Source organism: Drosophila subpulchrella, chromosome 3R, assembly GCF_014743375.2.
Source record: "Drosophila subpulchrella strain 33 F10 #4 breed RU33 chromosome 3R, RU_Dsub_v1.1 Primary Assembly, whole genome shotgun sequence".
NCBI lineage: Eukaryota > Metazoa > Arthropoda > Insecta > Diptera > Drosophilidae > Drosophila > Drosophila subpulchrella.
Genome location: NC_050609.1, coordinates 16,969,961 through 17,042,049, shown reverse-complemented (window position 1 = coordinate 17,042,049; position 72,089 = coordinate 16,969,961). Strand labels below are relative to the sequence as shown.

The 72,089-nt window shown below is 40.0% G+C and overlaps 2 protein-coding genes across 4 annotated transcripts; one reads left to right on the top strand and one right to left on the bottom strand.

Moving 5' to 3' along the window:
• The first annotated feature begins 19,349 nt into the window (after positions 1-19,349).
• Positions 19,350-71,705, top strand: LOC119552640 (ABC transporter G family member 20). 3 transcript variants are annotated; one of them, XM_037862334.1, is made up of 9 exons: positions 19,350-19,957; positions 34,946-35,193; positions 55,778-55,937; positions 56,637-56,899; positions 57,345-57,438; positions 64,611-65,038; positions 65,545-65,764; positions 70,263-70,440; positions 70,505-71,705. In XM_037862334.1, exons 2-9 carry the CDS (start codon positions 34,958-34,960, stop codon positions 71,257-71,259), a joined length of 2,334 nt encoding a protein of 777 aa, XP_037718262.1. In that variant the 5' UTR covers positions 19,350-19,957; positions 34,946-34,957; the 3' UTR covers positions 71,260-71,705. The 3 variants fall into 3 exon arrangements, with proteins under 3 accessions (XP_037718262.1, XP_037718271.1, XP_037718279.1); XM_037862343.1 differs by having other exon boundaries at positions 19,350-19,964; XM_037862351.1 differs by having other exon boundaries at positions 19,350-19,971.
• Positions 50,185-51,427, bottom strand: LOC119552657 (protein phosphatase 1B). The gene has a single exon (XM_037862364.1). The coding sequence runs from the start codon at positions 51,339-51,341 to the stop codon at positions 50,238-50,240; it is 1,104 nt and encodes a 367-aa protein (XP_037718292.1). The 5' UTR covers positions 51,342-51,427; the 3' UTR covers positions 50,185-50,237.
• Positions 71,706-72,089: the final 384 nt, after the last annotated feature.

The window sequence follows — 72,089 nt, the reverse complement described above, 5'->3', positions numbered from 1 at the left end:
AGGCTCTTTTTGTATCTCATGTTATTTCTATCACACTCTCAATAAAACCACATTATTGGTATATGGTTTTGTATCTATAATTTTTCGAATGAAGATCAATTGAGTGATATTTTCCGTTGTGTATCACTCCCCATTTCACCGCTTTTCCGAGCAGTCTGAAGCCGAAAACCGAAAATGCTAAACCAACCTGAAGACGGGAGATGGATGAGTGGTAGCCATTTTATGGGCAAGGCAACAGCAACAGAAACAGCCATAACAAAAGTCAAGAAAATGAAAACAGAGCTGAGAAGATGAGATGTGGCTAAGAGGGGCAGGAATATATAGGGGAAGTGGGGCCGAAGCCGTGGGAAAGACAGTAGAAATGAATTTCAAGTAAAACGAAATGAAATGAAACAAGGGAAATTACAAAGTTTTAATTCAAACATTCGCATTCGTTGAAAATACTTAAGCTGCAGCTTTTCCAGAGATGGATGTTGGGCGGGGGCGGCCAGAAGAAAAGGGAAAGGGGGGCGTGGCAGTAGCCCTTCTGCAGCAGTGAGACTAAACTGAATGTTTTCCTTTCCAGCTGCAACCGCCGCCTTGACTTTCCCCTTCGACCTCGCCAATACCGCCCACTTACACACTCACTCACTCACTCACCTGGTTTTTCCACACCCCTATTTTCCCCCAGCCCTACTTTTCCGGCCCTGGGCTTTTTCCACTCAGAGTTTTTCCCCCCCTAGTTGGCATTTTGATGCAAAGCTGCTTGTGGGCTGCATTTAATTGCAAATTAAAATTCTGCGCACAAGACTTTGTACGTAAAGGACTGACAGACGCAAAGGATCCCAGATCCAAGTCCTTTGGGGTCTTCCTCGGCAGTAGCAAAATAAATAAATGTTGCCGGCTGTTTTTGGGTTCAACGCTGAGAAAGACCTTTTCCCATTGCCCCGGCATTTACCCAGCACTTGCCGCTTTTGTTTTTCTTGTGCCGAGCGCTCGACAAAAACTTAACACAACTTTACTCTTAACTCGTTTGCCCGAATTAAATGTTGAGCGTTAAAATTTGCCAAGCCAAAAAAAAACAAAAAATGCGAAAAATAAAAGGGGGCAGAAGGAAACATGTCAGCTGCGCCAGGCGACAGCCGCAGGACTCCAAAAGCGCAGGATGAGTAAAACAGGACGAGAGACCCAGTTGCACATGGGCAAATTAAATGGTTTCCGACTTCCGGCTGACGACAACAGCAAAAATAACAATAACAGCCGGAGAAACGGCTGCTATTTCATTTTTCCTTTCCTTTTTTTGGGTTCCCGTTCATTTTGGCGAATATATGCAACTTTATGCTTTTATGGCCTGTATTTTTTGCGGCATGTTCGCTGAATATGGATTTATAGCTGACTGAGCGCAAGGAGCGACCCACAAGCGACACATAAACTGTCACCAAGTTATAAATTAGCCGCCACATAGACAAATGCCTAGAGGAATTTCCCGACGTCTGCATTAAGATGGAAAATTCCAGAGAGCAAAAAATGTGTAGCGACATACATATTTCGAGCATGCAGCACAATTCCAATTAGCTTACTTCAAAAGGATAATAAAGTGAATTTTCTTAACATATTATATTATTTTGAGGATGTTCAACTTAGAGTCAAAATTTAAATTGATTTTTTACATGTATTTATTTTTTGCTCGGCACAAAGTAAAAATAAAATGTATTTTTTAGATTATTTTTTACTTGCATTCAATAATTGAAGTCTTTACTATTGGCCAGTCTTGAGTTTAATTTACACATTTTTTACATATTCAAAAATATATAGAAAACTCAACTTTATAAAGTACTTATGCTGACACATTGAAATCCATTGAAATGCCTAATAAAATCAAAGTGGAGCGAAAACTCTGCTTTATAAATAAAAGCTTTTATCATTAGCTTTGAACGTTGACCCTTTGTCTCTTGGCCTCTTATATATAGCAGAGCAAAGTTCACAACTTTGAACCCTTTCAGTGTTTCGAGTTAAGCCCCAATGGAATTCAAAAACCAAGGGATTGCCTCAAACTTTCGGAGCATATTTCAAATGTCACAAATGTTGACCTAATGCTCTTAAATTTTAAATCATTTTGAATAGAAAACAAATTGAGTTTATTAAAAGAAGATTGGTTTCATTTTTGCCATTATAGATTCAATATTGGGCCTCGCAATGGAAGGGGCACGTGCAAATTGTTTTAGATCCGTCTTTGATGGACAAATTGAATAAAATATTTTTGTGGTATTGTATATTTTCCATTAAAATCCAGTGGCAAATTGTTGCCACATCTCCACTATACCAACGCAGTCCGACCAGAAAAAAGCACACTAAAAATCAACTAAAACTGCGGCGAGTACCAAAGCCACGTTTGCATATTGTAAAAAAGACTAGTATAAAAAATGGTGGCCAAAACTAGCTTAGAACTGCATTTATGCGCTGACAAACTGACCAAACTGCAACTCCATGATGGGAAAAATTGCTGTCACAACACAAAAAACCGGGCGCCCACCTGCGAATTTGTAGTGCTAGAATGTGTGGCTGAATAAAACCGCTTAAGTTTTCACTCAACGAACTGTAAAACTGCATTTGAATGGGCCAAAAGAAAGGGTTCGTTGTGGAAAATGGGTAAAAAAGAGGACCATGAACTTCCGCGAACTGCCTTCAATGTTTATAATAAAAGTGCGCGACTTGTCACACATTCAGGACCAAAGCTCGTTTAGATTTTTCGCCATAGATTATATTTTGATGGAACGCCAGCTGCAGGAGCAGCATCAGGCTCCGTCTGATGATGATTTTAGTGGCTGCCAGATGTTGTCGAGCCGCAAAAGTGCAAAAAAAAAAGAAAGGGGAGGGTTAAAGCAGAAAAAGAAAGTTGCGAAAACAGAAAATACCTTCCGCAGAAAAAACATCAAGCCAACGACGTGAACTGCTGACAGCGGGAAACCAACGTGAGGCTACGGCAATAAAAACCGCAAAATCCGAATAAAAATGCTGCCGGTGACGTGATGTCGGCGTTGCCGCTGCCCAACTCTCAATTTTGATGGCCACCGCCGACAACAACTAAAAATCCTCGAGCTGGCACTCTAGTTAGTTAGTCGAGCCACTGCCGGGCAAGAAATTCTAAATCAAAATTCCATCCAGCCAGCCTGAAGGGATCCGGACCCGTCCCGGATCCAGGTGGGTTAGTGGGTTGTCTCAGAGCTGAGGGTTGTGCTTTTTACTTGCCAAAACCTAGCTAGTATCGAAAAGCATTAAAGTTATCAAGTATTGTATTTATTAGAAAAATAATCACCGATTTTGAAGTGAATCAATGAAACCGTGGTGCAAGAAAATGGCATTTCAAGTGATTTGAAAATTATAATTATAATTATAAAATATGCAAGTGGATCAAGTTTTAACAGTTTTTCAACAGTTGTTTTTAATCTTTTGTAAAAGTGACTATAGGTACGGTGTAAAAATTAAGATTCTTTTTTTTTGAGTGAAACCACCTAGCTGCAGTATTTTAAATATATTGTAGCATACTTTTAGACACCTTTATAGAAAACAAGTGATTTTTATTAATTTAAAATTGAAAAATACCAGTAAAGATCCCATAAGTATTCTGATTAAAGAATTTAAAGCACTCATACTTAACTACACCTTTCATTCTACTTTTTTATCCGCAGCTACGCTTCTAAAATCCCCAGTGGGCAACACTGGTAAGTTGGTTAGTGGGTTTCTGGTGCGGGTTGGCTAGCCATTCAGTTTGTAAACCGCGCTGCGCGTATAAATAAATATTTACAACTCGTTTGCCGCAGCCAACGGCAAACGCGAACGCAGGAATACGGGAAGGATCCGTCCGGAGACGGAGATGGAGGTCTCTGGAGCCGCAGCTTCAGGTGTTGAAGCGTTCAAGGACCTGCCCACCCGCCCACCTGGCCACCTGGCCACCAGGTAAAGCTGGCAGCTCCAAGCTCGAACACCTTTTGCGACTACCGTTGCCGCGTTAACAATGCAAACTCATTGTCAGTTTTGTTTTCTTATTTTCGTGGCTGGAGAATGAAAACGGTTTCTTTGGCAGTGGCTTTCAATGAATTTTGGTGACTTGTTTAGCGGCTAAGAGCGTTTTGAGCCACCGAGAAGGAGCTGCGAGGGAATAAAGCACACTTTTAAAGCAATCAGGCGACGGAGTCTCAAGATTATTAAACCAAATTAAGTGCGCCAGCAAGGGTTGATTTTATGGTGCATAGAAGGGCGAAACAAGGAAAATAAAAACTTTACAGCTACTTTCATTACCCACGATTTTGGTTTGGTGGGTCGTTTTCTTGAACACGGTTTTCATCAAGTTAAGCCACTTTAATAAAGTGGCAATCAATTTATTATGCATTTGCAAAGTTATTATAACTACGGGAGCAATTTGTTTGTTTGTCCGCGTTTAAAAAATGGTTTTAATTTTAAACCTCGTTTAAATAAAAATTTTTATGTAGACCATTAGAGAATTCTACCACAAACTCATAGAGGCATCTCACATCTAAAATATGAAACCAATTACCCAAGTTATGAAATTCAGAAGTGATGTTTTGGGTTACCATTCTAAACTTTATTGGAATTGCGGATAAATCGAACATGAAAATGGGTTAAAAATCTGACCCTCGCGTAGAATAATAATTTTAATGTAGATTTTTAGAGAATTTTGCTACAAATTCATAGAGGTATCCCACATCTAAATCGGAAAACAATTGCCCAAGTTATGAAATTTTGAAGTGCAGTTTTGGGTGCCCATTATAAAAGCCATTGGAATTACGGAAAAATCGAACATGAAAATGGGTTAAAAATCTGACCCTCGCGTAGAATAATAATTTTAATATAGATTATTAGAGAATTTGGCTACGAATTCAAAAAGGTATCCCATATCTTAGTCGGAAAACAATTGCCAAAGTTATGAAATTTAGATGTGCAGTTTTGGGTTTTCATTATGAAAGCCATTGGAATTACGGAAAATTCGAACATGAAAATGGGTTAAAAATCTGACCCTCGCGTAGAATAATAATTTTAATGTAGATTATTAGAGAATTTTGCTACAAATTCTTAGAGGTATCCCACATCTAAATCGGAAAAAAATTACCCAAGTTATGAAATTCAAAAGAGCAGTTTTGGGTTCTCATTCTGAAAGCCACTGGATTTACGAAAAAATCGAACTTGAAAATGGGTTAAAGCTTTGACCCTCGCTTACATAAAAATTGTAATGTAGTTTATTAGAGACTTTTACCACAATTCGACCCACTTCTAAATCGGTATTCAAAAACTTAAGTTGAGGCATCTAGAAGTGCGGCATTAGAAATAAATATTTATGTATTTAGTGTTTTCTTATGTTTATAACAAAACATAATCGGTATGAATAATCATTGCAATGATGCCATCAAATGGAAAAATATTGAGCTACAAATAAGTTTCTAAGGCCGATGAGCACTGCTTTTAAATCATAGAGAGTGAACCCTGTGGCAAAAAACGGAAGTGGAATGCATGGCCCAAAACAAAAACTCGGCTCATGAATTAAAGATGACTTCGCCACGCGTTCTGCCATGAAGGGGGGTGTGGCATTCGGCACCACTGACAAGGGCATTGACTATACGAACAAAGAGGGGTGCCAGCGGAGCAGCACCCCTCAAGGATCCCCGGAGTGGGTCCTTCAAAGGGATCGAGGGAGATACCTAGCCAACCGAGCGTGGCCAAGAACGCCCAAACCCTGTTTAATGTAGGAAAAACGCAATCAAAATGCGACACTTTTTCAAACACTTGGGGCGCGGGAGACAATGAAAATTTCATTTCTTCATTTCAACGCATGCTCCCCAGTTTTTCCTTTTTCTTACTTTTCAGTCGTTCGTCAGCCAAGAACAATGCTTAAATAAACTATTTATTGTCCTGGCTGCTGGCAAGGACAACGGCGAAGGACCTGGACCAACTGAGCAAACGCAATTAAATTTGTGTGCAGCGTATAAATAAATTTTAAGTGGCAGTTTAGGGACTTGCACTGCCAGGGCTTAACCAAACTCCACACAGATTGCATAAATCTGTGGCAAAAGAGCAAATCGAACAAATCAATATTCCGCAGGGAGCCTGGGCCACAAGCAACCCTTTTTAAATGGTTATGCAGTTTTTAATTTTTTGGCATTTCCTGCACGCCAGTTAAGCCAGTCGGTCGAGGATTGTTTTCGCCATTTGACATTTTAAATTATTTACCGGACTTTTATGCCGTGGCAATAAATATTGCAATATTTGTGTGTTTTGCGTGTACTGTCGGTGTTCTTTTTGCTTGGATTTAAATAAATTTCAGACGCAAACACCCACGCCAAGCAGTTTAAATAGTTTATGTGCAGCATTTGTGCACTTCTATTAGGTGAAATGCATAAATTTCGTTTTCATTGCATACTTTGCAGCGCCCGCTCGGAACAAAAAGCTGGGAAAAAGAAAACAAGTTCGCATAAGTCCCAGCCCATATGTAAATGTGACAGCCCGCATGGAACAGGGAGCACTCCACCCCACCCACTTGGAAGCACCCTCAACCTTGGCTGGGGATCTGTGTGAAATCAGTGCGTGATGAGGGGTCTTGGGGACTCGAGTCCCGGGCCTGAATTATAAGCCCAAAGTAGGCGCGCTGCTTTACGAGCCCATAAACAAGATGAGCAGGGGAGAAAAGGATGGGTCGCAGAGTTACGAGGGGTACCGAAGAGGGGCTGCCCTTGGGAGCCTTGTCATAGATTGCTAAAGTTGTTCCCAACTCCGCATTCGCTTCATAGTCAAGGAGGATCTCAAAGTGAAGACAGCTGGAAATCAAATCAGAAAAATTACGGGTTAACGTTTTCATTAAAAGATATACTCATTTTTGGTTTATAAGTATATATTTCTAATTAACAAATTTCTACAATTTATATTTATTTAAATATTGTATAGATTAATTTCTGGTTATTTTGAGGTTCATTTCCGTCTCCTGGAACACCAGAGAAGTGTGTTTCCTATTTGCACTTGGCTTAAATTTATTAAAGTCCCTGCAAATGAAATTCGAAGCCGATGCTGGAGTTTTGGACCTTAGCTAAGGCGAGGCTAACACCAAAACTGAAGCGGTTGAATTGCATGCATAAGTCAGGCCAGGTCGGCACTAATCAAAAACATAAATTCACATAAAAATATCAAGGAGCAGCATCCACATGGACGTTGATGTAAGGACACCTGCATAATGTCCTTGCCGATGCTAAAGTTGAAGGTTTATGAGCTGCACACAAAAATGGAAATTGTCTGCCGTCGCCTAGGCACTGTTGATGCTCCCAGTTGTATTTTCATTTACACAGAGGAAGAAAAAAGCGGCAGACTTATATAAAAAATATATAAATATATATATAAATATATAAATATATAAAATATAAAAATATAATAATATTCAAAATATTAGAAAAGAAATTGTAATAACTTTCAATAAAATATCTGTATACAAATTAATAAAAGAAAGAAAGAAATTTCATTATACACATAAACTTTAAAAGGTCGTTAAATTACTTAGACCTGGTAATATTTACATATTTAAAAGTATTCAATGATAATTATTTTCAGAGTGTAATGCTTTAAATTAAATATTTTTCTTCATTTGGATCGTATTTCCTAAACTAAGCCTTTTTTCTTATTATAATTTTAATCCTGGTTCTTTTCAGTGCAATGCCAGTAGTTGTTTGGCGCAGACAGCCCGACACTTAAGCAGACTGCTCAGAAATGGGCCTAACTGGCGGAGACACCAGACGACAGTTGGCTCTTCGTCTGGCTTAGTCTGGCCGGGTGGTGTGGTTCCCCGTGAGTGTGTGCCATGTAATAAGCATAACAACACTAAATGGCTACTTATGCATGCAAGGGCAAAACACTCGGGCCAGTGACAAAAATTGAGTGCATACGAGGACTACAATTACCCACTGCACGATCTCCCAAGTGCAGTTGCCTGAGCCAATTTCCCATTTTCCCAAGATGACAGTCGCTCCTCGCCGACTGGCGGTTACAGCCGAGCGCCGCTTTATGGCTCATTTCCTAAATGGTCTGCAGCAGCAGTTAGCAGCGGTTCCTCTTCCTCCAATGGGACATGAACCAGGCCTATCCAGTCGCATAACACGTGGAAATTGCACTGGAGCAGTGCGCCTTTAGTGCACCAAGTTCTTGTAATTATTTTAAAATTTGGGAGCCGATTTCTCAATGTCAGATTAAAGTTACAGTTGATTATCTGTTAGATAAAGCTAAGATGAAGTTGAATTGTTTGGGAAACTTCGTATTACATAATATTGATCGTTGAAATTATCAAAACAACAGTTTAAATAATTTACAGAAGTTAACATGACATTGAGAAACCGGTCCTCGATCCATTAAAGTCTAATTGATGTATAACAATGGGGTCAATTTCAATCTTACACGTTTATTATATCACTCATTATTACCTTTAACCAATATGTAAAGAGAGTATATAAATATTATCTTATTATTTATTTATATTTGATGCTGTCCAAGTTGACAAAAATGTGGTTCTAAATTTAGTAAAATGGTTTTTTGCTCTGCCAATTAAGTTCAATTTTAATGTAATTTTCTACCAAATAGTCCGCGCAAAGTAACAGTCAGCAAAAAAGTACGGACCCAAGCTAGTCCGCAATCATCCGAAATATCCTGTGCCATCCCATTGCCGGCTTATCTAGCAGCTGTAACTCTCTGACAGAGCAATTATAACCACATCTCGCCTTCTGTCCCGCTGTCCCTTTGGACGCGGTAATCGCTGGAGGAGATCTGCAACAGTTTTTGGCAGCATTCCGGCTGCAATGGCCATGAAATGGAGCCGGGTTACGGGTCGTTTAGTTCGGTCAATGCGTGTGTAATTCCAACCCATTGGCTCTGCGGTCTGACATCTATGCGATTATACGGCGGGATTTGGAATTCGGCTACTGGTGCTGTTACTGCTACTGCTACTGCGAACTCAGTCCCGGGTTGTATGTGTCATCTGAGGCCATTGTGCAATTGACAGTCGGTCAGATGAGGGGCAAAAGCAAAAGCAAAAGCAGCCGGCAGGCAAAAGCAGCCATTGGAATTGGAAAGCGGCAAGTGACGGTGTCCCATTTGCTCTGAATTGGTGTTCTTGTTTTCGATCGCGAGCACACATTGCGCATTTCAATTCAATGTCGCTGACTGATGGCCAAAAGGAGGCGTTGCAGCCTTTGTGGCCAAATGGCCCACGTGCCACATGGCCCCATGCCACTCCTGCACCCCTGCAACCCCACTCCCATTCCCGCGATGCTTTGACTGAATGCCCCACATTGTTTGGTTCCCAGAGTGGCAACTGAAACAAGCCGGAGCTGTCACGTCGGAGCAGGATTTTAGTCACTCTGATCGGAGGCAGTATAGAAAAACACTGGGAGAAAATAGATTTCATTTTGTATCTATATATTCTTTCAGGGAATTACATCTTATAAATTAAAATTCAAACTGGTATTATCGCTATTGGATATTATGCTCTTTCTAAGATGCCTTATAAATATTTTGGGGCTATAATAAGAAGGCAAGCACAAAATAATCCAAGCAAAGGGAATAAAGACTAGAATATATTTATTTATTAATATAAAATGTTAGTAACAAATGATTTTGGGAAATGGATTTTTTATAAAAATAAATATTAAATGTTAGCTATAAATTTTGTAATACTTACATTTTCTTGACTAAAATTACTTGTTGTTCAAGTAAAATAGCACATTTTAGGGAATTAAACCAAATTAAAAATCCACTTTTTCGAACATCTAAAATTTTTTGTTTTTGTGTTTTCCAGTTAAACTGATTTCTTTAAGTCATGCTTATAACTTTCATGCATGAAAAAATGTTCACATTAGCATTGAAATGGGTCAAAATTAAATTTGCTCTCTGTAGCCGAGATGAATGCCTTTCCCGAGAGTGTTTGCTGAAAGATCCTTCACTGCGTTGCACAGAATTCCGCCTTTCTTGGGATATCTCCACCTGGCCGCCCCCTGCGCAGTTATCTCATTTGGGCCCTTAACTTTCTGAATGCATCCTCGTGCCAGTCAGCTGCCCTTTTAGCATATTGCCAAGCACTTGGCTGCCTGCCCAAAGTGCGAGCAGTATCACTTGACACTGAATGACCTCCCTTCCGACCCCAAACAACACCTTATCTCGCACTGAAACACACACATGACAGGTGCACGTCTTCTGGATTCGAGGAATGCTAAAATGAATTGCCGCTTTTGTTAAGATTTCTTGCAGCGCTCCTTGGCTCCAAGCTGCAGCTGCCACTCGGATCCGTCTTGCTTTCGCCTTTTTGCCTTTGGCAGGAGTTCTTGTGTAACAAGTTTCACGTGCATGTTCTCAACAATGTCGCCATTGCCAGAGTTGCATTCGCCATTGCCGTTTCCGTTTCCGCCCTCGTCCTTCGTCTTTCGTCATTCGTCCTTGGCCCCAGAGGAAGAGGACGCTCGGACGCGCTTCCATGGCGAGTGGCATGCAAAAACATTAATGCTACCTTTCAGCTGCTCCGCACCTGCACTTGCTGCCTTTATCCGGTAGATAAATCGTGGCCCACGCCCCGAGACATTTGGCTACAAATTCTTACCATTTCTTCACCTGCCAACCGTTTGTGCATCGCATTAACCCAGATAAGTGCGGTCGAGCGTTTTTATTTATTAATTCGGTTTGTTTAGGGTTATTTATGATGCTTATAGTTTTAGACAAACGAGTGAAAGTGTAAAGTGATGATTTTAAATTATTTAGGTACTTAGTTTTATTTGTGGTCCGCTTAAAAGTATTTAAGGAACAATATGTTCAGGTGCTTTATCAGTATTTGTTATGTAACCCATAATACTTGAGCCACAAAACAACATATCCCTTGATAAAGATTTCGATCATTGGACTTTATCGTTTGATTTATTTGTTTGAGTACACTGGCTAACAAGACAGAAACAAAAATATCAATTAAGTGAAAATAATCATGGTATATAACCATGTATTTTCTATTATAAATTTTCTGTTTAGGTCTGATTGGTTTTTTTTAACGAGTCCTTGCTTCAATCCTTTCTGTGACTCGGTTCCAAAGTTCTTAGTTCGCGCCTGATTCGATAGATGCTCTAATGAAGTAGCTAAAAGTGCTGACTGCGTCAAACGCCAATCGAAGTGCTGTCAATACCATTTTCCGCCCCTCAACCCAACCCAATTGCGGTTTGGTTTTCCCCCTTTTTTCTCAGCGAGTGCATTTTAAAAATAAATTTTGCCCAACGGTGCAATTTTCGTGCTAACAAATTTATGTGCTCAACAATTGATTTTGCAGTGCAGCAACGGTAGGTAGGAGCCATTTTATACAGGTGAAATAAAAGGCGTCAAATTGGGGGGCGGGGCGGGGCGGTTTCGGCCGCAAACGGTGCGGCACTTCATAAAATATGAAATTAGATTTGCAAGCAGCTCAAACCGGAGTACCAGTAGTCCGTATTCCGCAGTCCATAGCCATCGCCCATCGTCCTTTTTGCTCCCGAGGATGTCCATATATACATATATCCGGATGCTGGCTGTGGAAAAAATAGCTTAATGCTCGCGCGCGGCCAAAGAATGAAGGAAATTGCTGGAAGGGCAGGAAAAGGGCAGGGAAATGCAGGGAAAAGCGGATGGCCAAGTGGATGCGGAATGGTCATGGCAGAGTCAACCAAGCGACCGACATTGACTTGAATGACTTGACATTCGATCAAAAAGTTCGACGGAAAACACCACGAACAGAGGCGGAATCAGCAGCCGAGTCGGTGAAAAAAGAGCAGGAAAATTGCCTGGCTTTGGAATTTTCCTTGGGCGTTAAAGAATACCGAGTCACCCTGAAGTCAATATGTTTTTATTGGGTCTTTAATAAACAGGATGTTGAATAATAAAGCGCTATAATTATGCTTAAAATTCGTTGACGTCTTGATCTATAATTAAACATATTGATTTTGGCCCTAATTTATTGTTATAATCACAAACTAGTGGTTCGGATATTAGGGGGAAAAAAGAAGTAAGTACTTAATGTGCAAATTATTGTTTAAAATAAATGTTCTGAATAATACAATTTTTTCAATTTAATGTAATGAGGCACGTACAGTAAATTCAATTAAAAAGGGAGTTAAGGGGTATTTAAACCCTATTTTGCATAATTTTATTGAAGACAAAGTCATCAGCCTGATTTTATTTTAAAATGCTGAATTATTCCAATTCCAGCAGATAGTCCTTTTTTATTTTCTCCCTTGAATTCCTTGATCTCCGAGCAATTCGAGTGCAAGCAGTTGGCAGAGTCGACAATGCCTGACACTTTATTCGTGATTTGTAGCGCATTCAATCCGGTTACAGGGGGTTCCCAATTCTGAGGGATATATATGTATAGAAAAAGAAGACGGGAAAGGGCGTTGGAAAATACAAAGCGCAACGCGCGGCTAATGCCGCTTAATAGTTTTTACATTTTTTGCCCCGGTCTTTGTTCGCTCGCTTGGCCAGAGACCCAGAGACATGCTGACTTAACTGGTTTGCCCTCAATCCTGTCGGGATCCCCCTTTTCTTCCACCCTCCACCCATGCCCTGATGGTTTTCCTTGAAACTCCGACTACCGCTCAATGCTTTAAGACCCAGCGACCATGTTCAATAGCTGGAAAATGTAAATCCCATTGAGTTGGTCGCCGGTTCCTTTTTTGTACCTCCCTTTTTGGCCCTCTGCTTTTTCCATTTTGGCCAGACCGAGGGGGTTAAATGCTAAGGCTAATGCAACACAAAGGAGGGCGTGGTCAAATGTCTTTATCGGTTTGATTTTCAATTTGATTGCATTTAAGCGACATCCGGGCATAAGCCACCAGTCGTCGTCCTTTGTCGTCCTTATATTTATATGAGTGACTGCCGTAAAAATTTATCGCCGTCCAAAGTGCCTGGCCTTCGCTATTCTCGCCTCGTCCCGGATCGACGATTTATGCGATGATTGATGATTGCCGACATATCTTGAATGCAATTTACACGCTTATCACTCGACGTAACCATATATGAATAATAGTCTGAGCCGAGGAGGGATTAAGCAGTGCAGAACAGGTGGGTTGAGTGGATAGTTATTTATTCCGCATTCGAGCTGTCTGCCACATTGTCCAGGCTAATAAACATAAATTTGCAGCTTTTCCCTGCCATTTGTTATTGCCGCAACGAAAGCCACATTGTTGACAACCTCAGACAGCTGCACAGGGAATAAAAGATCCATTAGTTCTCGAAATCTGTAAGGAGAAGATAGTAATTCGGACAACCATTGAAGATACACAATACAAATATTAAAGGGATTTAATCTATTGATATGTTAGGGTAATTTTACGATCTTATAATATTTTTAACCCATTTTTCTCTTATAATTTAAGTATTCAAATCCTATATTATAAATGGATAAATGTTTAACTATTTTGGTTCAAATATATTTATGTATTTCTAAAAATATTTGCACCCACATTTTTTTCTGTGTACAAAATAGCCCAGGTAAAAGGGATGTCAAAGGAGACAGCCCTCCTTCTTGACAACAATCAATCAATATTTATGTCCTCGGGCTCGTTTGTAGGTGGCTGTCAAAACTTGCCTCAGTCTATATATAGACGTATATCTGATAGATACTTGGGACCCCCAAACCACCAGCTGTGATTGTTGGTGGCTGTTGTGGCACTCTAATGATAATGACAACGGCAATAATAGTCAGGACAACAAGGACGCCCAAGGACGACGAGGAACTGCCACCAACCTCCTGCCAATGCGAGGCGCCTTGTTCTGGAACTTTTGTCATTTACACTTTGCAGATTTATGTTTATCCGCTCGACGGGCTTTGGCATCTATCCCCCATACCATACCCTCGTGCTCTGGAAAATCCTTTGATTGATGTCCAGACTAAGCTAATTACGTGACTCAAAAAGTGCCCGGGCACCCGGAGACGAACTTAAGCTGAGGTATTCAAAAACTTTCGTCCTGCCAAGTGGCGCGATTAATTGATTATTTTCAAGGGTGCCAAACAAGGCACTCAACTCGGGGGTATAATAACAATAATAGCAAAAATAATAGTCTTGAGGTGCTGTCATCATAATGTTTATAACATTTCTCTCATCTCTCGTCTGCGAGGCGTTGGCAGAGATTACGCATTAAATAAATCATCAGCCTACGGGGCGCGTTGATGTTCCTAACACTTCACTTTGGCCCGGAGAACTGGATACTGGATACTGGTTACTGGAGTTTGGAGACCGGAGAACCGGAGGCCCGGGGTCGAGATTTATTGTAAATAAGCATGATTATCATAGCATCACGTATACGCCATGTTGAGCGCGGCAAACAGCAGACAAACAATTGAGTTGCTGACGGCAAGGCCAGCATTTCAAGTATAATTAGCTGTGGCCCAACAAAGATCAGAGCGGGGGCAACACTCTTTATTGCTATATAGAAGATGGGCCCTTTCTGTGAAGCACATCCTTCTTGTTTCCGACTGTCATTATCAAGTTTTTCTTTAATAGAACAATGTATTTTATTAAAATGAGGTTCTACATTTTAATTTCCAGCTCATTTGGGTAAGAATAACTGCTCTACACAAAACATTATGATACTCAATTGATTACAAATTCTTGTGATTACGGAAACATTATATTTTATTCTTAGCTTTAGAGAAAACATTATTAAAAATCATTATGATATTCAAAATAATACAGAATCTTTTGATTATATACGATATGTATGATATGATTATTATGATATTGAAGTTCCAGCCTTTAAACATATGAGGATTATTAAAATGAACCTCTATTATGTATATTAGGTGTTCCAATCAAAGTGTTCAAAGTAACCATCTTTGGTTTTAAAATCTCACCCCAAGTTCCCTATAAAATAAATCTTTACCTTTGAGAGAACACATGATATTATAACTGACTTTTCGAAAGTGAAATCAAAAAGAGAGGGTTATGAACAAACATGAAATGCCTTTTAGAAGGATGTACTTTAGTTTTCCCCTCGTGGCTTTGCAGTATGCGACACTGCGCTAAACCCAATATCACATTCAGACGCTGTCACAACTCGACTTGGCTTGAATCTGAGTCTGAACCTGATTCTGAGCCCGAGTCTGCTGTCTGGCTGTCTCCTTTCGCTTCGCGTAACCTCAATGTGTTGCCAGAGCCCATCAGAGTCAGCATCAGAGGCATCGTGTCCTTGGCATCCTGCGCCCTATTTCTGTGCGACCACCACCCACTATCCAGCCCACCGCCCTTTTGCCACTCCTTTAACCACCCGGAACGGCAGCTTTGGTCGCATTACTGCGGCGCTTAAAAGGTTAAAACGTTTTTGACTTTGAGCGTCGACGTCTGCAGCCAGCAAATCGTCTAATGAAAGCGACTTTCGCAAATGAAATAATTCCGCAGCCTTTTTTTCGCGGCGGTTTGTGCTTTCCGTTTTGCATTTTCCATTTTCCATTTGTGTGTACGTGTGTGTGGCGGGGTTGTGCCATTTTAATTGAGCCAGTTTGTTTAATTAAACATTGAAATTTGAAAATTATAAAGTCAAATTTTTCAAGCCGCTACGTTGGCGCTGAAATGGAATGTGGCAGCAAGGTGAGATTTGCTGTCTCGAGAGGCAGTTGGTTAAATTCAATTTGGCTTAAAGGTGAGGTTTCCCAAAAGCAGCTTAAAGCTATTTAAATCAAGGATTTGATGTCCTTTTGTTTTTTGGAATTTTTGTATGGGGAGACAGATGATTTTATTTTAATTGGCTTAAAGGTGGATTATCCTCAAAGCATTTTAGGTATACTTAAATAAAGTATTTATGATGCTTATATTCTTTTTTTTTTTATTTTAAGTCATATATTCTTACACAAAAATTATTTGAATACTTTTCATTGTTGGACATTTCTCAAATGTTGTCTAAAACCTCATCTTACGCAAATTACGCGCTTTATAAGGCTCATTGCTGGCCAAATGACCTAGACAAGGGCCCAAACTGCTCGTTAGATGACCCCCGGTGAACTTTGTGCCTGGAAAGAAATGAACTGGCCAGCTGAAATAAAACTCCACTCAAACTTGACCCAGTCCGTGGTCGAGTTTCACATTTTTCCAGTCCAATCTAGGCGGATTTACCTGTTGCCAGAGTGAGAAAAAGAGACTTTAAGTCATTTACCATGAGTTTTCCTCTTCACTTTTCCTTTCCATGCCTCTCTTTTTTATTTCTGGGCAAACGACATTCATAATTTTTATTTACTTTCCTTCTCTCATTTTCACTCTGCCCTTGGTCCCTGGTTTTTCCTTTTTTCCTCTGCATTTTTATGCTCTCCCCCGGCGACATGGCGCGTACCACATTTCGTATACTTAATGAGATTTTTCGCAGACATATTTGCAATTTGGTAGGACCAGCGTGTAAAAGTTGCGACCGCAAAATATTCCATCCCTCCGCCAGCGTCTTCGGTTCAATTTGAAAGTTTCCCTTCACTTAAACCCAGAAGCAACAAAAACTAATTACAATCTCAAGTTGTTTTTTCAACACTCGCTCGAACTTAAAGCTAAATGTTGTTGCTGGGGTTAAGAAAATACCATAAAAGTGGAACCCATATTAAAAAGTGCAGCAGTGCGGAGTCGCGGTGCCAGTTTAATTTTAGTTTTTCCAACTATTTTCCTTATTCCTATTGCTGTTTTGTTTCGTATTTTCCACTTGGCACTATCCACTTTCCATGCGAATTTATTTCTTTTATTTTCCTCGCTGCAAATTGCACCTCTGTGATTATGGCCACTTGGCATCGTCTTCGCCGGCGCTTTGTTACTCCATTGGGCCATTTAAGAGGTGTTCTCGGCACGGTGGCCTCTAATGACATTTCTTCCCCCAGCGAAATGCACTAGACAATGCTCATTAGAGGGGCCATCCCATCTTGTTGGGCACGAACCCAAGACAACTCCAGCCAATTCGCAATTGGCCGGCGAAAGAGCAGCCGCCGGGACTCCAGATTTCAGCATTCAGATTCCAGGTGGATCCTCGGGCCCAAGACGGGGCGGAACATCCTTCAAAATTTGAAGCTAATCTCTGCCAGCAGGCCGGCGAACATCTCCCGCTGGGCCAGTCCAATTGGAAACTCCCTGTTGGAGGCCTCTGTGCAGTGGGTATACGTTTCTACACCAAGAAAAGCGTTTTCTTATATGTTAGATACTTAAATCTTGTAGTTTTAAGCATAAAAACCAGTTAAACTTCATTAGAATACGTTGAAAACTTATAATAAATAAGATTACGACCTGTATCTATTAATTATTATTCTATAGATACATTTTTTGAAATCCAATTTTATATATAGAATCTTTTTAGTAAAAAGTATACACATTTCTTTTGATTCAATTTTATACATTGAAAATTTCTATTAAAAAGTATACAAATTTTTAACTGGTTTTTGAACTTTTAACTTAGAATAAATAAATTTAAAATTTCTTAAAATAATAATGCCCATTAAAAATGCCCATCTATGTGTTACATTTTAGTTAAATATATTTGTTAAGGACATACAAATTTTAGATATATTTTTTGTTACTTTTTATAACGCTAAAATTGACAAAGCTAACCTTGGATCTTATGGTTATTGGTAGATAATATAATTATTGGTAGAAACTTAAATATGACCTAAAATATATATTGTTTAAATTTTCTATTCGTGCATCCATCTACATATGTGGTATATGTTTGTTCAATCAAATTTTTATAATCAGTAATATTTACAGATCCTCAAAAATATTGACCCATTAAAATATCTTTTTAAATTTCTGTTTGTGTATCTCCCACTCAAATTGTGTTGCGTCATTATTCAAAATGTCAATGTCATTTCATTTTCTTGTGCCTGTGCTGCCTCGCAGGCTCCTTCCTCTCCATTCCTTTCGTTGGTGACACTGCAGACTGGTTTTTTGGTGGCTGAAGTCTCAACTCACTGCACTGACAGCTGATGATTGTGGAGGATAATGGAGGGGTGTCCTCCCGAGATGCCCCGGCGTTTGTCACGCTTAACTGCTGCTGCTTTCGAGGCCTTCTGACAGCCTTCCAAAGTTAAAAGTTTCATCGAGAACTGCGAACAATGGTGTCATTTTTGGGGCCAGCCTTAAATCATAAACCCAATATTAGCTTTCCGGACGTTCCAGCCACTTGTGTCCCTTTCCGTATTTACTTGCTATTTGCCAAGAGGTCCGCAATGGCCATCAATTTATTTAACAAATGACAAACGCTTTGCAAATCAAACAACAATAACTAATAGACAATTTGTTTGCCGTTCGTATTTTTTGCTGTTGTTCCAGTTATTTAGTACAAATGGGCCCGAGGGTCGCTTATCTTTGAGACCAGGCCCGAACAAAAGGAGGGCTTGTGGGATCGGGGCCCATAATCAGCCAGCCCCAGTAATGCACCATCGAAAATGTGCGATATATATACATATTCGAGTTTGTATAAAATACGTATGCATTATGGCTAATAACCGATTTGCGTGCCGAACGCACATAAGCCAAACGCGGAGGTCGGAGGTCGCATTTGGCCAACGGCATGCCTGCCTTTATCGCTCTTTGTGGGCTTTTGTTGGGGCACAATGCAATATATGATAAACGTTTATTAAGTTTTCGGTTAGGGAAGTTCTTTCAGCAAACTAGTTGCATTAGTGGATGGGCGATATAAGATATGAATATTTAAATATGCGGGAAAAAGACTGAATGCTTAATTTTAACAGTTGATTTTCTAAAAAATTATATAGGATAAAAAGGCGCATGTTATATCCCTGTTAAAATTTTTATAAATATTCTAATGCAAACTATATTAAATATTTAAAAATTATATTTTCCTAGCTTTATATTGTAAAGGAAAATGCTTTAAAATTTCTATAAATTGAAAAATTTTATTTAAGTATATATATAACAAGATAATAAAGTAATATTTTATATATCCTTTTACAAAGGCCTACAAACCCACCAGAAAGTATTAGTCTTGTAATCTTTACTATCATCTTTAATAAATACTTTTAATTTAAGCTAGGACCAGAACCTTAAAGATATCCCTCTCTGTCGCACGATCAAAGCTCTGCCCCAACTGATCAGGTAAGCTCAGCACAGACACGCACCACCCTGCGATCTGTTCCCACCTGTGCTGGCCAAATGGGAACAGCTTGCCCATAGAAGCCAGACCACTCCACTTACTATTTTGATCTTTTAGACGGCTCGTTTAGACGGCTTTATAAACGCGGCTTAAACAAGAGACGCCGCTGCCGACGTCGCCGTCGATAAGGCCGATGCTATTTTCGAATTGGGCGATCTGTCAGCGCGGCGAAGTCGGTTTTGGTGGGCTGATCAGTTGAATTCACGTCGTCGGCGAGTCGAGAAGCCAAACGCGGAAACGCCTCAGTGAATAAAGTGAATAGGCCGAGAACCTGAGCTGAGTGTTAAGAAACTTTAAGTGTGGTTTTTGCGCGCGGGTATTTTTTATTTGTCTTGACATAAATCAGAGCAATTTGCAGATCGCTTTTTTTCTGCCAGCTGTTTTGTGAATGAGCCAACCCTAAGCGGCGATTATTGTGCAGTGCAGCTTTCAAATCCATCTCAGTGTGGTAATTTTTCCGCTGGCTAATTGTGCAAGTAAAACAAAAATTCAAAACAACAACCACGCTTCGTCTAGTCGGCAATAGTGCCTTTGTGTGTATCTGTGTCGCAGTGTATCTGTGTCCGCTCAATCTTTGCTCAATCGCAATCTTTGGGCATTGCCAAAACAGGTTAACTAAAAGCAAACGTGTTCTTTACGTTTCTGTTGACTTTGCCAGCCGCAAAGCCAAAAAGTTAGTCAGCAGAAATACGAAATAAAAATAAATAAAAACTACGAGGAAAATCAATAGCACACAGTTCCTGTAAATTCGTGGAATAAAGCAGCTGCTGCAGTCGAAGAATCTCAAGGAGCCCAGGTAACAGGTAACAGGTAACAGGTAACCGCAGGCCAATGGCCTCCTTCCCATTAAAATGCCAAGGGCTCGAACGGATGCTGCGGGGCAATCCCCACCCAAGCAGCTCAAGGATGCCCAGATAATGCAGGCTTCGCATTCCCCAAAGAAAAATAAGAAAAAACCAAAAGATACTGGGGAAAAAAGCAGCTCGTCAACGACCTGCTCCAATTCGATTTATGCAGTCCAAGGTCAACAGCAACGGCTTTAAAATGCAAACTCAGCCGAAGCTGAATCTCCAAATGAATGCGATGATGTTGCTTTTGCTGCTGCGTCTTTTGTCTCGCGTTTTTTGAACCTTTCAGCTCGACTCGACTTTTGTTATACTTTGTCAAAGCGTCGAAGCGAATTAAAAATGTGGGGAATGACTTAAAGTTTGCGGCGGAGATAAGCCATATTAAAACAAGATAAAGTTAAAAGACAAAATCAAGTTAAGTTTAAAATTATGTTTGACTTGCAACTTATAAATATCTTTAAAATGGATCTTAGGATAGCCAGAAATAAATAAATCCCCCGATTTAATTGGTAAATACTTAAAACAAATGGGACAATATTAAAATTTAATTAAATAATTTTTTACTTAAATTTTCCATTCCTAGTTTAATTTAAAATTCTTACAATAACAATAGTTGCTAAATTGAATAGTTTCATATTTAAAATTTTTGAGACCGAAAGTGATGAAAATCGCAACCAAAATTTTTATACTGGCTCAGAAATAAGTGGACTTACTACATTTTATTTTTATTAATTGTTGGTTCTATATACTTAAGCACATTAAGAAACATTTCCAAAAATATTTATTAATTTCTTTCACCTAATGATACAATTTTTAAGCCGTTAGCCTTAGGGAATACACAAATAATTAATAGTTTTTCAGAGTGTACTCATAAAAAACTAGACTAGTGTCTTCTTCCCAAAAGTTGTGCATATATGAAGGACAGCTCTTAGGCGTATACCCCCTAGCTCCTTTCACAGTCGTTTGTAATTATTTAATTTGCTGCCTCTAACCGGGTACTTAACCTTTCCAAAATTTACCACAAACCGCAACAATGAAGTTGCCACAACAACAATAACCGAGGTGGCCGCGTTACTTGGCACAATTAAAACCGCAAAACTCGACTCGTTAGTTAACTTTGACCTGCTCAGCGGAAAAAGCATGAGAAGCATAAAGCAGAAAGGTTGAAATGCACCCACAAAGTTCAGTGATTAAATTTAAAGAGGAGGCCCTAAAAAAGGAGGCATTAAATCCTGACTAATTCATATGCTAATGAAAAATTATGCAATTAATGTTGGTCAAGGCGGCTGCTTAAATTAATTATTTCACATGAGTTGCACAAAAGTGGAAATCAAGTGACTCACTCAATAAACCATAACAAAGTATGGCCGTTTTTTGTCCAATTCCGCAGGGGAAGCCGTAAAGTCGATGAGAAATATGTTGATCCGCGCACACAAAGTTCTTGAAGATCTCGCAAGTCAGAGTGAGTGACACAAACTCGCTTTTCGCATTTTATTAAAAATCAACTTTGTCCATAACAACTCAATAAACAATGACTGCCCAGTGGCTTTGTTAGAGCATGAGTAATAAAATTCGCATTCATCAGCTGCCAATTCGATCAGCGGAAATTAAATAAAACTTTTCCACAGCTTTCGGGTCGCGTTTTTTCGGTAAATTGAAATAATTCTGCTTAAATTGCTAATTGTTTTGGCCAAAAATTCTAATTAGTGCATCCGTGTTCAATTTGAAGCACTCGTTAGCTGCCAATTGCCGACAGCAATAAATTTCATTTGCCATTTTGGCACTTGTTTGGGGCTTTTTAAAGTGCAATTAACGCCAAGCTGATGCACAATTATTTATTTATATATCGGGTGTTTTTGTTTTAACAATTTTTCACCCTTTTTCCCCTTTTTTGTCTGGCTTTGACAACACACTTTTATTGAGTTTGTCAAGGCGCAACGCCGTTTTGGCCATTTGTTACATTTGCATGCCATCCAGCGGATGCACATGTAATGGCAATTGATTTACAAGCTATGCGAACCGATATAAGCCGAGTAGCAAAAAATTATAGCCATTTGTAGTAGGTGTGTGTGCGTATATAATTATTCAATTAAACGACCGCACAGCGAGCCAAAGGTAACCGCCAATAAAAATATTCATCCAAATACAAATAAATGCATTTTCCTTTTCATTTATGTGGCACTTTTTGTTCGATTTTCCGGCAAGAGACATGGAGCCACGAATGCAATCAAAGTCGTACTTTATGGTTCGGGGTAAAAAATTAAAAAACGACAGCCAAAAGTCGGCGGCAAATTTAATTTATTTGTTTGATTTTATTCGCAAAAAGTGTCAGATAACTGAAAAACATCATAATAAATGAGCAGCGCGTGGGTAGCACAGAAATGCCCTATAAAAAAGGTTTATGCAAGTGCTAAAAAGTGGTATAATTGCTTTTCAAATATTTAAAAAATAAATATATTATAAACTCCATACATATGTTTATATAATATTAGATAAACTTGTGTATTCTATTCGAGTAAACCCTAAAAAATACAGATTGCCCTACTTCGTCACTGTCTTGGCCCATTAATAAATATCAATAAAATCAATTTGCACATTGGCAAACCCACAAATCAGTCGAGTTTAATTATTGTAAATAGCATTTGAGCAAGGAAGTAAAATCAATTATGCAAATGCCTTTAACAAAGTTATGAAACATGTTGGCAAAAATATACTTCGATGCGAAATCAATGGCTTCCTATTCACCGATAAACAGAGAGTAGATTTTCCAACTCATCGCTTTTTTATGCCGCCAAAAACGGTGATGGGAATATGCAAAGTTTCCTTACTCGTCATATTTGCAACGTTTATCCGACTTCCTGACGGCCGACAAACACTAACAGTAATAAGCCACTTGTAAGGCAGCAATAATGTAGATCTATGGACCAAGATAGACACGGGGCCCTCTCCCCTTGACACATTTGCATAATCTGGGGCAAATCTTTGGTAACAAGTAATCGAAAATAAATTTGCATAACAAATGCCAGCTTAGAGGCCCCGTTGACAGTGGGAAAAGTGAGCAATAATCTGGGAGGCTCCTCAGTACAACAATCAATAAGTGCTGTACAGATGCAAGAAGTATAAAAAATATGCGACGACATTCTGCATTGGAGCGCACTGAAATTTAATCAGAATTTAAATTGAAATTCCCCCGAAAGCAAAACGAGACGAAAGGTCGTACATATATTTTTGCATGCTTATTTGTATATCAGAAAATAGAAAAAACAGCGGCCTCCAGGCAGTCGAAAAAAAAAATGGAATAAAAAATAAAGAAACAAAGACACCGCTCCGGTGCCGAGTAATTGCCAAATGTTTACGCACATATGTACGAGTAATATTTGCATATAAACAGGCATATGTAGCCGCTTTTCATTCCGACATTGCAACGCTTTTTTAGGGCTCCCCCATTTGCATTTCATTTCAAAGCTTGTTTTTTCAGATATTCCTGTTTTTTTTTTTTTGGTTTTTTGAGAGTACGAGGCGTATGGAATCGGTCTCCTAGGGGCACACGGAATATGAAGTGCCAAGCGATGGGCTGTGATTTCATTTGGCAAGCGGAATTCGGTGCTTTTTTAAGCGATGATGGAGTCGGAAAATGTGATGACATGATTTTCAAGGGTTTACAGATCGCTGACATTGAGAGAACTCTTTATCGCAACACTTTAATTAACTTCCCTTTGTCCCTTGCCTGGGCTTAATTGAAAAACGTACTCTGCCATCCCGCCAGCAGGCGACTCCTTAAGTCACTGCCGACAGATTATTCCGGGTTAATGACTCTTTCAAGTGACACTTGAACGCTTCTCCCGGCTAAAAGCCGCTTAAAGTCTGGCCTTTTTGGTTAGTGGTTTTGCCCAGGCAAAAAGAGAAAAAAATACAGAAGTGTAGCAAGTAAAGCGGAATTCAGTTTGCGATTACTCACCCAGCAAAGTTGACTAAGCAACTAAGCTCGACTGTGGCTTGAAATTGGATCACAGCTCTGCCCTGCCATCTATTTTTCATTCCACCTTTTTTTTGCAGTGCACCCAGTGTTTGCTTTTGGCCCAAAAGCGCTCAACTGTTAAACTGAATAAAATGCAATGCCAGCGCATTTTTAATTGTTATTGCCATTGTTGCTGGCCGGCTGTTGACTAAATTTAGTTGGAAATACAGTTGAAAACTGGTGTGTGGACCTTGAAAACGAGCGTGGAAATCTGTGCATAATTGTTTGGAAAATGTTTGCACAATTCACACATCAAACCGTAAACCGAAACCAAAGTCTGCAGCTCGCATGAGGTCGCCTGTTAATTACCACAATGCAGACTCCATAAAAGAATACAAATTAATTGCTGCAAGCCGGGCAAACGAATTACCAAGGCCTGCAAAAATATTAAAACCGTGTGCTCTTTTTATTCGTTAGTTAAATCATAGCCAAACAATTGCAGGCGACAGTCAATGCAAACACTGAAATAAAGCGAGAAACACAAAACGTTTGTCACCAATATTTATTTATACCTATAACCTACCTATATCCAGAAATACACAGCTGTGTTCAAATCAAAAGGAGCAGGACAAAAATATTATGAAATACTTAAAAATTCCAAATAAATATTTTTCAATAAGTTCCAATTAAATATATCAATATCATTTCTATTTCACATGTTTTATATTCAAAAGAAAAAATGTATCCTTTTTAATTTTCTTTCTACGGATTTTTCTACTATTTTAAACACAACTGTTTTTACTTATATGGAGACGAAGCGATGTGTATAAAAATGCAATCAAATAAATTTGTATTTTCATTTTTATGGTACAACAAAATGGCTTTTGACTTGTGCATTTCGTGTGCATTTGACGCTCGTTTGGCTGTCCTTTTATTTATTTCTTTTTTCTACTGTTTTAAAAGACCTCAGAGACCTTTTGCCGTTGAATATTTATTTTAGCCAATTAATTGTCGTTTCGATTGGACGACTTTCTTGCTCTCTGACCCCTGGGGAGCCGCCTGAAAAGCCTTAAAAAGTCTTTAAAGCCTTGAAGAGGCCATAATTTGCCCAGTGTCTGCATTTGCCATTCAAGAATATGAATGAAAATTTCTGGCCCCGCCAGGAGAAAAGCAATAAAAGCCTTTAAATATTTACACACTCAGCCAGAAAAGAGCAAACAAGCGGGCGCGCAATCTCCTCCTCGTATGCAAATAAATGCTAAACAGTTGAGGGCCTTGAATCCCTTCGTTTTCTTTTTTTCTCGCGATTTTGGGCGAGTGTGTTTGCCAGCATTTTGACTTCAAGTTTTGCAGCTTACCACACGGCGTATACTTGATCGATTTACCCGAAAGTTCAATGTGAGCCGCGTTTCCCGCTTTTCCTGGTTTTCCCCATATTATTTGTTTGTTTATGCGAACTGCGGGGCTGAAAAGTGATTGTCGGTGTCACACAGATTTGTTCTAGCCCCCATTTTCCCATCGGCTGTGTGTTGCGTTTGTCGCACAAATAACAGCAACACTTTGTGTGCAGCTGCAGCTGCAGTTGCATCTGCCATGTTATTTGCTGTCTGATGATACCCAAACCCAGCCCCTGAGCCCTGGAAATAACCCACTTTCCGTTCCCCCGATATCCAGATATATCCGCCCACAAATCCTCCCAGACGCAATGCACTTTATGTCTTGATGCTGCTGACGGCGGCGCCACCGTCTCGAGGGTTTGCATCTGAAGCGGCTTCTAAACACTGGGAAAAAGGGGTACCAGAGGAAAATTTTCATTATGATAGTGACTGTTAAGCAAATATTAAAAATTTAGTCCCCCTTTTCTTGCTGAATATTCAGTTATTATAGTATAGAACACTTGGTTATGAAACATTTATGATTATAATTTCTTCCAAATCATCTATGCATTAAAAACTCTGAATAAGCAGTTACGGAACTCATTATATTTTGTTTAATATTCTTTGCAGTTCTGAAGTACTTACGGTTTTGGTAAACTCAATTAGATTAAATGCATTTATCCAAAATCATTGATAATACCCTATAAAAATCTCTATACTTAATAGTCAAAATACATCTTATGGTTCGTTATTTTATATATTTAAATTCTTAGCCTTTTATCACACTTGCACTAAGTGGTAAGTGATCTTCATACTAAATCCGCAAGTATTATTAAATACCTTTAGTAGTTGTTCTCGGTGAACCTAGGCTGCTCTGCAGCTTCCCCTATTTTGCAGTGATTGTCACCAGCACCAGGACTACAATATCATCATCGTCCTCGTCATCGTCGTCATCCCCCTCCTCGTCCTTAGGGTCCTTGTAGTCCTGGTCCTAGTCATCCCCTCCACGCTAATCCTTGTCATGCTCCGACGACCCAGCGACTGCTTCGCTTGTTCCTCCCTGTTGTTATTGTCAAGTGCAAATGTGTCGGTGAAATATGCAAAGACATAAATATTTCAACGTGTTTGGGGGCCTTTGAATGGCGGGGGTGTGGGAAAAACTGCTGGGAATGTGTGAAAATCACCGACTGAGAAGTGAAATCACGATGCAATCCCTTTTGCCACGACATTGGACATCGGACATCGGACATCGGACAGCGGACATCGGACTTTGTCTTATGCAATGGCATTGGTCCAGTAACTGACCTTAGCCAATTTCCCGGACATTGCGCACATGCGATTCCATTCAATTGGAAGCTGGAAAATTTATGAACCCAGCCGGAGACACACAGCCCGTGCGCTCATAAATAGAAATCACATTCGCATGCTTGAAGCTTCTAGATTTCCATGGATATATCACAGTGTTTATATTTAATTTAATGGGTGTGTCCAAATTGCATACATTTTGCAATCATTTGCATTTCATATTAGCCGGCACCGCATGCGACTGATGCTGACGTCTGTGCACCGAAAGAAAATGTATTGAAATTAGTTATACGATATATATATTTCAACGCTATAAAAAAATATGAAGAAATCTCTTGGTAACTTTTGTGAATTAGTTAAATTAGTCATGATTGCAGAAATCAGTTCCTATTTCATTCTAAGGTTTGTCTGGCAGAATTCCCTACTAAATATCAGACTAGGTTGAACTATGTCCACATTATTAAAAATAATTAGTCTTTCCGAATAATTTAACTCCATGTTAACTTTTTCTGACAGATAACAAACTGGAAAACCTTTATTCCGGTTTTCAGCTTTAAAGTGATCTTTTTTAATCAACTTTTAGTTATTATTTTGAGTGTACATATGACTTGCTACTAGTAGATATTTTCCATTTGGTCAAACAACGGACCGTATTCATTGCCAAGTGCAGGCCACAAGTGGCGTGGAGTCGTAAGTCAAAGATACGGAAACTTTGCCACTCGAGCAGCCAGTTTATGGCACTTGCGAAACGGCAATGGTTATCCAAAGTGCAACCTTTGCTGACCCTCGTATTACGACAGATCTGTCAGAGGAATCCGGTTTTTCGCACCAAACTGTGACTAAGTGGACAGCGAGAAGCGACTGTGTTGATCCATTGGGCTTATGGCTTATATGGTATACGGGTTCCACCCCCTTTACTAAACCCTCAACGATGACTTCATTGTTTGCCACTTGGGGATGCACATTCCTCGAGGTGCAACGAGGTTCTCGATAAGTCGGCAGAGGTCACTCTTGAGTCAAGAGCCAGCCAGTTCCAAAGTCCCGTAGTTTTTGCGTTGTATAAGCTGATTGCCGGCTTAATCATTGAATGCGGCGGGTAATTGCCCGGCAATTGCTAATTTCCTTGGGTTCAAAGTGCACAAAACAGCCATTGGCAAGGCATATGTAGTGAAAGTTCATGTAAAAGGTGACCACCACCTAGGCAATTAGGAAATATTACAATTATTTAATATAAGCTAGGCGTAATTGCCTACAGAGTATCTATGCCCCATTCACAGTAGCCATTAATTTGCTTCTCAATTTGCACTGTAATTAGAGAGCAATCAGTTCGGTTTTCAAGAGAACTATTTGTAGAGTTGCTAATGGAAATGGAAGTACTGAGGTGAGGTTGCCAGGCAGATTGCATTGAAATCGGATCACCGGATAAGCCTGTAATTATCAAATGTTTCAATTCAGACTGAAGGCTGGCATTGTTTTTCGGTTCTGTATCTTGGCTCCTCAAAACCCTGCTCTGCAACCATTTGGCAACATGTTTTAATTGCAATCAGCGAACCATTCTGCCGACTCGCTTGCCTGATCAGTTATTTGTCAAAAGCTGATTTCGCGGCCGTGTGCCCCGTATTTCGTCGTTATTGCATCGCATCGAACATGCCGATTTTGCCCAGGCAGCTGTAAACTAGAATTTTGAATTCACAAATTCACAATTTTCAATTAACAGCGCCGGCAAAATGCGCTGACTCAGGCCAGAAGGAAATTGCGAATACCCATGGCATCGGCTGCGAAAATACGAGACTGGCAAATCGTTCATGACTGGGCGGGTTACGGCTTTCCACCGGCATTGTGACAGCTTAATTGGGCCCGAAATGGGTTGAGTGGGCGGGGGTTTGCCTCAGTGTATTTATGCACATGTCTTATGCAACAGCTGGAAACTCACAAATGTATGCTACTCGAAATGGGGCAGGTATGAATAGCTGGAGAACATTTGGCACATTGAGGGAAGTGTGTTCAAAAAAGCCTTTAAATGATTTAATATGGATTTAATTTTGAATTTTATGTGGGAGGAAAAGGATAATAAATATAATTAAACTTTAATCTCCGCACATACGTGTTGTGAAGTCAAATTGATTTGTATTTTTTTATTAATCTCTTTTTTTATTTTATCCCATGAAATGTATTTGTGCTATATTTTATATTTAATGTAGTATTTTTTCCCCTGTCCAAAAACCACTATCTCTGACAAGAGCCCACATAAACCTCTTGTTATGCGTTAGAACAGGCTCTTTTCCATCAGGAAAGCAGGCAACTAATGACTCGTAATAATTGCGGTTCATGTTCGGTAAGAAAAATAGGCTTCATTAAATACAAAAGCGCTTAGGAGAAGGCCTTCTGCCCGGCCACCCACTGGCAAATCCCAGGCGGAGTATACATGCTACATAATAACAACATTGGCAAAACCAAACCATACCAACGAGCATAACAAACGATCTATGAACATTTCTGGCCATTTCAACAAGCTCGAACATTTTGCGGTTACACCCAGGAAATTGTTTGTTGGATTTCTGAATTATATTTTGCTGGCTTGGCTTGGCTTGGCTTCCCCAGCAGGATGTTAAATTTAAACCGGCAAACAAATATTCCAGCATGTGTGCCCCAGTTTGTCTCGAGTAGTGAGTTTTACACACATAAAATCGTGTGTGTGAGCTACTGATTAAGTTGTGCGGCAGCCTTTCAATTTTTAGGAGCTCGAAAATGATGTGAAAATGGAATTTAAATGCAAACAATTTGTTATTAGCCGTTTAAGCCTGTTTGCCAATGCAATTTTCCTGCTCGTCTGCGGCTGAGTACACGAGCCGTATACACAATGTGGCCAAGGGAAATTATGTTAAACGGTTTATGGCCTACAGCCGAGTTGCCCTAAACAAGAAGAGGAATCCTCCTTTGACTTGTGCCCAAATTATTTGCACATTTGCAGCTAGCCGAAAACGGAGAATGGGTTGTTGCGAATTATTTGCTAACTATTTGGGAAATTGTTTTGCTTCTTTGTGCGAGTGTGTTTGCGGGCATTACTAACACATGAGCGCATTTTTCGGCGCTGTCCGGCCAAATTTTTGCTGTGCAAATTTATTGAGCGTAAAATGTTGTGGAAATTCGTTTTTTTACCCCGCATGTGCCAAACCAAAAATAAACATAAATATTTATTAGTCTGCAAAGAGTTGTCCCATCGCTTTGCATACATTGTGTATGCAAATGACTAAGTGAAGATTTGGGGCCTGTCACTGACCCATTTCCGGATGGCCTCAACCTCGAGCTCGTGGCAAAGCACATAGTTAATGTGCTGGAAGCCCGGGCCCAGCAATCAAGTGACTTACTCAAGCACAAGGGAGTGTTATCTAATTTTTAAAACCATAATTGATTTGGGGGGAGAATTTATCGACATAAGATTGAGATTTCAATAAAATATATTTTTATATAATTTATTTGTGATAAAAAGTTACTGACAAGGGTTTTTTAGGAGTGAACTAAGAATGAATTATCATATTATAAGTAATGGGTAATATGTTTAAGAAGCGTTTTTATTACGTAAAGAATAAAATACTTACCAACTTTTGGTTTCAATACCCCATCTGTAAGGATTACCTAATCCCAATACTATATCCAGATTGTAACTGCAACCGAATGCTTAGTTAACGCTAAAGACACCATATAAATGTTGCAAAGATCGAGACGTAGTCGTAAATTCACATGGATAATACACATTGTGCGCACAAATAAAAACGCACTAAAACAAATGCCCGGGGAAGATGTGACTCGAATTCCGTGCGGGGTTAAACATTTCGGTTATTTACCTGCCTAAAAACAAATCCCCGTATGGAGAGATACGTGTATCTATGGCTAGACAAGTGTCAGGCACCAGATAATCATTTCAGTTTACAACTTTTTCCCTGTTACCCCCAGATTTCTTGTTGTTTTTGTGCCATTGTTGTTTGTTTTGGCCAAAAAAGTTTTTGGCATCCCCTCGACTCATTGTCGCGCCTGCTTTATGGGCGTAGCCATTGCCATTGAAGTCGTCGTTCCTTTTTATTGCGGCGTTTATATTTGTTGGCAGGAAATAGCTTTCGTGTGCTCAGATTCGATAGATACAATCGCAACACGCAACAATTTGCACTTCTTTATGCTGCCGAACTTCAAACTTTGTTCGGGTCCTTTATTTTGTATAAACATATTTTACCTTTCATGCATGTGCGCACCTGTTCCCCCGTTCCCCGTTCCCCGTTCGACACTCCTGTTCCTTGGGTTTATCCGGTGTGCTATGTGTGATTTTATTTATTTCCGCCTGCCTCTGCCAACTGCTGCAAAAAAAAGCCCATAAAGATTTCCAGAATGCGGATACAAATCTGTGCAGGCACACGTAGCTGGTATCTTGTATCTGGTATTTCGGTGATACGACCATGGAAAGGCCAAGTTTAAAGATGCGCCAGGCCGCAAAACAGTTTCCCTCTCTGCGGCCTTTATTACATTAAAGGATACTCGTAACGAGTTTGGGACTCTGCCACTAACACCTTTCTTTCGGTTCTTGAAAAATGACTGCAGCAAACTTTTATTGTTGGTTTGTAACTTCCAGGCAATCTCCGCTTCCACAGCAGAGCTTAATGTTAGGGTTCTAGAGCTGACCTATGCAAGCTACATCATTTTTAAAATATTAAACAAATAAATTGGCAACTTTAAGGCCCATTAAATGATTTCCCCAGCAAAAAGTACATACATTTTAGGTATATTTTCAGACAAGTATTAAATACAGACATATAAACATTTTATGAGTAACGAGTAATAGTCATACGTTACTTCATATATATTTTTAGTAGTTATTATCTATCTAATAAGTATTCGCAGAATAAACAAGATATTATTAAAGATTTCTCTGTTCTGTATAAGTATGAAATCTCTTAAATAAATCGTCAATTTTAAAGCTCTTTCAGTAACAGCTTAAATTTACATCAATGAATAAGTTCCTTTTCAGACAATCATAGCAATGTAATTTTATCCCTACCAGTCAGACATATAAACATTTTAATGAGGTACTTATAAGATATTGAATATGAATGATTTTAAATTAGTTAATCAAGAATTCATCGAAGATACTTTGCTTCTCCCTGTGCCACAAAATATCTCAAATTTCCATTCCTTATTATCAACTATTATTTTTGCCGCAGGAGCTTGCATGCTACAATTACAATAAGTCCGGAGTGAGGGGTGGTTATGTGTGTTCTTGGTTTTACATTTCTTTGATTAAATTCCTTTTGGGTTGGAGCAAAAGTTTTAATTAGAGGCCAAGATTCATCCAAAGTCCCTTTGGTCATTGGTCTTGTGTGCTGTGCATATTAATTGGATTAAAAACAAGTTAATTAACATTGAAGTCTGTGAGCGGTTGACCGAACCACAGGGCGGATGAGCAATAAGTTCCACAGCTGTGGCTCCCGGAGTGAATAGTGAGTACATATCCACTTGCAGTTATAATCAGCTTAACACTAAAGTTGCATCATCATCATCAAAAGGATGATGGCTCCTACTCCGGCTACTGGCTACTGGCCACTTACATGTTTAAACAATATTTCTTAATTGAAATGCCAGAGGGCAAACCCACCAACATTAGCAGTGACAGCATATAGCTCATGAGTCGCTCGGTAGCCGCAAAACACCAGAGTACCAGGATACCAGACCATATCCCACCGTATTGCAAAACCCAACCGAACCCTAGCAAACCAGGGAATTGTCTGGCTGCTCCTACCATTTTTTGGCTGCAAGCGGCAGAGCTGAGCAGAAATTAATTACATTGAAGTCATTTATCAAGAAAGTTTATTTCTTGCAGTCGGTGCTGGCCAAAAAAGCCAGAACTAAACCAAACCAAACCAAAGCGAAACGAACTGAAATACAACAGAGTAGAACCGAAGTAGAACCGAAAGCCAGGCCAACTCAACCACATCCCGTCAGTTGTTGTTTCCGTTACTTGGTTGTTGTTATGCTTATTATACCCGTTACTCGTAGAGTAAAAGGGTATACTAGATTCGTCGGAAAGTATGTAACAGGCAGAAGGAAGCGTTTCCGACCCCATAAAGTATATATATTCTTGATCAGGATCACTAGCCGAGTCGATCTAGCCATGTCCGTCTGTCCGTCTGTCCGTCTGTCCGTCTGTCCGTCTGTCCGTCTGTCCGTCTGTCCGTCTGTCCGTCTGTCTGTCCGTCCGGATGAACGCTGAGATCTCGGAAACTATAAGAGCTAGGCTATTGAGATTAGGCGTGCAGATTCCTGAGCTTCTTACGCAGCGCAAGTTTGTTTCAGCAGAGTGCCACGCCCACTCTAACGCCCACAAACCGCCCAAGACTGTGGCTCCTACAGTTTTCATGCTAGAATAAAAATTTTAACTGAAATGTCTTGTTCTCATCAATACCTATCGATTGACTCAAAAAAAAGTTTGCCACGCCCACTTGAACGCCCACAAACCGCCCACAAACTTCAAAAAATCGTAGATATGAACGCGGATATCTTGGAAAATATCAAAGATTGAGAAATGGGATTTCAGATTTAGATTCCTTAGGCTTAAGCGCAGCGCAATTTTGTCACGCGAATATGCCACGCCCACTAGAACGCCTACAAACCGCCCAAACCTGTGGCGCCCACAATTTTCACGCTAGATCAAAAATTTTAACTGAAATGTATTGGTCTTGTCAATACCTATCGATTAATCCAAAAAAAACTTTGCCACGCCCACTCTAACGCCCACAACGCTTAAATCTGTCTACCGCCGGTAGGTGGCGCATTTCAATCTCGCTTTGCTGCTTGCATATCTCCATTTTCCTTTGGTCCCTTTAGCTGAGTAACGGGTATCTGATAGTCGAGGTACTCGACTATAGCGTTCTTCCTTGTTTTTATTTTTATTTATTTGGCTTGGCCCTGCCTATTGTTAGTGAGAAGTAAATCAATAAATGGCATCGGGCTTGGATTTTGTTTCGGTTTCTTTAGCATTTTTTTCCAACCCAAACCCAAGCCCCATCCACATTGTTTTTCCCGTTGAGCTGTGCAAAATAATTGCAAAAGTTTTGCCCAAGCTGGCAAATTGTTTGCTGCATTTTCGATTAGCAAAATGTCAATTTCGAATGAAAATGAAAATAAAAAGCAACTACCAAAGCACTTGGCCAAATTGTCGTTAACTGGCAAATGCCACTACACACAGGCAGTGGGAAAAGGATGGCGAAACGGTGGATAGTGGATCCTGGGCACTCTGGGCAGTGGAAGCTGGTTATCGGGACATCGGGGTCTCTGGCGACAAGCGGAGCCATTTTCAAAATTTGATTTCATTCGAGCCAAAAATGGCCAATGCCCAGCGACCAGCAGCCGCACCAAAAATAGTGCAAGGGTCAGGGGTCGCATCTACATGACAGCAATATCCATCACGAGGCTAAACCCTCCGCTATGCTCCATTCTGGCTTGACGATATACAAAAATTGGTTTAATCAACTGTGAAACAACTGCAGCAACGACACTAGCTAAAATAGCCAGCCAACAACAAAGGCGCAACAGCGACAAATGCTGCAACTTGGCTGGGTTAAAGTGACAGAGATGGGGTTGGGTCTATAAAGAAGTGTATAGTTGAGAGTGACCTTAAATACCCTATCGAAAATAGAACAAATGGATGAAGTTCCATCTAATTATATTTAAAATATTCTAGCCAATTTAACTTTGAACCAATAATGGTCAGACAGTGATTAAATGATAGAAGATCTTATGCCCAGCTTTTTCGATTTGCTACCTTTACTTTAAAATGTCATTATAGCTAGTGTCATATGACATTTATTCTTGAAAATGAGAAAATATTGTCCTCTGCATAGAATTCTTAGTTTTAAAAATGAATGTAAAAATGTCCAGTGAGTTGAATGGTTTTTTTTTTAAATAATAAGATGGATTTCAAAAAAAATTTATTTTAAAATTTATTTTTATGGTTTGCTAAAATGTTTGAAATATCCAAAACGCCTTACAAATAGTACATGCAACCAGCCATTTTCAGCGTGTGCTGATGTTGCTGCGTGGGTCATGTGGGGCTATCACTATCGATATTCACTTTCCTTGTCAATGCACAGCAGCAACAGCAACACCAGCAACAGCAACAGCAACACCAACAGCAGCAACAGCAACTCCAGCGACCAAGAGCTGTGCCAATTTTAGTTTTACTTATTCCGACATCCCTGTCCACTGCCAGGACCTAAACTAATATCGATTTATGGGCTATTTTCTGTTTGCAGGACCGCCGCGAAATGGACGCCGCTGCCGACGGAGTACCGCCAACGGCGCCAGCTGCGACGGCGACGACGGCCAACAGCGATCTGGACTTGGCGGCACGTCGGCGACTCTTCATCTCACAGCCCTCGACGTTGGCGACGCGCCGCCAGCAGGCGGTTTGTGTGCGGCGGGCCCACAAAATGTACGGCAGCAGCAAGAACCCCAACGTCGTCCTCGACGGGCTGAACATGACAGTGCCCAAAGGATCCATGTGAGTGTCTATCTATTAAGGATTAAGATATAAGGGAGCACTGTTGCATTCAGTTACTGTTATAGACATGTTATAGACTCTTCTTTAGGTAAAGTTCCTAAATATGCTTTATAGTATTGAAAATACATCACAGCAATCACTTACCAATCAGATTAAATCATCATATCACTACAAAATGTTAACTTGATAATGAAAAATGCAATTTTGCGATTTCGCTTTCGTTCTCCTTTCCAAAAGAAAGTCTTTAAAGATAGCTTTTAAATAAAATCCAGTAATATGTTGGTTACAACTCTATTTAATAATATATTTCTTCATTTGCCATTTAAAATATTTCATTTTATGTGCAGTGCATTTAATAATATTTTAAGCGTCATCACTTTATATGGTATTTCCGCTCTTCATATTTGAAATATATTTAAATGAATTATCAACATTTTAATATAATACGCTATCTGTATACATTTATGCGACTCTCAATTAGTTGGAAAATCAAACCGCTGGTCGACGTGACTCTGTGCAGCTTATTAGTAAAGTCTGAAATGTTCAGTTTCGCAAACCAAATGTTTTCCTTTTCTAATTGAGCGCGGGGGATATGATTTGTGTAATGCCAGCATATGGAAATTTTTTGTTTTGCTTTTCCCGAACTAAGCTCATTAGTCTCGCACCACCCAATGATTAAAACGTGTGGGTACAAAAAATCAAATGCACTTCCCCCGCAAAAGCGAACACCCAGAACCGAGATGACCGAAATCCAAAATCGAATATGCAAATGTCGGGCTCTGTGGGCAGTGGGCTATGGGATATTGGAATTAGTATTGGGATTTTCGAGAGGGGGCAGTACTACATGCTAACGAAATGCAAATGCAGTTTCCGCGGGATGTATTGAGCAGTTGCGTTCGCCATTGTTTGAGTTTGAGTTAGAGTGCGAGTGCTGTGTGAATGGCCGCGAAATGTTACTGACCGCAATTAGCACTCAACATCTGACGAACGAACACAGCCGCACACTCAAATGAGGCGGCAAAGTGGTCAAGACGATGAGCCGCAGTCGACAGACCGAAAGTGGGTCAATGTCAGCTCGGCGCTTGAAAAACTGCCAAATTAACAGCAAAGCAACAACAAAAGACAACGTTGATGAGATGGGAAGCCCCCAGCATCCATTGAGATAAAAAACCAGTTTTTAAGCCAAGACCGAAACCCGTCTAAGCGATCTTCGGAGTTGCCACATCGCGCATATACTGTACCTAGTTATTTTTATGACGTTTTTAAGTACCACGGGAAATATGAAGTTTTTAATATCTCATTAACTACCTTTAATTTTAGGATGAGAAGATACTTTTCGTAATAGCGTTGGGTAATTTGGTTATAATAACAGAGGCTTTAAATCATTGTGAATTAAAAATAATTTATATTAAAAGCTTGCTAAGTAATTGATACACCTAAAGGCATTTTTCAAAATGAATAGACTTTAATTTCCCTAATTCGTTATAATGGTTGCTATTATTAAAGGTTCAGGTAATAAATCTTTAAGCTGTACTTCAAACTGATATTTCCTTTAGAATTGTATTTATGATTCATGGAACATGAAATACTAATAATAATAATACAAATTGGAATTCTCGGAGAAAACATAAAATGATTTATTTGATCAACAATTTGCACCTTTTACATTTACTCCGTATTCTTAGAAAAATAGAACAACTCATCTAACCATAATTCATAGCTAGTATCTTGTACTCCGGCCAGGTAAAAACCTTTTCCTCACATACAGCCACAAAATTGAGCCAAAAAGAGGGTCGGGCCTTAGCCTGGCCATGATATAACCGTCGCCTTGATGTGGGTGTTTGTTTTGGCCATTTAGCGAGATATTTCACACTGCCTAGGCGACTGACTCACTGACTGACTGACTGTCACACTTGAAAATCTGTGAAAAACCAACAACAACCACACACAAAAGAGGCGCAGCTGGAAAAAAAACAAAAAAATCACAAAACTGAAACACCAAAATGAAGAAAGAAAAACTGTCAGCAGCGCGTTAGTGTGAACAAGAAGATTTAGCACAAAATATGTCGTCCGGACTCTCACTCCGGACAGAGGACTACGGCCTCAGGACTCCGGACTCCGGGTTTCGGGACTCGGGACTTGGGACTCCGAACCCACTTCCACTTCCTAACATTCCCTGGTTCCCTGAGCTTTTGGGCCCACGCTGTCAGTCACCGCACCCGAGAACGCTGAGCCCTTTACACAGAAAAATAAAATATACCTAAAAAAATCACCTATTTTTTTTATTTTTGATACGATTTCCATCCACATTTATTTGTTAGAAATTTTTCTTATGAAACCATAATTAAATTTAATACGAATTAAGGTTTAGTTCTATAAAAAAATCGATACCAACGAGGTTTCGAGAAAACATGTTTTATTGTTCATCATATTTTAATTTATAATTTTTAAATTTAATATTTAATCTGTATTATTTCCTTAAAGCCAAACGCTTGTGATAGCAAATTTTTGTAAGTTTCTTCCGTTTTTGTAATATTAATTGTGAAGCAATGGTATTCAAAACTATCTGGGATGTTGATTGTGTCGGTCATAAATATTAAATAGCCATTGTATGATTTTATAGGGTTAATTTCTATAAATTTAATGGTGAAATATTAATATTAAAATTGTTTCCTTATATGGTCTTTAAATAAATGAAAAACTGCATTTTCAAAAAGATTTTTTATCAGATTATTTACCATTAAACTTAAAAATAGTCTTATATTTTTCCAGTGCCCACAAAAATTGGTTGAAAAAAATCGAGAAGATTTGTGTTTTTGTTGTCGCCCAAAACTTTGAGCCGCTTTTGTAGGCGCGGCACAGACAGTCTTCCCCTGTTTCATTTTTTTGTCTGTGGGCTGACTGACATTTGTTTTGTTGAATTCTTTGCCTGCGAGAGTGGAAAAGGGGGCTAAGTGGGCGGAGTGGGTGGCTGTGAAGGACGGTGGGTGGTTATGAGCCTGGGGGCATCATTCGGATGTCTGACTGCTCCGTGATAAATAATTGTGTTTTTCTTGCTTTATTTGCAATGAATTATAGTTTTTTTTTTTACCCGGCCACACAGAGCAGAAATCATATACCCACATACGCACCATGGATGGACAAACAAGACAAGTGTAGACAACAATGAACACTTGAAGTGATGTTTGTGGTCTGGGCCAGAGTGTTTGCAAATAAATCACGCCATTGATGCATAAATAAAGCGCAGAAATTACGCGGTCTCTGCAGCCGCTGAATTTATGGCCATCGGAGTGTGTTTGATTTGGCGGATTGAAAAGTCGCGCATCGGCCAGATAAATTGAATTGCGAAAAATGGTTTTGCAAATGGCAGGCAAATAAAACGAAGAGGGCTGAAAACTCAACTGACCCACGCTTGACGAATTAATTTCCACCATCATTTAGAGCCGGATGCTCTTTAAGTTTGTTTGGAAAAAAGTAAAATGTTTATTCAATTTTAAAGATATTATAAAGATATTTTATATTGGCTTGAAATAATTTAAACGTCTTTAAAATTGACTTAATTAAGAACAATAACCGTAATCAGTCGGAGTACAGAGCCAGAGTTCCTTGTGGTTTCCTGCGATTTCAATTGAACAGCTCAGTTCACTGGGCTGCTTAATTTGCTGATGATTTCATAATCCACTTCCTTGCCCATCCGCAGTCCAATTTCCGCACTCAATTACTTAAAGACAAAGTGGTTTTCTTTAAGGCATCGCTGCCAGCAATTTGATCAACTAATTGCCGATGTCTCGTGCGAGTAATTAAATGTTTTATTTCACTGACCCCAAAAACGAAATGTCCCGCAACGAGAGCAAATAAAACCGCAACACTCGAGCATTTTCCACAAACTTCCACTTTCAACCCACCCCACTCCACAAACTTGTTGCTCTTGACCAGAAGGTTGAAGGTTTTCTTGGCCCAAACCGACCGCTTGGGCATCTTCTGTCTTGTGTTTGTGGTCATCGCCATCGTCATCGCCATTTGGGCATGCTTTATTACAAATTGTTTCTAACGTGAGGTAAATTGGAGAGGCAGCTCAAGGGCAGGGCTGTCAAATATTTGAAATCTTTCATTTTCATTTTCCTTTACTTGAAAGGTTGAAGCAAAACTTAGACAGTTATTTGAGTTTAATCTTAGTTATTTTATTTAAAAATATTTAGAGAAAAATATTTCTCATCGTTAAAAATGTGATTTAAATTGTTTAATACTTGAAAACCATCGTTCATAAATTGTTTAAAGAAAATTTAATCATGATATATATATAATGAATTAAACTAAATAAAATTAGGCTAATAACTCGTTTAGAAATAAAATCTTTAGATAGATTTTTAAGAGCTAAGAGAACCGTAAGAATGGTTCAGCATTTGAAAGTGCTGCACAAAGGCATTTGGCCACACCCGAAAGCAGAGTTGCTGCGTTTTTGGGCGGGCAATCGCCATTGGGTTTTCCAGATGATAATGATGACGATGTGGCCGCCATCCTTTGCCAGGTGAAACAACCAGGACAATAACAATGACTGCCCGTTGCCGCCATTATTTTGACATACGAGAACCTGGGCCCACTGGGCGGGCCAAATTCAGGGACCAAGGCGGCTTGGAACAATGGCGAACACGGCGCTGTTCTGGGGCGGGGTCCTTGGCCCTTACCCCCGCTCCTGTTGCCAGGACCAAAAGGCATTACAATGCCATGGGCTCAGGGGAAAAGGGGGTTTTCCGGGGAGGAAAAGGGGCGGAGGAAACATGGGCAACACGAAGAAACATAATGGCTGCTTACAATTTGTGAACGAGCATAATGCGAACATTACATCCGCGCCATTGTTCTTGGTCGAGGGGCGGAGGGATGGGGTCAGCCGGGGGTCGGAAACCCCCTTTATCAGGGGGGTAGGCTGGGTGGCTCAAATTAAATTAAAGCTGTTTAGTTGTAATTGGTCGTTGAGAGGGGTCCAGACAGTTGGCGGGCTGCTTTTTGGTCTGGAAGTGACCCTTTTTCTGGGTCCTTGACGGCGTCGACTTTTGGTTGTGTTCTCTTCTTTTTTTGCACTTTATTGCACCTACCATGAAAACGGCGAATTAATGGACCATGAGTAACGCTAAATTGAGTTCAGGCACACATAATAAACTTGGCCAATGTCTGAGATTTTTAATCTCCGTCAGCCGCTTTTAATTGATTGTAAATTGTTATTGAATAATTCAATTCAAAGTCAGGGCCAAGGCTGAGGTCGAGTGTTCGACATTTTGCAGAGCGGTTTGATGGGGGTTATAATTATTTTTGTGATAAATGTCAGGCACGTAAAGTACTGCCATTAACTGTCTTTCTTATGTGTGCTAATGAAAGCTGCTTCTCAGAGTTGTAAAATGTGTTATTGATATTTCACTTGGCCTCCAGAAAAGCTGAGTTGTTAACCGCAAATATGAAACCTAAAATATAAAATCAAACGGACATGTTCAAATCTGCAGCATTTGCTTAATCAAGCCATTGTTACAAATGAAATGTCTAATCACAAATAACAATTGATTTAGAGAAATGAAACTGCTTAATTGAACATTTCATAAATCGTTTTAAATTACGCTTGCCAAGAACAATTGTGGTATAAGTTTGTAACTTAAACACTAATTAACTTAGACTGGGGTCAAATGGTTATTACTATTTAATGTTTATTTATTGCAGACTATATTTAGCTGGTAGCATAGAGCCAGCACTGCAATTGCCTTCACGTGTGTAATTTATCTCGAGTCGGTTGATATTTGAGGTCAATAGCAAAATGATTATCTACTAATTACACTCCGATTTATGCATAGGCAAATCTACATTTAATGCACCGCACTCAATAGTATTGACCATCATGGCATGTGGTCATTAGGCCGCACAAAACCTGCCAATCAATAGTTTGTTTAACCTTATATTGTTGATGACGGCGGAACGCCTTGTGAATTTCAACCGTATTTGCGTAAGAAATTGCCTGCCCGGGAAATAATCGGGCCCATACATCTGAGGTAGTGCGTCAATCGAATTATTATTTCAGTGTCGGCCATTGATGTCCTTTGATTTCCCCCTCTCACGCCGACACAAGCCGGCAATCATAACAGTACGAGTACAAGACATTAGTAAATTATTGAATGGCTTTCAACAGCAACTCATACGCCCTGTTGGCCCGTCAATCGATGATCCCCCACTTGACTTTGACCAGTTACAATGCTCCCAGTTGCTCTACGATTTGCGTGTGTGGCTACGATTTATCCGGCACAAATAAACCAGCACCCAAGAGCGCACAGGTAAAAATTATAGAGCTCATTAGGGGCTTGAATTTATATAATACCATATATTTTACTGGATTTTTATTGAAGAAAAAGATTTTTTTATCTACCCACAAGTGACTTCTAGTTGTATATTATACAGATTTAAGTTGAATGATTTCGAAAAAACTAAATTAGAGTGATTAAAGAAATCAATTTCTATTTTTTGAGCAAGTAATGAATTAAAAGGAATTTCTTTCTGTGTGGGATATTTGTTGTGCTTAATTTGAAGTTCAAGTGGCTGAGAGTATATCAAACCGTTTAGCTCTACCTTAGCTTGGCCAACAATCATATCACTTTTGGCAATTTGTGCTTTATCACCGATGTCGTTGACGTTTGGTCCTCGAGATATTGTCAGGTTAAATGAACCTAATGAATGGAAAGCCCTGGCCAAGTGAAGAGGTACTTGGTAGATCTTCACAATTAAAATGATTAAACCCTTTTCGAATGAAGCCTAATCTTGACTGACAGCTTCTGGCTGCTGGCAAACCAATTAAGGTCTCGCTTAATTCTTGAAAAATATTCAAAAGGCAAACAAGGAGCCCAAAGAGTGTTGCAGGGATTAGCCCCATCGACCCAGACCACAACGATAGACTTATTTCCTATTAAAAAGCGGAAATTAAAATCTTTATGGCAAATGATTAACCAATAGGGAAGAACCAACAGAAAAGGGCCAGTCAAAAGGAAATCACAGCGGAGAGAGTGAAATTTTTTGGAGATGATGGAGGACGTGCACTTAAAAAAGGTCATTTTAATTGAATGTTATTTATTGAGAATTATGATTTATTGAATGGGAATCAAGTGGGTATTGTGCATACTTAGCCTAAAAATTGGGTATAGCATAAAAAAAATATTTTTTAGATCGATTAAGCATATGTAAATTTTATAGATATTTAATGTTTTGATTTAGGGTTTCGCTTTCTACATTTATTTTTAATTTTTAGTCAACAGTTAATACTAGCTAAAACTAACAAGTTAAAAATCTTCATTCTAAATTAACTGAATACATATAGATGAGGTATCTAGAAACTGATTTATGGTTTTTCTTTAAAATGCAATCTTTAAATACCAATTTTTTTTTCGGGTGTGGATGCCAACTGGCGCTTCAACGCCGCTGAACTGTTTTGGCATATAATTACCAAAAGTGGCCGAAGGCTTAGCCATCCCGGCCGCATCCCCGTCGCGTCGGAAGTTCAACAGCCGTTGCAATGGCCAGCTTATTAGTCAAATTAGGCATCCAATGGCTGCCGAGGGGAATGATGAAGGGCAGGGACGAAGGACATAGCGCCACGTCGAGAGTTTGTTTGGCCATTTAGAGGAGGCCAATTGAAGCGTCAAGTGAGTGACGAGCGAGGCAAGACGAAAAAGGCAGACAGTTGGCCGGGCCAACGAGTCCGTAATGAAAATCGATTAAAAATGGCAGAGGGCAGTCGGCAGTTCCCTCGCCTCAAGACTCCGTTGTAATGGCAAATTAATTGTAAAGTATGCGTCCATTTTGCTTTGGTTTTTGCCTTCGCCTAAGGACACAAGGAGCTCTCTTCCTGCTTTGTGTGTGCTTTTTTTTATCCATTTCCCCAGCTTTTGGTCCTTTTGAAGGATTGAGAGCGGCATAAAACAATAATTAATTGATTGAAAGAGGACTGAAGTGCTGGTCGCGCCAGAAGGCAAAACGCCGTCGAACTTCAGAGCCGTCGTCATCGAATTCAGTCCTCAAATACCCCCTCTCTTGGTTAAGTGGCATAGAAAATTAGTTCTGCCCAAGAGGTAAAATGTTAATTTTCCGCATAGATTTCCCTGCCAACGAGCACTGCAGTTACTTAGCTACTTTTGACTTCAATTTGTAAAGGAAATTGGGTAGAAAAAGGGAAGTTCTTTCTGATCAATATAATATTTAAAAAAAAAATACTATAATATTACAATTATATTAAGAGTCTTACTTACAGATAAGTCTTGAAAAATTCTTAATATTTTGCTTTTGACAGCCTATCATAACCAAATGGGGAAGTTCAAAAAAATCCTCCTTAAAATATTAAGTACTCCTTAAATGTATAATGACCTTTAAAGCCCCCAAGCATATTTAAGAATTACAAAAGTTCGTTTCTAACGAGAGGATATTAATATCCCCATCCCCAAAATACTATTATCCCTTTATGGTTACCCGAGTTGAAACCCAACGCTAGAACATCTTGCTGGCGGCTTTCGCCCCAATTTGGTTCGCTGGAAATTCAATTTGCATTGAGGCTGTGACAAGTGCAGGATAACCGAGAACATTCAGCAGCGTTTTAAGGCAGCCCCCTTGCCAACCAGCCGTTCGAATTGAAATTCAAGCAGCAATTATCCAGAAATGAAACGAATTTCGGGGCTGGTGGCGTTAGGGGGAGAGGAATGTATCCAGGACTCGGCGTATCCTGGCCAAGGACTTTACATCGGTGGTGGCGGAAGTGGGAGTGGGAAGGACGCGGCATTTGAGTGTTGGCCGCAATTAGGAGAATGCGACGAATTCAATTTGCTTAAGCCCAGTGGCCGCTGTTGCTTTTGCTTTTGCTGTAACTGTTACTGGGAAATGTTTAAATAATTGCATAATGCTCTCCAGTCTCAATCTCGGGATGCGATGCGATGCCTCCTCCTCGGCTTCTGTTTGCCCATCCATTTGCTGTCAGTGCTGTGATTTTGCGCTTAATTTGCTTAAGCTGCGCTTCATTCTTGGCTTTCCGCACTCGCACTCCCTCGACCTTTTTCCCAGATCATTCGAGTGCACGGAGAGGAATTTGGGGAACTTTATAGAGGTTTTTTGTATTTTTATCAGCCTGAAATGCTTTATTGGTTTAGACAAAGATGTTTGGAAGGTATAAGAATAACTGTTTTACTGTACAATATTTTTGTAGCGGGGAACATTGCAAATATTTTTAAAATAAAATATATGCATGGAATGGAAATATAGGAGATTTCGTTTTTAAGATTTTAAAATAGGTTGTTTATCCTTATTTATTTTTTCGGTTGCCTAAAACCATGATTTTTCCTCTTATCCCAACAATTTTAGGCCTCTCTAAAATGAAACAAATATGTAGGTACTATAATAATACCCTTTAAGAGTTATGGTTTATTTTTTTCGGTGCTGACTGCGGTTTAATTCGGAGTGGTCGGCTTCTGTCAATGTTTATCCGTGTTAACGCTTTTCCTCTTTGCGGCCACGCACTTAAAATGCTGGTAATTTGCTGTGCACAGCGATATCAAAATGTCAGGCTTTCTTTCTTGCAAAACCGATGCATCCATCAGTCAGCCAGTCAGTCACTCGGTCCCTCGCTCCTTCAGTCCGTCAATCCTTCAGGCAGTCAGTCATTCAGTCAGCCAGTCATTCAGTTCCTCATTGCGGCATAGTGCGCTGTTGAAAATTAACAATTACGCACCGCAAAAGGAGGCGGCGGTAGTGGAAGTCCCGTGTGGCGGGTTATAAAAATAAACTATGCCGCAGGCATTACAGCGGAAACGGAAGTGCGCATTAAAATTGTGCTCGGCTGACATGTGTGAGTGTGTGTGTGTGTGTGTGTGGACCCGCAATTAGCAACTCACACGTGCACACGCAGTTATGTGTGTGAGTAATTAAAACGGAGTGTGCGCATTTAATAAGTTAAGCGTTCCCTCACCAAAACAGCCTCATGCACTGCTCGGGTAACCAAGATTATGAAACTAAGATCTCCTTTAAATATTTAGAGTGCATTCTTTACTTTTTGTGGGTTTTCTGAATATGTGTTAGCTCCTAAAGGTATGCAGCATAAAAAATATATTGCATTCATGGGCCATAAAGAGCTATTTATATTATATTATATTTCTTATCCTTTAAAATAAATTATTTAATATTTGGTTGGTTAAATATTTAATCTTCATGTAAACGTAATATATCTTAAAAATTGGACTGACTTGTAAAACTTTTCTCCCTTGATCTTAAACTCTTTTCTTGATTTTCAATCACCTTTTTTCTTATAGTGTAGAGCGTTGACCAGAATTTACTGGACAGTCGAACACATAGTTGCTCTCCGATTTTGTATGCCCATTTACCCGTAAAGTCGGCTTCGTGTATAAATCAGGTGGTGCCATACTTTATGTCCTGCGATAAGAAGCGGCTTACTCGTAAAGGATTATGGTAGCCGAAAATTTACAACTATTCGGGGTGAAATAAATATTTAAATCGTTATAACGGGGGGAATAAAAATAATGCAGGTGACACGGGCAGTCGGGCAGGCTGAAACTTTAACTAGCTGGCTTCTTGTGATCCCCTTTTTTATTTGCACCACTAGAATATGCTCCCCACACATAACGGCGCATAACTGGAGGCGTTTTTTCTTCCTTTTTTCGGTTGACCTTCCTTCAACACGGCGTATGCGCAACTTCCGGCAGAAATATGGCATATATACGAACCTACAGAAGCCTGCATAGCCGGCCATAATGGCAAAATAAGCAATTAAATTACGGTGGCCAGCACCTTTATTTATATGCTGCATCGCCTCAGGGCAGCCGCAAAAATAACAACGCCAGTGCTAAGTAGAAAATTTCCATTAAAATGGAATTATGTGTGCGTCAAAACTGAATTTGCATTATTTAGCGAATGCATTTTATTCGCTCATTGTTATGCACCCCTGACAAAATGGCTGCCATTGCAATCGCTAAATTGTTAATTACATGGAATCTACGCCGCCAAATTGCATGGGAATTTTCCATTTCCCATTTTGCATTTTCCATTTCCAATTGCCTTCGCATCCGCACGCACAGCTCAATGCGATAAATTTAAATAAATACCCACGCGGACCTAACTCCGATCCGTTTAGCTTGTCAATGGAGCGGCAACGAATCGCGGCTTACGACATCGAAAAACAGTAATTGGCATATGTACTATATGCTATATATACGTATGGATACAACCCATGTTTGAAGCTGCACTCGATGGCGCTGCGTGTTCGGGGCAATTTGTCTCTCAGCTGATTTTGTTGATTCACGCTACATTGTCATGATTTCATTTAGCCTGTAAACAAATGGCCAAACAAAAGTCCTACACTGTGATTTCGCTTTGTGCAATAAAACTGGCTAAATGCAGCCAAAAGAAAGGATGGCGCAAAAAACCCATACTGTAATTAAGTGGGCTGAACTGATTAAATTTTGAAAATACCCAGCCAGACAATAAAGTGTTCTTTAAATACGTTTAGGGGTAGACGGCACAATGTGTGTTTAATTAGATAATAAATTAACTTTTATTCAGCTGAGAAAAAAATAAACTGTCATACATTTTGTTATTTCAAACAGGTTTTTTATTGTCCAACACATGAAAGAAAAAACAGTTTTTATAATTTCTATGCAGAATATATTAAACAGAAAACAGGCTTTAAAGTGGTGAAAACAAATTAACTTATTTTACTCACAGGAAGAGATAGTAATTAAGTGTTTGATAAAGTCCAAGGCGAATTAAAAAAAGCCAATTCAGCTCTTTTGATTTGTTTGCTCATCTTTACTGCCGACTTTCAAACGTGTTTGTTCCTTCCGGTTGACTTACGTATATTTCGTGTAATTTATAGGGTCTTGCCCCCAGAAGTTAGTGCGAAATTAATGTCCGTCCTTGAATTTTTCATAAACTGCCAATTCAACAGAAAGTTAGCGGACTCACGAGCACAAAGCTGGCTGAAACAGACAGATCCAGATACATTTACGGGAAAAAAGCGCGAAAAGTTGGCGGAAAAGTTCATTCGACCAGAGAGGGCGGTGAATTCCTTTAAAAAGCATCTTAATCAGCAGTAAATTCACAACTAATCAGTGGCCCCATTGTCTGGCCCTTCTGCCACACTTACTTCTCTTGCGAACTCGCAATTGAAGTGCCTGATCACATATTTGTAACCAGCGCATTAGCGAAAACCCGCACTTCGAGCCCGGGCCAACTTATTGCAACATAATTACTACTTGCAAGGGCTGCGGTGCATAATAAGTTCGTACTCCAAGGCGTATGAGCGATGTGGTTGGGAAAATAAGAGAACTTTAATAAAGACAAATGGAGAATGCTTTCATGTGGTTACATACTGCAGGAACTATACAAATAGATAAAACAAAACCTTTAAAAACACTTTCATAAAAATATATTTAATAAGGTTTAAAATAGCTACTCCCGAGTTATGGGAATAGTTGACAAGTCAATTTAATGGATGAGAATAATATTTAAATACTTATTCTTTTCTTTAAGTTCTTAAGAAACAATGGCAAACATTTTTGTCATAAAGCGGCCAATAATATTTCTTATCTTGACCACTTTTTTCCTGCGATCCCTGACAAATTCTCTAAAACTTTTCTATAAATTTTCTTTGAGTTTTCACTTCTTCTCCGTTGACCGCAATTCAATTATAATTTGTTCCTTGTCTCCGCAGCTAACCGAATTAAATCTAATTATTTCCTAAACCGTATTATCTCCCGCAATAATTGTGTTTGAATGCAAATTAAATTGCAAATATTTGAAATTTCTTTGCTCATCTCTGGTCCAAAAGAGATTCGCTCCGTTGTCTAGAGCAGCGCATTGAACTTACTTTTAATTATGCTGGCCACATGGACACGGACATTGTTTGCGCTTTGCTTGGCTCTTGGCTTAATAAATTGCAATTGTTTGCAAGCCAAACTTTGCCCCTCCCCCCAGTTGGCCCAGTTCTGCTGGCTGGTTTTGGTTCCCTGGCTGTGTGGATTTTGTAATTGGTTTGGTCTGCATTTGACAAAAGGAACGAAATAAAAGAGTCCGAGTAGCAGCAAAAAAAAAAATGGATTCGAGCGCAAGAAAGTTTAGCATTATGGCCAGCGACGGGCGGCAAACAAAGTTTTCGCAAACATTCAGTCGCAGGGAGACCACGTTCTTTTTTTTGGTTTTTTCCTATTCGTGTGCGGTTAACGAAGCAAATAGAAAAATGTTGCAAATGTTGTCGAGCGAGCCGAACCAAAGTCAAATATTTGGCCAAAGTTCCATAAACCAAATGGTCAGACAGTCAGAAGTTAGAACAAACTCTCTCTCTGATTTCGCCATTTAATAAGCAATTGTGCTGTGCACATCCAAGAAAAGTTGATTAAAATGCCAAAAGCCAGCCCGAAAATGGTAGCGAAAGAGAAACTATTTGAATATGCGAGCGAACCCTTCTGAAAATTGTCTAAATTATAGGAAAATAACGATATGCTGGTCACTGATATGCAACAGACACGCTGCCAGACAGAGTAAACAAACAAACTGGACATGAGTGCATCCAGCCAGGGTGAAAGGTCTTCTCGAAAGCAGATAGCGAGCCGAAGGACCGGGATTCAGGACGCAGGACGAAGGACTAAGGACGCAGGACAACCGGAGGATCCGGGGCCACATGTTATTGTTTTCATTTGTTTTCTCATGCCAGAGCACCCGCACTCTGCACTCGAAAAATATAGTTTAAGAACTATTTTTTATAAAAATTTGCACTGAACTGTTAAAGATATGGAGATATGCTAAAGAAATCCCTAGAGTTCTAAAATCTCTTTTAAAAGAGCCGAAAAGTATGCTATGCAAAAATGAACCTCATCTTTCTGTATTCTATATAAAGTGTTGCATACTTTTCTGTGGCACCCTTAATTACAGAAAGCCTTTGCTGAAAGATTATATATACTTTTAAAGAAAGTGTTGCCTATTGTTAGACACCTTTTTCTAACCCCCCATGATAGAAAGAAAATCAAAGATAATTTTCCAAGTTCACCAGAGCGTGTTTAAGAATTTCTTTTCTCTCTGTGCTCCCTTAAAACGGACTCACTTGACTAGCGAAAATATTTGGTTAGAAGACGAAACAGCAAAAAAAAAAAGAAACAGGAAGGAACAAAGAAAGCTAAACAAATGCTGACTCGGCAACCGCAAGTAATAGGCCAAGTCTGGCCGGGAGTCGAGGTAACAAATAATAACCGAGCACTTCCTCTTCCGCCCCGCACTTGTTTTTGCCATATTCCTGTCGGACTGGACATGGAATTGTTTAAATTATTTACACAAGCTGGAAAATTAAAATGGACAGCTGCTGTTCGGGGGCAGAAAACAGAAAACAGAGAGCAGTGGAGTAGCAGAGTAGCAGAGCAGTCATTGTTATGACTGTTGCAACTGCTTGGGTCAAGTGTTGTGTGTTGTGGCACGTACTGTACTGCCACTGTTCATGGGTGTGGATCTTGTGGAGTGGACTGGAGTGGACCAGTAACTGCCTGCCAGCCGAGCTGTAGTTCATAACTTTTCATTTTGGCCCCTCGGTGGCACTCCTTCACTCCGTCTGTCTTTCGGGGCTTATCCTTTGTGGCAGGCAAATTTTAATTATTACCGGACAGCCGGGAAAAGGTCCGATTCCGAATCTGTTGCCAAGTCTGATTCTGAGTTTTATGAGTTTGATTGTTCTCCGGTCCGCAGGCATTTCGTATGCGTAATGCGTGCGTCTGTATCTAATTGAAAAAATCAAGCATTCGGCCTGTTGTGCCATTGTATTTGACGGAACACAAGTTGGCAACTGGATGGCCATAACGCACAGCTGTTGCTACATAGTCGACACACAAGGGGGAATGAGTGGCTAAGAAAGAACTAATGAAATGCAGAATACACTGGGAAAAGTCATATATAAAATCAATAACTACGACCATTTAATATAATATCTTTAATTCTATTAATATTATTTATTTGAGTCATATTCCTTCATAACATACCTTTCACATAGTAAAATAATCACGAATTTCAGCCGGAGCATCGGGGAATTTCTCATGAAAAACCTGCTCAATGATATAGTACTTTGCATAAATACCACCTCCTGGCGGTAGATTTGGAATATTAATGGCCATCCTCTTCATCAGTCGAATAAGAACCTCAAAGTCGGTTATTTCGTGTTTCTCAATGACTTCCCTGGTTATTTGAGCGATTCTTTGGTCCAGATTTCGTTCGGCCTTAACGGCATCCATATCGATGGTCGGTGCACCTGGCAAAAGTAAGAGGAGCAGGGTCATATTATCCCGGCTGCCTTTGTGCAGGCAAATGTCCATCACACTATTGACAATCATTGGGAGGTCATAGGTCACCAGAAGGCGAGAACCAATGAAGTCACACACTTCGGTGCTACTCATCACATCCCAAATGCCATCGCAGGCAATTACGATGAACTCATCCTGTTCGGAACGCTCACAAACTATGATATCTGGTTCTGGGGAAACCAACTGATCGACGGGAGACCTGGTGCTATCATTTTTGAAATCATAGTCGCCCAAAGCTCGGGAAACCGCCAGAGTGCCATTGACTCTTTTTATCATAACACTGCCACCAGCATTTTGAATCCGTTCCTTTTCCTTGGGGGCAAATGGCTTATGGTCTATCGTATTGATGACGGCTATTCCATTTCGGGAGATTACAGCCCGAGAATCGCCACAATTGGCCAGATACATTTTATCTGGCGAAACGAAAACACAGACTGCCGTCGATCCTCCTGGCTTGTCCTGATATAGCTTCCTCATATCCTCGTCCAACTGCAGGAAACCCTCTTTTATCCCAGTCTCGTATCTCAGCTTGGAAAACCCGTCGGATTGCATTATAGTTTTTAATAGGTGTATTGCACAATACTCTGATATTCGGTTGCTAGCATGACCATCAAATACCGCGAAGTACGACCAGAGTTCGAAGTCTTCCTTCAATTTGCAAACAGCCGAGTGGGTATCTTCCATTTCCAAGCGCCAGCCTTGCATGGAACTCACGCAATATCGCAGGTTATTCCCGGAACCCTCTTCAACGTGCTTTTCCGTTTCCGGTTTTTCCAAAAAGCCTCCCATTTTGTTGACTACCCGGTGGAAATTAGAACTGTACGCAATAATTTACAAGTCAGTTTTTTTATTTATGTGTATCAATGAAGTTTAAGGCATCACTTCAGGGTAGTTTCTAATGTTTCTAAGATTTTCTAGAATAAAAAAAAACTAAATACTGGCTAAAATGTCTATAGTATATTTTTAATTATTAAATTAAGTTATAAAATGTTAAATATTCCAGTGGGTGTCTTCCACTAAAAATCTACCTACTTTCTTAATGTTCCCACAAAATTTTTTAAAAATTCTTAGAACTTTTATAGTAGCTGTTCTCTCTGTGTAGGCTCAACTCTTGTTTTCCGAAGCATCTAACTTTAGGCCAGGCGACTGGAAGTTATTGGTTTTGCACATCTCAGGAATCTTTGGCGAGGCTCAATTAATCGATGACAATTCAATTAGCATCGAGTCCATGAACACACAAAAGATCCCCATTCTCTCATGGCTCTCAGACTCCTAGTACCTCAGATGACTTCCATCCCGAGGACGAGTACCCCCGAAACTTTCGATTACTGAACTACCGAATAACCGAGCTGAAGGAGGACCTCCTCGGCGTGGGAATTGAATGGCCATAAGAAAAGTTTACCGTTTAATTGGACAGGCAAATAGGCAGCAGGGAGCGTTAGCGACTCGTCGAGAGTCTAAATGTCAGTTAGCTAGTTCGCTAGTTCGCTCCGCTCCCCACTGTCGACACTGTCGGTCGCATTCTGCCGAACAATGAGCTAAATTTTCCATGGAAAACTACTAAGTAAGCTTGTTAATTAAATACGCATTACCGCCCCTGTAATTGCCTGTGACGCGCTGCTAGGCAACAACTACACCTACTAATGAAATCGGGTGGCGAAAGGTGCGGAATGGGCTGAAACTCGTCGGGAATTGGATGGGGGAGGACACAAACTAATTGTTAAAGTCAAGTGCAAAGTTTCAGGGCCCCGTCTCAGATGCTCTCCACCGACTTTTCCCTGCACTCGTCAATGTGTCACTGCAAGGCGGAAAGTACAATGATACGGGTATTAAAAATGTAGTCACTTTTAAAGGCAAACATGTGATTAAAAATGTTTTGGATTAGTTAGGATCAACAAACGTACTTCAGAAAATTTACAAACTTGATGCACACATCCCCAATTTTGACTGATGAGACTGAGGTGACTTGCATATTAGGTACGTCTCTTTTGATGATAATATATTAAATATAAGTAAGGTCTTTCACTATAATTAATTTCTTTAATTATGCATTTAAATATGTTTTTGATTAGTTAAGAGCCTCAGTTATGGCTGATGAGGCTTATACTGTAATTAGTACTGAACTAGGCAAACAACTATGGGTTAATTGCGTTTAGAAATGTTTTCGATGAGTTAAGATCGTCAAAGATATGTTAGAAAATATATATTGTTTAATCTACATATCCCTAGTTGTTGCTAATAAGACTGAGGTGACTTTTGTTGGTAATATAACAAACCCCAGGAATATCCTTCACTATAATTAAATACTTAACTTAATTCCCCGCTGTCGAAGGAGCGGAAAAGTAATTTTAAAATCAAATATGGACTTAATGATCCCTGCAAATCACGCGACTTGCGAACGGCAGCCGTCAATTAATTAGCGCATAATTCATTCCCGCCGAAATGCATGCCAGGCGACCCATTTGCACACACAAATGAACCAACGTAGAAATCATCAATCACGGCCATCCAGAAATGAGTTGCGGAATGCATCAAGCTCGGGCTAAATGCCGTCGCAGCGAAATAGTAGTCGTAGTAGGAAAAAAAGGTTAATGGGTTGAAATATCAACATCAACATGAACTCGGGTCGTCAACGTCGACGTCTGCATCGCTGCTTATTGTTTGCATTGTTTTCCTGCGGGCAAAAACACACTAACCCCACGAAGGTGGACAAAAACAGGGCTTGCAAAGGCAGCAAAGGGGCTAAAATATGCGCACACCGCTGCTAAATGTTGGTAATTTGTGACTTGGAATGTTTTTCAGCTTCTGTCGTCTGCCTTGGCTGTTTTGCCCGCAAAGTTTTGCGGCAGCGACCTCTTCTAACACGGCACTCGCCCATTTAACGCTTTATGGCATTGGATTTATGCTATGCGATACGCGATATGCAAAAAGGCAATTGCATGCAAAGCAGCGGAATTTGCCACAGGAAACTGGAATAAAACGGGGCGGGAATATTGAATTGGCCTGGGGACAATGAAATCAAGTCACCTTTGCTCCTCAGTGCAGAACAATATGGAAATAATACAACTGGTAATATCAAACGACTGATATACCCGTGTTGAAGCCTTGTATCTATCCCCATTTAATTCTTAAATCCCATCAAGATACAGATATTTACAATAAAGATACATTTTACTGAAGCTTTTCAAGGTAACAACTCTAAAAATTAGAAAAAGCTCATTTTATCTTGTCGGAATACATAAATAATATAATGATAAACATATATATTTTAAAATGTGTGCTATAACAAAAATGATTAATTTTTTGCTTTGCATCGCTAGTAAAACTGATTTGACTCATTCAATTTTTGCTATTATGGACTCATTGTGTTATAAATTTTTTTGCTAACTAAAAGTTTGACTTGAACTGACGTTTATTTTGAAGCACTCAAAAGTTAATTGCATCCGAAATAAATGACGTAAACAATGTGACTTTGAGTTAAATTGAATTATGCTTGCAATTTTTCCGTTCAACCCTTTCTAAAACTTTCGTATTTTCCCCGCTGCACTAAAATGCACTAAATACATTATTGTGAACCCAAGGTTATTTACACTTTAATTCACAAAAGCTCAGCTGGCCAAGGTTCAACTGAGTTGAAACACTCAATTAAAGCCAACAAATTATCCACTTTTAGTTAGTTTTATCTGAGCGCTTCAGTTTAGTGGAGAGTTTAATCATATCTGGCGCTATTGTCCTACCCGATGCTTGTTTTTTGACCATCCCAGCGAACCCCCTTTTGGCCAGGCCAACCTGGGGTGTCCTTAAGCTGGACGAAGGACCGGGAGCCGGGCTGTGCTTTTATTTACCCCTTTGGCTTTTGCTTTGGCTTATACAAGTGTGGCTCTCTCCCCCCGCCTGCAATCGACCTGCATGTTATTCATGGCTAAACACACACCTGCACACCTTAACCGACCTCAAACCGCGCAAACCCCCACCCCCCGAGCGCTGACCCCTGATCCCTGCGCCATCCAACTGCCAACTGCCAGGCCAACAATTTTCTAAACTCGCGCGCTGCGCACGTAATAAAAAATACGCCAACTTGGGGAAGCTTGTTGAGGGGATGGAAAATGGTCAGGGGGTGGGGGTGGTGGGTGGAAAAGCGGTCGTAGTGGAAAGTGGGCGGAGGCTGACTGGCGCGCTAAGCTGTGCTAAACATTCCCTAAATATATTTTGCAACAGCTCCTCCACACACGAGATAAGCGGCGCACATACCACACCGACCTGAACCTGAACATGAAGATAGTGTGGGTGGAAAAGTGTGTGGGAAAAGCGGATGGAAAACTCGGGAAAATGTGGGGGTGGCACTAAGAGAGCGCTCAGAGAACACCGAGCACCGAGTACCGAGCAATGAAACTTTTTGCGCCTGAATATTTTTGCAAAACTATTCACAGTTGATTTTTCACCTGATGCTTTTCATCCCTGTGTGTGTGTGAGTGTGCTCTGCATCTGTGTGGGTGAGTGCACCTGCCGCCGTGTCTTTGTGTGAGTGCTTAAAATATTTGAGCGGCATGCACTCGAGGACGAGGAGTCGCCCCAAAAATATCCGACTATCTGGCCAGCAGTGTTCTGGCCTCCTTTTGGGCCCAACTTAAATGCAGCTGCCATGGCAGTTGAATTTTCCGATCGGTTTGCCCTTTTCCAAGGGGTCTGGCACCCCCTCAACACCCCCCTGGAATTTACAGATTTACTTGTAATTATTCTTCTTCACAATCCGAAAGGAATTCAACCAGGGAAATCCCTAGAAGTTTTAATTTAAAAGAAAATAACATGAAATAACAATAGACAAGACTTGATTTCCCTAGTTAGTCAGCTGCATATGAAAGTTTAATTATTCAGGGACTAAGTTTAAAGAGCACTTAATAATACCCTATAATTTGAATTATTATAATAATATATTTAATGATTGTATCGATGTTTATTCCAGAGTGTAACAAATGAAAATAAATATATAAATACCTGTTTTTCTTCGTCCGTAAAATCATTTTAAATACATTAATAGTTAGAATATAATTTTTTAATTTTTTAAATACTATCCTGAAATAAGGAAACTCTCCAAGCCAAGATAAAAATAATTTTGGGCGCCGTTTGCAACGGAGCCGCTCCTGTCTAAAACTATCTGCATGCTCTTTCCCATATATCTCATTATAAAAACGACTTTAAGCTCAACTAACCGTGTGCAATTGCAGATACGGTCTTCTGGGAGCTTCTGGATGTGGGAAAACAACGCTGCTCAGCTGCATCGTCGGTCGACGTCGCCTCAATTCTGGCGAGATTTGGGTGCTCGGCGGACGACCCGGATCGCGTGGTTCCGGTGTGCCAGGACCCCGGATTGGCTATATGCCACAGGTGAGTTATTCACCTGCCTTCCTCTTTTCAGTTTTTCGCCTGCCAGTTTGCTGAATTTTTCATGTGCTTTTTATTACCCCTTGCCAAAGGCGACTAAATTAAATAAACGCAATAAAATGGTGAAAGCACAAAAGAAAACATATACCTTCCCAAAGTTTTAAATACACCACTCACACAGAGAAGCAGGAAAACTTTTAATTTTCACAATCCATAAGAATAACCCAACTGCACTGCAGTTTATTTCAGTTTTATAATAGAGATGACTCTTTAAAAAGAAAATATTTGCATTATTCATAAATAAAGCTTAAACTATAAAAAATTCTCATCCCGAAATGTGAAACATTTATATTATTTGCTTTTACTCTCAAAATATAAAACATTTATATTATTTGCTTTTACTCCCAGATAAGTTATTTTATAATTAAAGCTTTGTCATAAAGGCTTCAGAAATTTATTTATTAATTTTAAATCTAAATATTAAACACACAAACAAAAATGTATTTTTGTTTTAATCAAAAAATTATTTTGGCATAATTTCAAGAACAGGGAGTAGTTTTGTCTGGAAAAAGCCAAACTGACAGCTTTTATGGAACTCTGCTGAGAACAGTGGAGCCATAAACCGGTGAAGCCGGAAAGTGGTCTGGTTTTTTTTGTGAAAATGGTTTATAATGTCCGTATTCCAATTTCGGTTTATTGCAGGAGATAGCCCTTTACGGCGAGTTCACGATGCGAGAGACCTTAATCTACTTCGGCATCATTTCGGCGATGCCCAAAAGCGACATCGAGGATCGCACAGAATTCCTGCTCAAATTGCTCAATTTGCCAAATGCCTCCAAATTTGTCAAGAATTTGAGTGGCGGCCAGCAGCGTCGAGTGAGTCTGGCCGTGGCCCTGCTCCATGAGCCGGAGCTCCTCATCCTGGACGAGCCCACGGTGGGCGTGGACCCCGTTTTGCGACAGAGGTGAGTCCGAGACCTAATGGTTGCTACACAGAAAAAAAAACTACAATTTAAAAGCTTAAAAAAAATTGCTACACCTTTTAGTTCCTAAATATTAGAGTTTGTAATATGTAAGTTAGCTAAAATTTATTTCAAATTATAGTTTTAATTGATTGATTATCTCAATAAAAAACCTTAGGTCATCAAACAATGTACAATATATTAATTAATTATATAATTATATAATTATTTTAAATTACTTTTAAAAATGTGAAGATTTTTCTGTGTAGCTTAAGCACACTTTATAATTATTTTAAATTACTTTTAAAACTGAAAATATTTTTCTGTGTAGCTTAAGCGACACTTTATGTTGAAAATAATAAAGTGTAAATTCCTGGCAATTTACATGAATACTCCTCTGTATTTATCTATATGTCAACTGTTTAACTCTTCATCTCGTTTATTACAGCATCTGGGATCATTTGGTGGACATTACGAAGAATGGTCACACGACTGTGATAATCACCACGCATTACATCGACGAGTGTGCCCAGGCGCATATGGTAAGTACCAGGAGATTTCATTTCACTTTCCTCGGAAGTGATAGGATATAAGGGGGTTTTCGGCTACGAAGGATCCAAGCCAAGTGTCAATGGCTCTGGGCGCCCACGCATTGTTCGTGGCCGGGTGATTTATGGCCAGCCTGCTGGCACATCCATGTGTAATATGCGGCGTATGAGCAATATTATGCTGCCACTGCCAAGGTGAAAGTTCAGCTATCAGCTTCGCCGGGCGCTGTCAACGTGCGGCACTAAGTGCTTCCGCCTGCCCCCTGGCAAATTTGTATCCTGCGAGCTGCAACAAATCCGAGTCCTGTCCAAAAAAAATGGAAAAATGAATGGCTAAAAGAGGGAAGTCGAGTGGCGGAGTAGAGTAGAATATTACTGGTCGCTGTCTCCTCTGTTGACCCATGGCCATGGCACGATTTACGAGGCATTTCCGAGCGAGACACATTGCAGAAATTTACTTCAGATTTATTTATGCCACCGCCAGCGAAACAGATGAGTTCGGCATAGGGAAATATAACTGCGCTAGTCACTTAATGCGTGCAGCAAACAATGAACTCGGCCGTTCTCAGGCTGGGAGAAAAAAATCAAAGAATAAATCGTGACAAAGCTCGCAAACAAACGCCCATCACAATGGACAGTCGGATAGACAGATAGATACACGGGCTGAGACTCAGATACTTGGCCACACGCACAGGATATGCACACATAAAACAAACAGAATCCTTGCTCAGGGACACGCAAGCTCAAGTGGAGTGTGAGATGAGATGAGATGGTTGAATATATCAATGACAACACTCGGGAAAAGATTGATGTGGGGAGCGTACAGGAAAGTGTGAATTGGGCCGGAGATCGACACTTGAGACACTCCACAAGGAGGCGCGTTTAAAGTGATTGATTGGGCGCAGGAAAATATTCATCAAAATGCATGACTTTAGTGGGTTTTTATTATTACAAAATATTTTACAATATTTATCATCCCACGATTAAAATCTAATACAAAAATTGTGATTGAAGAACCGCTTTAAAAGGGACTATTTGGGACTAAAATCGGAATCCCATTATTTAGCCCTTAAAAATCAGTTTTTTGGCTGTCATAATGCCAATAATTGTCGGAATGAGAAATGTCATACCTTGTTATTTTCGTGGTTTAATTTCCAATCCATTGGCGTTCAAACCTGAAAATGAAAAATTTTTGCCACTTTTCGCGAAAATGCGAAAATTGGTCACAAAATAACTTTTACTTAAAGTGGTTGAAATCGTTATTATTGAAAGCAAGCTGCTCAAAACAGTCTGTCTTTTAGCTGTACGCCTTCTTTTTGCTAAGTTACGATTGAAAAACCGCTTAAGAAGGGAGTATTTTTGACTAAAATCGGAATCCCATTATTTAGCCCTTAAAAATCAGTTTTTTGGCTGTCATAATGCCAACAGTTGTCGGTATGAGGAATGTCATACCTTGTTCTTCTCGTGGCTTAATTTCCAATCCACTGGCGTTCAAACCTCAAAATGTTAAATTTCTGACTTTTTCGCAAAAAAAAATGCAAAAATTGGTCAAAAAATAACTTTTCCTTCAAGTGATAGGAATCGTTAGCATGGGTAGCAAGCTGATCAAAACAGTCGGCCTTTATACCTATACACCTTCATTTGGCTAAGTAACGATCGTCAAGCCAATATAAATATGAGTACCTTTTTATTTGGGTGATGGTTTTATAATCGTTTTAATATTTTTTGAATGTTTCCATTCATGCTTTAATATTAAGTAAATGATTAGGCATGTCATGGTAATCCGTATATTGATTATAAGGAAACCTATGCCACACCGCTTGAAATGATTGATTGATTGCCAGAATTTATTAATCGACGGTACTTACGAGGAATATTTATTATTAAGCCATATTTCACTGAATCAATATAGAGGCGCTTTAAGCGCTGGTTATTAATACATAATTCATACTGAGACCTTTGGTTCGGATTACCGTTATACCAAAACAATCATCCAGTCCTGGGGACTTGAGCCCCATAACCCCACTTGACCCCCAAGGACATTCAGGGTGTTAAATGGCTCACATGCTGAGCGGCTGCCAGCAATTGACAACACGATTTCGCCACCCCCAGATAGGCCAGCCAAAACCCTTTGATAATCCAACCAACCCACGTGATCTGCCGAATGGGAATCCGTTGTCACACCGCCGTGCCGCCAAAAGTCATTGCGGTAAAGAGTTATGGCCAATAAACAAAATCACTGGCAGGAATAGAAAACTCGCCTTTGTTTGCGGACAATCGACATTTAGCATTTGGCACTTGGGAATCGCATTGGGATTGGGTGTCAACCAAAACAACAATCGACCGACTCGCTTTGGTAGTCCATAAAACGAGGCACAATGATCGAAAACGAAGCATCCTGGCCAAGTTAATCCCAGCGTCAGGCGCTGAAATGTGAATTTAATGCGAATTGTTAGACCAAATTTATGGTTTATGGGTTCTATAAAAAACCAACTTGCGGAAGAAGTTCCCATCCTGCGGCCTTATATGCAAAGCCCATGGGACCACGACCACGACCACACCGAGCGGAATGAGGAGCGGAAGTAGAAGTTGTTGTGTCTGTGTAACTTCTGGTGACAGTGTTTAATTGCTCATATTGAACACGTGTTGGCCTCGCAGCTGAGCTCAAATGGAACAGCAAGCGGGTCTCAGCTTAGATTGTGCACGCCTCAGCTGGCTGAGGTACACAGGGAGAAAAAATGGTAGAAATTTAAATAAGTTTCATATGGTTATTATAAAGAATGTCAATATTGCATGATTTTTTACTTTACTTACAATTCAAATAATTAAAAAAAAATTTTTTTTAAATATTTGCCTGAGAATATGTAGAATATATTGTATTGCTATTAAAAATATTAAAATAATAGTAATAAGTAAAGAACCATACTTAAATGTCACATCAAACTGTGGATTATAAACATGATAATGTGTAATTTAAAATATAAATATTTTTGATATAGTAAAGTAATTATAAATAAATCGTTTTATAGTAGTTGTATACTTTTTTTTGGTGTACTGGTATTATGGCCAGCAGCAAATTGCTTTTTCAGCTTTGTCACTTTTTCGTGGCACGCTTTGCTTTCGGCCTGGCCAGCTCAAGTCGAGTCCTGGCCAGGAGAAGAGGACGAGTCTTCAGTCCAACTTGGCCCAAGGTAGTATCTGCACATATTTTTCGACAATTCCGCACGTCACGAGGAGTTGACCGTAGAGTTTTTCTGCTGGACTTCCTTGTGTATTCTGTTTTTTCTCGCCGTCTTTGTTTTTGGACGGCTGTTTTTTCTGTTGAGTCAACGGAATTGCGTGTCCAAAATGGGATTCCCTCGGCCAATATCTGCTAAAGTAGAGCTCAATGCAGCTCAGTCGCAGACGGACACATAAATTTAACTGCCCTAGAGCCTGATTGAGTGAGCCACTTCAATTGGCACCTACAAACACACCAACATGCCACTTGATCTATATATTCCCCCAACCAAACCACCTCAAAAGCATTAAAGTGATTATTGCCTGCTGGCAATTTATAAGCTGAAAATTCATGCGGCAATAAAAATTATATGCAGCATGGCGGCAAAAACAGCTATTAGTTTTTCTGATTCCACTGCTGCGGAGAGGATGCACTCAAACAAAAGCAGGGGCATTAAACATAATCGTAAAATGCATTTACGACTGCATCCCAGAGTGTTGTTAAAACTTTGCCGTGCTTAAATTCGGTTATTGTTATTTGTTTGGTGCAGCGATTAAAAGTTTTATTTTAATTGAAAAATATTTATGGACATTAAAAATTTGTACGTGTCTGCCGGTGTGCGATCGAGAATATTCTGTGCAAATGCGGCAAATGCCGTTTCTACGGCACCGTCTTCACAATGGACCAGATATGTTGAGGCGATTATCAAAGTTTAATGTGCGAAAATAAAGATATTAAAAAAGAGGATTATTTATTACAAAAATATGCTGCACTTTGGCATTGAGATGTTTTTATTTTGCCGAAGAGCGGTCGTGTAAGCTGGAAAAATAGGCCACAAAAGGATTTAGTTACTGTGGTAAATGCAACTTTGCTCTTCAATGCTGGATGCTTTTTATACAGCTTTGTGTGAAAAGAGGAAGTGAATAACAATAACAGCTTTGCATTGGCATCAGTTGAATATTATCTTTTAAATCGAATTTACCTTTAAATTTCTACGCCATGGTTACCTTAACTATTTAAATATATAAAATTTGCTGTAGAAAACAACACAAAATGCTTTTATGCTCCTTTTTTGTTCAAAGTACAAGTTATAATTGCATAAAATGTTTTTACATTTTATAAAAAATCCTTAGAAATTGTATCCTCTTTCTTACAAAACATTTAAAAAATAGTAGTACATTTATTGTTCAAAGAAAAATATTTTTTTAGAGAACATTCAAATTTAATTCTGTACTATTCTGAGTATAACCCTTTTTTTCAAATGGTTCAAAATTATATTATTTTATTAAAATCTATTTTTCGTAGAAATACAATATTTTGAACAATTTTGTTGATGACCTCTGATGACAGTGGAACCCACATCAAAGTATGCTCCGCATTATGTCAAGCGTCAACGCCTGCATGGGTATAAGCCTTATATCAGCCATATAACCGCCCAAACTCCGACCTCAACCCATGTCCCAACCATGAGGTCAACCACCTCGACCCACACAACAGAATCTCGAATGGCTTCCAGTCTCTCGCTCCTAACAAAGTGCAGCGCTTCACTTTTTTTTGACAGACATTGCTCCCCAAATTTAATGTCAGCGCTGGAGCCTTTGCCTTTTGGCTCAGGGGAAATTGTTGGCTCGCCCAAAAAAAAAATCCCATAAAGCGTAGGAAAAAAGAAAGTAGCTAAAACAAAAAAAATAGAGGAAAACCAGGACAAAAAGTAGAGAATCGCGTATACGCCACATGGCCACACAGCGAAGACAAAGGGGCGGGTCTTCGCCTACGACTGTCCCCAGTTGTACATGCAGCACTTTCTGCTCTAATAAATGAAATCAGGGAGCGTAACATTATGTGATGGATATATTGTTACGAGTGCTCTACTTCAGCATTTCAGCATTTACTGGGGGGCAGCCGAACCCCCGAATTCCCTCCTGGGCGCGCCTTTAATAGTTGATATTGTTGCATTTCCCCCGTACGGTTGCCGTTTTTCCGTTTTTTATCCTTATTGTTTGTCGCGTAATTTTCCGCATGTTGCCTTCGAGCAGCCAGCACAAAAAGCAAAAGCAGCCAGCACAACCGAAATGCAAATGGACAGTTGAATAATTGCTAAAGCTGATGAGTGACAGGAGATACACAATAACCAAGAAAAAATAACATTACCAACTGGTTTTCCGTTGCCTGACGAAGTGTTGATGTGTTTCAGCCAACCACTTTGATTGCCACTTTAATGCCGCGTTGCACGTGGCGTGTTATTAAGCATTAAGCTGCAAGAATACAATTTAAAGAAAATTATAAAAATAAAAAAAGTATTCAGAAGCAAGTATAAATATTTTTAGAATTTAGATTTCAAAAGTACACATTTAAAAAATATTTATTAAGCTTTAAAGAGGTTTCAAATATTTAAAAAAATATATATATTTGTCTTTAAGCTTTAATTTGAGTTTATTAAGAACAACTTATTAATTTCAAATACATGCCCTATTATATTCGTTTTTATACAAATGTTGTTGATAAGATACTACTAATATCTTAGGAATCTATAATGAAAATCTTCAATCAGTCTCATGTTTAAAAGAACTCAGATCTTATGTAAATTTGGGAAATTTCAGATGAACACCCAAGATTTATTTGGCTAGCCCGCGCCGCATATATTCTAGAATAAATTCCGAGCTCGCCCACTTCCAGTAAATGCCACCTACGAACCCAGCCATAAATATCATGTGCATTTTTCAATTTCCTCTGCGTGCCGGGGAATGAGGCAAACGGAAAATTATTTATGGCATGCAAAATTGCCGGCCATAATAATGCATATCACATAGTTGGCCAATAAAATTACAATTGGCTGCCTGGCCAGGAAGACCGTAATTTAGTTTGCCATTGCAATTCAATTAAGACGTTAATTGGCCCTGAGAAGTCGAAAAGACAGTCGACTGTGGAGAGTCGAGAGTCGACGGTCGATGGTCGCCATTCGAATTGGCCAAACACAACAGCTCTGGGGGAAATGGGCGATTTCCTAGCTGGCCAAAATCAGGAGCCGAACGAAGCCAAATCAAGTGGCAAAAGTTTGCTAACTAGCCGAGTGTGTGTGTGTGGTTTATTTAGCATAGAATTTGCCTGTGCAGTCGGAAAAATACCCCCGTAATTTTGCCACCCGGAAAACCGAGACAGGAGCAGCCCACTCATGTGCATGCCTAATGAAGCCATCTATTTCGTGTGGAATTGATGAACAGGCAGCGTCTTCTTGATGGGAAAATCCTCGAGCTGACGGCAAACTTTTCCCTTCCGTCTGCAGAAGGGCTAAGGGGATGACGGCTGGTCATGTACGGACACAGAAATCAATTAACTTAATTTCCGCACGTTGCGTGAACAAGGGATTACGCCGAACATGGGAGTCGATAAAACTTCTTCGAGACTTCCACATTCACATCCAGATCCACATCCTTAACAACAACAGGATCAGGAACAGGATGTGCATGGAGGGCGGAAACTTTGACAAAGATTCTGGGGAGCGGACATGGACAAGGACAAGGACGACTGGCAAGTCGCATCAAAGTCGAAAAGTTTAATTGGCTCGGCGACACTTTGCCAGAGCACGCTCCAAATCAATTGACTGACAAAAGAGTGATGTCACACAAATCTATTCCCACTTAATTTCGAGGTTGCGCAGTTGTCATAGGGGGTATTTGAATAAAAAAGTTTGGAACCAGAGAGAAAACTTTCTAAATTCTAAAAGAAAAATGAAAGGTATATCAAATGGAACGTTTAACTATGTTATTTTAACAAAATCAGTACAATAGTTACGTGTTTTAATGGATAATTTATTTTACTTGAGGTCTTAACTCAAATAAATTATTTTTATAATATCCAATAAGTGATACTCTTTTTTTTAAGATTTTATTTTACATTGTCTTCCAGAATATCCTCTAATATATGTGATCCCTCTTCTTTCTTTTAGATTGGTCTTTTGCGTGGTGGAAAAATGCTGGCAGAAGAATCACCGGGTTATCTACGACAGCAATATAATGCCGACTCTCTGGAGGATGTTTTCCTGAAGCTTTCCGTCTTGCAGAATATGGGAAAACGCCGACGGTCGTCGATAGCTCAGGAAATTGTGGAACAGGTGACAGTGCCGGCGATCTCTAATCCCGCTTTGGATATGTCCGATGAGCAGCATGCCGCCGAAATTTCGGGAGAATTTGGAGATAATATTTCCATGTCCTCGGCTGCCCGAGATCCGATCAGTACCACAGCCCCCGCAGCCCCGCCGCTGCCTCCTCCCCAGGAGACACCCACATCCTTCTGGTACAACCTTCATGTGATGCAGTCCCATCACCTGCACGCCCTCATCTGGAAGAACTTCTTGTGGATGATGCGCAACGTGGGGTGAGTAATAGGGTTTAGAAAAGCACTGCCTTATCCACACACAAAATAAAGTAAAGAAGAATTTTTTAAGAATTTTTAAATTGGCCCAATATTTGATTTAATAGATCAATATGATTCTATAAGAAACAATCAAAGTTCAAAAGATATTACCGAAATTTTAAACAATCTATGAACTGATGCTTTTAAGCGTTAAGTTAGTTACGATAGGTTTCGTTATGGATAGGTTAGTAATCTTTCAATCAACAATATTACCCTTTCATGACAAATATCTAGCTTGATTTAATTAGTTTTTCAAAAACTACTTTTATAAAATTTAAAAATAATCATGATAGGTATATCTACTGCTCTTTCAAAAGCAGGACTAATATTTCAAGTGTGGTAGGCAACTTATAAGTGCACTCTTTACCAAAACCCAGTTCATATTACTTGGACTACATAGTAATAATCTAATACTCATACCACTACAACTCATCAATTGTAAACCAACTTTGGGCGATTTTCCGCAGGGTGATGCTGTTCATCGTGGGCCTGCCGGTGGTGCAGATACTGCTCTTCTGCTACGCCATCGGCCATGATCCCACTGGCCTCAAATTGGCCGTGGCGAATCACGAGATGTCGGGGGAAATGATTATGGAACAATTCTGTCCAGTGCACACCGGATGCAATCAGACGATGCTGAGCTGCCGTTATCTCGATATGCTGGTCAAGAACAAGAGCATGGTTGTGGTGAGTGCAATGCAAATTACCTACTCGAGTTCGGCCCCCTTCATCATCCCCCGGGAGGAAAAGGACATGGACAGAGGCAGGAAAAGGGAATGGGGGGCTTGAGGATGCGGATGGGGCAGTGGCAAATGCAGTTGCTGCAGCACTGGCAGATGCAACTCCCAGCCCGGGGGTGCAATATCAGCTGTCACTGGCTTTTCGGTTAAATTGTGCAGTGCGAACTTTACAATAACCACTCATGTGGCTTATATTCAGGGCCCCCGATCACCAGTACGCACGCCCTCTGCTGGCCGCTCCTGTAATTTATTTCAATTTGTGTGGACAGCCGAGTGGCTCCCCCTGTTGGGCGGGCAGACTGCTGGGGGAGCTGCCCGGTCTTCAATCTACTGCACACATCATTTCGCCCTGCCGCACTCCTAAATCACCCCTCCACATACTTGCCTTTGTCTTGGCCACATTGCCGATGCCGGCTGTGCTAACTTGGCTATTTTGTGGCTGAATATTTGTAATCATAGGTGTCTATTTTGAAAACATGTCCCTAAATTATAGTATCAGATTTGTTAAATTCTATTGAATATTCAAATAGTACATTTTTTTTATTTTGAAGGAAGTTTACATGACATGGTACATCTAAAATTATTGAGAACTACGATGCAAAAAAAAGTATGGTAACTTAACAGATGGGCTAAGTTCATATATGTAATTATATCATAACTATAGTGAAATTTACATATCTTATCACTTAGCAAAATATATTATTACATCTTTAAAAAAGTCCTAATATTACAAAGTTCAGTTTCTACTCCAGTATCCTTATCAAACGTAATCACATCTTTATTTTATTACTGTATCTTGAAAAAACCTTAATAAGACTAAGGTTAGATGTTACTCTAGAAAAACTCGGATCCTTAAAAATTGTAGGCCCAAAAATTTTAGTATTATTAGCATTATTATTTTTTTGGCTACTGTTTCTTGACCAACTGGGGCAACTCTGCTCCTTGTTCGATGCAAAATGAAGAGGATGCTGCCTCCGATTGGGCCGTTGCCCTTGGTGTTGGCGAACACAAATTACAGCTGCTTATCTTTGGCACAGCAACAACAGGCCGATTCGCCTCGACTGTCGGCCAGTCGGTCGAGATCATCAATAAATTTACTGCCCTGCCATGGGCGGCGATGGCCAGGAATAGTGGGCCAGAACCGAACTGAACAGAATAGGGCAGAATTACGGAGGCCAAGGAAAGCCGCTTGTGGCAATTTATTGCAAATTACGCTTCAAAAACAAAGTCGCTTTTGTTGCCTAATTTGAGTTTCGTTTCGGTTCGAGGACTCCAGTCCCGACGAGTCCTGGCTTACGATTTCATGCATTTTACATTAGACACTATAATAAACGTAATAACAGTAAAGTAGCGCCGGTGGCATGGGTATTTTTACGATTAGTTTGCACAGCATTCATGCAAAATTGAAACTTATTAACTGGCTGGTTGTAAACCTCTGGTATTCCCCTTCCTAACCATTTTCCCGAATCTCTTTCCTCATTCATCTCCGTTTCGCTGAAAGACAATAAAACAAAATCAGCATTGAGATCTCAATGTCCCATCAAATTATCCCGCCAACAGACCGTGACCTCCGAAACTTTTTCGAATTTTCAAATAACAATATAATAAAGACCGCAATAATAAGGCCAGCAACCGTCCGCATGCCTCAACTGGCAATTTGTGAGGAAAACTTTTTACCTTTTGGAAATTGAAAAGCATCCCCCAACCGCCGGCTATCAGACTAAATTTGTATAACTTTCGACGAAAATAAGGGAAAACGGTGAAAAAATAACACGCGGCCGTGTATCTTTAGGCCGCATCAAAAGACCCAGAACGAAGGGAAGTAGAAGGAGAGGAGGCCAAGTTAATTTTGGTCAATGAACAGCATATCAACGTGCCATCAGCACTTGGCCAAAACCCCGTCCCTGCCTCGGCTCACCTTTTAAAATCCTGGATAGAGGATGGAGCTTCGGGCGAACCCCGAAGGCGGGTCAAAGAAATTTGAATATTCTCCTTGTATTGACGGCAAGGCGCTTCGTGCTTTTCAATACCACTTTTGCCAACCACGTAGTTGAAGGGAAACTTGGGAGAGTTCTATGTATTTATCTGAAAGACTTGAAAATTAGTAGAACAGCTGATAAAAACGAAATAAAAATTAAATTCAGTTTAGGAACTTATCTCATTTATTACCATTTGGGCGAAAAATCAAAGAGGAAACCTTTTTTTGAGGGAAAACTACAACCAAAATTTGACTTTCTTATTTATATAAAACTTAAATATTTTCAAAAATGTTTACGCAGTAACCCAAATTTTCTTTGAAACTAAAGGTGTTTGGTATATATTTTAATCTCTTGACCAAAAGTCCCCAAAGTTAATTCTGGCCCTTAATATTTTTCGTCCTTTTTTCCTTGTGGTTATGTGTTTTCCAGATCAAACGCATTTCCTTTACCCTTGTCTTAACGACACAAAAGTTGTCCTTTGTTTTCTAAAAGCAGCTTCCTGAATGGTTTGAGTAATAATTTTGCAAACTTACCCCACGGCAGAAAAGCCCAAAAAAAGGAGTCTTAATTTATGGGGAAATTGAAAGACATATTGTGGTCAGCCGATGTCGTTGCTTCTAATTAAAAGTTCATTAAGCACGACAATGTGGCTCATTAGTGAAAAGGAGTGGCTGGCAAATTTCATGGTTTTTGGTGCAGCAGAAAGGCTAAGAAACTCTAGTAGTGGAACGATTATATGGGAAACATATCCAATAATTAAATTAAATTATTTTCCATATTAACAATTTTAGTATATACATTTGAATTCATTTCATGCCTTCTAAGCATTTATATCAATTTAGTTTAATCAAGAACCCAGATTACTTCCAGCTAACAATCCCCTTTGACTACGCTTCTGATGGCACTTGATTAGCGACAAGCTTTTACTTGAAGAAAGTGCTCGAAAGTGCTTCCCTAGCTGGCTTTCTTTTTTTTTTTTTATCCAGCAGCCAGGAAGATTTTATGAGGCAAGTTAAGGCAAAGTCGAAACAAAAATTGCCAAGGTAGCTGAGGAAAGTTTTTCTCCCAGCTCCTTTCGAGCTCATTTGCGTCGAGCTTCTGACCAAGTTGACTTCATTTGCGCATAGTTTGTGGCTCAAGTTTGTCATAAACAATGTTGAAGTTGGGGTTAAATAGAAGCATAAAAGTTGTTCAGGGCCTGCAATTTGATTGTCTGTAGTCATGGCTCTTCACATTATAATTTATTCCGGCTCCCAAGTGTAAAGCTGGCCAGTATTTCGACTTCAGGTGTTCTGAGGATTCAAATCCAATCTGGGCAACATAGTTTTGTGCCAAAACACACACGCACACACCCCTTTCTGGGCCATCAAATCTAATGAGGCCAATTAAACCGCACATCCCAAAATCGGGGAATATGTGTGTGTGCGGCCAAGACGGCAATTGCGTAAATTTCACGCCTGTTTGCGAGGCCTCCATCCTTGTGCCATTTGCGTTTAAATAACTGCAGATCGAAGCCGCAAAATTGCCCGAGCTAAGCCCAAATACAAATGCCAATACACGCAGCCTGGGTTTTGTGGCCAGGATTGTAGGGCCCACACATAAGTGAGTGGCGAAAGTTTAGGCAAAGTTTTACGCCCCTCGAAGTTGGAAGTTCGAAGGCAACTTAATAAATGTGTGAGCACTTGCCGGAACCAGCTGAAGATCCCTGTATCTGCTCCACTTTCTCGGTTCATTATTTATTTCACAGCCAAATGAAATTGTTACAGATAACACAAACATATTGTTGACAAAACGGGGAAAACAGGGTCCGCAAAAAAGTAGGCAACGCAACGAAAACGCCTCTCCTTTGTTTGTTGATTTGTTTGCCTCGCTGAATTTATCGCCTGGCGCAAAGTACGCACATTAATTACGGGGAGTTACTTTTATTGTTGCTACAAGAGAGCAGTACAGTGCAGAACATAACAGCACGCCCCACATGCAGCAAACAATGCGACAGGAAATGAAGCGGGACGCACAAAGAGACAGCTCACAAAGCTGCCAAGAAAGGAAGTGCCGCGGGCCGGTATCCTGACTACCCCGAATACTGGGTCCTGGATCCATGGATCCCTGGTTCCCTGGAACACCCCGATTCCCCGACTGACGAGCCCTGGAATCGCGACATGCGTGGCTCAATAATTCAGCGGCTCCGATTTTAATTGCACAGCAACGGCGAAAACAATACCCAGTCGTTTGACATCTGTCTGGCAGGTGCAATGACTTTTTAAGCTAATTGAATGAGCATTTGACTGACTGCTGGCATTTACCTTCTCGGGTTTCCCAGACAAGCCGAAAACATTAAAACATTTTTAGATTCCGAGAATTTTATGAAATTAAATATATTTTTATAATAGATCTTTCATTTTTATTCATTTAGGATAAGATTATTTAAAAATATTGACAAAATATTGATGATTTTTATTTTTGTAGAAATATGTGAACGACGATGAGACGGCCTACGAAGAAGTAAGGAAAGGCAAAGCCTGGGCGGCTTTAGTGATCCAACCCAATTATACCGCTTCGTTGATGGAACGCGTTGAAGATGGTCGTTATGCAGAAGATGGCACTATTGAATCCTCTGATCTGGATGTACGAATGGATTGGTCCAGTAAGTATAACTAAAGTTTCAATAAAAAAAATCAGGAAACTAATAATATCCATATTCCTCCTAGATCAACAAATCTCCCAGTTGCTGTACCGCGATCTCCAGTACACCTTCTTCAATTTTGTGGGCGACATGTTGACCGACTGTGATGTTAATCCAAAACTGGGACGTGTGCCCGTGGACTTCCAGGACCCCGTCTACGGCTATCGTAATCCCAACTTCACGGACTTTGCTGCCCCGGGCGTTATCCTGACCATTATCTTCTTCTTGGCCGTGGCTGTTACCTCGGGAGCTATGTTGATCGATCGGAATGAGGGAATGTTGGAGAGGTGTTTGGTGGCTGGAATTACGGGTCCTGAGATTCTTCTTTCACAGGTGGTCACTCAGTTTACGGTGATGCTGAGTCAGACCATCTTCGTCCTGATAGTTAGCTTTTATTTCTTCGAACTGACTTTGGTGGGTAATATTTGGCTGGTGGTGGCCCTGTGCATCCTGAATGGACTGTGCGGCATGAGCTTTGGATTCGTTATTTCCTGTGCTGTGGATACGGAGAGAACTGCGACATATGTGGCCATGGGTTCCTTCCTGCCCATCGTTATGTTGTGTGGCATTATCTGGCCCATCGAGGGCATGTTCCCGCTCCTGCAGTTCTTCACAGCCTTCCTGCCCCTCACAAAACCCACGGAAGCCATGAGATCCATCCTGCAGCGCGGCTGGGGCATCGACAATCCCGTCGTATACAATGGCTTCATTTCGATTTCGTCCTGGGTTCTGGTATTCCTCGTACTTACCATCTTGCTGCTCAAGTTCAAGAAGGGTTAAGGCCTTGTTCTGGGTTTATCTAAGACAGGAAAAAAATGTGATGATACATTGGAAGTCAAATATCTATGAAGAAAGTCAAAATTGTATATTTCCCTAACCTAATGCCTTAGCTTAGCTTTGTTTCCCCAAATTTTCCTATCTCCAATATCACAATTTTCCTGTGCCCATTTCTTATGATTTTACTAGGTTTTAAGGGTAGACCTACGCTCTCTTAGCCAGTAATTAGTACTTAGTCCTAGCCCTCCTCCACTGGCAAATAGGTTCCGGATCACCACTACCACTAAGTATGGAAATTGTTGTGCCTTGTAGATTAAGCCTTTCCATTTCATCGTACACTTTCATAACAAGCATTCACACCACAAAAGACGACATCGAAACATTCTATTTATGTTGTAAGCTTGTGAACGAAAATTCGAAAAGTTTGAATAAATTGATAGAAAAACTTTGCCGAGACTTACCTCAGGAATTATTGCAGAGAGCTTTGCTTTCGGTAATTGTGATTTATTCACATAGGAGGGAAGGCCCTGTGATTGCTCTGATTGCAACTGGTGAGTCGATGAGTCGGTGAGCAAACTGGGCGAGTTTTCCGGACTCTGGACTACGGCTTTTGGACTCCGGACTGAAAGGCAGGCAAAGTTGCTGCATTGTCGAAGTTGGTGCCAAGTGGTCCTGTGGTCCCTTCAATCAGTCATTGGTTTTGCCAATATTTATTTACCAAGTATCTGCAATCAAAGACCTCTAAAAGAAAGGACCCTGGAGTTCCACTTTGCACTCCGGACATTATGCGAGGATGGGCCCTCCCGATGGGCGGGGATGGAATGTCATGGTGG

Bases quoted from the DNA above. Each gene is read 5' to 3' on its own strand.
- LOC119552640 (XM_037862334.1), top strand. From the start codon at position 34,958: ATGGACGCCGCTGCCGACGGAGTACCGCCAACGGCGCCAGCTGCGACG. The intron at 35,194-55,777 runs GTGAGTGTCTAT...GTGCAATTGCAG, and splicing joins ACAGTGCCCAAAGGATCCAT to ATACGGTCTTCTGGGAGCTT. The intron at 65,039-65,544 runs GTGAGTAATAGG...GATTTTCCGCAG, and splicing joins TGGATGATGCGCAACGTGGG to GGTGATGCTGTTCATCGTGG.
- LOC119552657 (XM_037862364.1), bottom strand. From the start codon at position 51,341: ATGGGAGGCTTTTTGGAAAAACCGGAAACGGAAAAGCACGTTGAAGAG.